This window comes from Apodemus sylvaticus, chromosome 1, assembly GCF_947179515.1.
Source record: "Apodemus sylvaticus chromosome 1, mApoSyl1.1, whole genome shotgun sequence".
Classification (NCBI taxonomy): Eukaryota; Metazoa; Chordata; class Mammalia; order Rodentia; family Muridae; genus Apodemus; species Apodemus sylvaticus.
In genome coordinates, this window is record NC_067472.1 from 207,509,516 (window position 1) to 207,579,199 (window position 69,684).

Below are 69,684 nucleotides of genomic sequence, written 5' to 3' on the forward strand. Positions count from 1 at the left end.
AGGAAGGGTGATGTGGGAACAGGGTAGTTGTGGGTTGGAGGACAGGGACAGCCTGGAAGAGGGAGGAGCTGAGGGAGGAGAGAGGGTGGGCCCAGGGGAGCTGGGGAAAGGACCACCAGGAGGAGGAATACAGAGGCCGGAGGAAAAGAGGGAGGAGCCAGGAGAGGGCAGGACTTATGGGAGGGAGCGAGGCCTGGGAGTTCAGGCTAGGGGACCCGCCGAGGGTGGAGCCAATAAGAGGAGGCGTGGCCAGGGGATCTGGGGGCGTGGCCACAGAACAGAGGCCCGGCAAAAGAGGAGGGAGGAGCCCGGAAAGGGGCGTGGCCAAGGAAGCTGGTGGGTGGCAGAGGGGCTTGGCAGGGCTGGGGTTGCAGGTTGCCCCAGTCTCGGGGTTCAGCACTAGAATCCAAGGACAGCGACGGAGGGCGCAAGTAGGTACACCTGTGTGTGCTGTGGTCTCCTAGTCCCTCTCTTTGATCACACACGCACAGCATCCCGTCCATACAAGGGCCCAGAGATGCAGTCATCGCTACAAATAGCCACAGGCTGGCAGACTTGGGGGAAGTGGGGGAAGGAATGTCGGGCGGCAGATCTTTCCAAGTTAACAGGCTCAGCCTGCTCAGAGCACCTTACAGAAGACAGGGAACTGCCACCAGTGCCCATGTACGACGATGAGAGTCATTCCCACTGCCCCTGCCACGCCAAAACACGGTCTCACTCCCAGACCCCGGAGGGAGATGTTATTAGCTCTGCTTTGACATTTTGAAGGTGAGGAAACTGAGGCAGCAATTGTGGCTCGCTTCAGGTTCTGTATCTTTACAGCATGCTGTACTGCCTCTGGGCTGGCATGGTGATCACCTAGTGTGGTGAACACATCTGTGATCCCAGCGCACAGGAGGCTGAAACAGGAGGATGGCTGAGTTCCAAGCTATCCTCATAGCAAAACAATTTTGGGGTGGGAGTGGGGGTTGAAGATGTGGCCCAGTTGGTAGAATGCTTGTCAAATATGCATTGGGCCTGGGTTCTGCCTTCAGTACAGTATAAACTACGCATGGCAGTGCATGCCTGCAATCCCAGCAATCAAGAGTCAGGAGTTGACTGTCACCCTTGGCTAGAGGCCAGCCTGAGGTACATAAGACCCCTTCTCGACTTTCCCCCAACTGCAAAGTCCTAAGCCAATCGTTTTGGGATTCTGAAACCTGCAGGTGGTTGACTGCAACTAGCTGCACAGATGCGAGCACAGATGCGAGCACGCATCCCTGTAAGTGCACACATGCACACACCTCGGGATGCGTGCATCGCACGCCCTCACGGTCACTCCGGGCTCCCTCCCTCTAGAGGGTAAGTGACAGGTGCTGGGCACAAAATGCTACAGCACGAGGAGAAGGCAGGTCTTGCCAGCAGCCGGTGCCCACTGCCAGCTCTGGAGGGACACTTTTGGGCCTGCTGCCAGGAGAGGGAAATTCCAGCTCTCTGAAGCTTCCCACGCTTTGGCCTGGCTTTTGGAGGTTGGAGTCTGGGAAGCTGGCATCTGATGTCCCAAGACCTTTGCAGTGAAGGAAGGTGGTCAGATTTACAGGTGGACTTCCTTAGCAGGAGTGACTGCTACCTACTCAACCCCACAAACACCCTCCGAGGAAGCGCCCAGACTCCACCTGCAGCCTGGATTCCCTCTGTAAATTTTACCAATCCAACTGACCCCAATTCTATTCCTGGTCAGGGGTAGGGGAAGCAACATTTCCTCTGGGCCTTGACTCTGATGGACCCACGGGGGTGGTGACTGCTCTTGTCTCTCTGATCCTTGGGCTGTTTAGCTGAGCCCTGATACCTGCTTTAGCACAGTATTTCCTGGGCCTGTCTGCCTCCGTTTAGCTTTGACACCCCACACCAGAATCTATGCACCTTGACCCATGCATGCACAGTCGAATCCCTTTCCTTTGAGACCAGCTGCCTCCTAAATGGACCAGTGACATGATCACATGATCACGTCTACTTTGGGGCTGAGGGAGTCGTCTGCAGACTCCTTACTGGGTCCACTGGAGATGCTAAACATCCCACAAGAGTCCCTTGGTCTCCATGGGTCTCCAGGGGACCCACCCTGGGGGGTCCTTACTTCCCCACTGCTGACTCCTCTGTGGTTCTTTATTCATCCTAGGTCGAGACAATGAACCTACGGTGGCCTCAGTGGCACTTGTCTGGGTCTGTACTTCTGAGTTTAGCTCACCAGAGCAGAGAATGGCTCCATAGCTTTCAAAAATGCACCGCCCACACACTGTAACTTTCTTTCTTTCCTCTGGGTCCAACCTAGGAGTCTCTGCAAGGTCCTCCTCCTCAGTTCTTTGAGAGTGAATCCAGCACCGTAGAACCTGGCACACAGTAAGTACTCGGTAGATGCTTGCCAGACAAAGGAAACGAAGACAGCCAGGACAGCTTTGTAGCTCTGCACGTATAAACAGTCCTCAGGGACCAACACCTGATGGGATTGCACGGTTGGCTGAGAACACCTCTTTTCAAATGGCTCAGACGGAAGCAATGAGCTAGGGTCACACAGCATGCCAGGGTGGGTCAGGGACTTCCAGCACCCCCCTTCTGGGGGAGTCCAGGGGGAGTACTCCTCTTCTGAGATGCTTCCCTCCCCATCAACAATGATAGACATGAGGTGCCCACACCTGAGAGGAGGGCGTGCTCAGGAGGCTGGGGGCTCCTCAGGCCTGGGACCCACCCTGTCCCCAAGGCCCTGATGAAGTTTCCTCTGTTCCACTTGTTGATGGAGGCGTGTCAAGACCAGCTCAGAGGCCTGGATCAGGCTGTGCTGTGGGGACAAGAGAGGAGGGTAAGCTGTGACAAGAGAGGGGCACATGTTAGACCGTACTGGGCAGAGGCTAGACCACAGGGTGTTGGGTGAGAATTGGTCTCCCAAATAGGAGCAGAGGCCAGACTTGGAGTTGGGGTGAGCTTTAGATCAACTTCCTGTGGGAGGGGAAAATTAGTCCCAAGTGGAAAGAACTGAGGTTTGAGGTCAGTAGAAGGGCTGGGCATGGCGGTACAGTGGCTGAGACAGAAGGACTGAATTCTGGGACAGCTTTGGCTATACAAAGCCCTTGGGTTTGGTTCTACGTCCCAAAGCCAAGGGCTGGGGGGAATAGCACAGTGGGTCTGGTACTAAGCACCAGACACATAATTAAGTGGAAAGAGAGAGGGAAGGAAGGAATAGGAAAGCATTCAGAAAAAAAGACAGAGATGGCTCAAACACAGGCTACATGAGAGGGTGTCCGAGGCTCAACCTGCACAGAAGCTGAGCTTAGATCCCAGCGGGAGGACAAAGGTGAGCTCCTGCAACAATGAGAGGTTAGCAGAGCAAGGGCCAGGCAGAAGTGGACAGCGGAAGTTGAGGTTAGACCTCAGAGATGCTCCTCTGGGGCTCATAGGCTGCCCGCTTAGCTGGGGCTTCAGCAGGGGACTCAGCCTCAAGAGAGTAAGATGGAAGACAGCAGGACACAGGAAGCCCTCCCTGCCCAACCCCCACACCGAGATTTTAAAACCCACAGCGTCTAACTCTGCTTTCCCAGGCTGATCCCCACTCATGAATGCCACTGGGTAGCATTCTCCTGGCTGCCAGACAGTTCCCAAGACCAGGCTACCCCTTCCTAAAGGCAAGACACCATGCCTGCACCTGGGCAATTGACCTGGGCTCAGCCCCCTGCCCGGTTCTCAGCCTCCCTCCCACCAAGCGTGGGCGACGTCCCTCAGGGAGTGGCAGCCACGACGGCAAGCCTGATACCTGGAGAATGTGCACCCCTTTTAGGGAGACCACGGCCAGCTCCCGCAGGCCATCTCCAGTCAGGTCCACGTGGGCCATGGCCAGCAGGGGGCTGGCGAAGCTCCTGCGCCACAGCAGGCGGAAGCCCCTGCTGGCGCCTGGAAGTCCACGGTACTTATAGCAGAGCAGCTCCTGTGGGGACAGGGGCCAAGGTCACACAGGCTGAGGAGTGGGTCCCTGCAGGAACACGGGGGAGCCCATCTTTCAAGACCCACCTGCCCATAGGTGGCCACCAGGACTTCCGGTTGTCCATCCAGGTCCACGTCAGTGACCAGGCCACAGAGGACGCTGTCAAACTGGTCACTGCCAGGCAGGAGAAGCTGATCATCCAGGCCCTTGTTTAGAAGGTCCCTGAGGGTCCCCAGTGTGGGGGAAGCTAAGGTCAGGTGACAGGACCTTGCCACCTTCAGTTCCAAACCGTAAATGATGCCCAATGGTTCGCCCTGAGGTCCAGACTCACTCCTGACTGTGTGCCTTGGTTTCAAAGTTTGTACCTTTGAAAGTGGCTGGCGCCAAGCGTCCATCCTGTAGGCCCCCTTCTGGACGGCCTACTGTGTTCCTAGGTATATACTCACACAGTGGCTCTTGGAGACACAGGTGCCCTGATCTCTGAACTTGGAAGCACTTGGTACTTTACAGGGCACAAGTGTACCAGAGCTGGATGGAACTAGCTCACAGGAGCTGATGGCAGTGCACAGCGTGGGAGAGAGGGAGGGGATGCGGTTAAATTGGAACAGCACAGCATGCATGAGGCCCAGGGGTTTGACCCGGCACCATGTAAGCTGGGTGCGGTGGTGCATGCCTGTAATACCAGTGCACGGTGGCAGAGGCAGGAGGACCAGGAGAGATCAGGGTCATCCTTAGCTACATAGTTGGAGGGCAGCCTTGACTTCCTAAGCTCCTATCTCACCCCCATCCCCAGCACACACAAAGCCGACTGTCTATGTTAGCATTTCAACTGCACAATATGTGGTGCCTTAAAATCAAAGATGGTGGGAATGGTGACATCCCAGAAATTACTAAGCACAGCATGTCTAGGCTTGCCCACGCCAGGGTCTGCTGGCATCCCGTCCACTCATGTCAGGGTCGGGGGAAGATATACCCACCCTTAACAAATCCTCTACAAGATGTAGATGTGAGCGCTTTCATCTCCTCCCTGATCACAGCATCTCTCTTGACCCTAGCCACCTCAGAGGGTTGACAAGGTTAGACCACAGCACATGAGCACAAGGTTACATCATGGCCAGAAGCCCCAGACATGCTCACCAGTACACCACAGCCGGCTCCAGCATGCTGGCCACAAGCACACTGTATCCTTCCTGCTGGGGGATGTCCTGGGTTGCTATGGAAGAGACAGGAATTGGCAGGTCTATGGAGACAAGATCTTCCTTATCCCCTTCTCCTCTGCAGTGAAGCATGCAGGCTAGACCTCAGGATGAAGACCCAAGACTGTGCCTCAGAAGGGAAGATTAGAGGTTAGACTATGACAGGACTGTGACCAGACATTAGACTGTGTTAGTCTGAAGGTAGAACACAACAGGAGAAACAAAGGGTAGAGTGGAGTTGAAGTCTAAGGTTAGACCACAGTGTGAGAATTAGGATAGAGGGGACCTTGCTTAGAAGGCGAGGGGCAGGTTAAGATGGATGCCAGTATAGGACAAACCAAGGTCAAGGAACAGGGAGAAAAGCACCTGGGGGAACGGTGAGATCATGATGGACAGCTGTCAGTCCAAAGGGCATGAGAAGGGTGGGGAAGTTAGTCTAAGGTACTATGAGGAGTGACCACTAGACCACAAAGGGAAAGTTGAAAGTAGAGAAAAAGTTGAAGGCTAGACCAAAGTGGGGAGAGAGAGGTTGAATAACAGAAATGATCTGAGGCCAACCTGTGGCCCAGCTTGGGGCTGGAGAGGGGCCCAGGAGGAGCAAGAGGCCTGGTCTGGACTCCTAGGGTGGGGCCTGCGGAGGCTGCCGAGTCCACTCCCCAGGCCCCAGGCCTAGAGCAAAGAGCTCACCCTCCGAGGTTGGCAGGCTGAACACAATCACTCGGGAGATGGGCCCATCCTGCTGGACTGTCCATGTCTGCAAGATCTCTGTGTGGAGAGCAGGGACTCAGGGACCTGTCCCCCATCCCTGGGCCTGTCCCCAGCCTGGGCCCGACCCTCACCTCCATTCTTCTGGTCCACGTGAGCCACACGCACGCAGCCATTCTGGCAGCCCAGAGCTGAGAGCCGCCGTGACGAGCCAGGGAGATTGTAGACGTCGAGCCAGAGGACACTGGTGGGCGGACGGTGAATGGTGGACAGACAGGTTCATTTCCCAGGACTCGATCTTATCCCTGCTTTCCAGAACACCCAGCCCCTCCCTGAAGCACTAGGTGCCAGCCCCTGAGCCCCACCCTGCTCACTCTGGGGACACCCACCAGGTTCAATCAACTTCCTTGAGGTCATGCTGACAACTGGAAACACCGTACCAAGCTGTCTTTTTTGTTTGTTTGTTTGTTTGTTTTGTTTGTTTTTTGAGACAGGGTCTTTTTTGGTGGGGGTGGATTTGTTTTTTTTCCGATACAGGGTTTCTCTGTATAGCCCTGGCTGTCCTGCAACTCACTCTGTAGACCAGGCTGGCCTCGAACTCAGAAATCCACCTACCTCCGCCTCCCAGAGTGCTGGGATTATAGGCGTGTGCCACCACCACCACCACCCGGCTGAGACAGGGTCTTATATAGTAGCCTAGGCTAGCTTCAAAATTGAGAATGAATTTGAATTCCTGACTCTCCTGTTCCTACGTACCACCTGAGTGCTGAGGTTAGAGGTATACACTATCATTCCCGGATTACAGGATGGAACCTAGGATTTTGAGCATGCCAGGCAAGCATTCTACCAAGGAAGTGACACTCCACCACGCTTCCTAGTTTCTCTAAGGTTGCCCTCCTGTGTGTTGTGCTAGAGGGCAGCCTGCTCTGTCTGGCTTTTCTGGACACAGGGCCCTGATCCCTTCTTTGGGTGCCGAGGTCCCCTTCCTACCTACTGGTCAGGTTCGTGAGCTCTGGAAAGAAGTTTTCCACGGGCTGCTCCTCAAACTGATGTAGTCCCTCATTCTGAGGAAGCAATGGCGTCAGTCAGTGGCCTCCCGCACACGGGCCAGCTCTGTCAGTCTGCCCAGCCCGTCCACCTCACCTCCTTGTAGAGATGAATGGCTGGGTCATTCCCACTCAGGAGAAACACGGTCTCCAGCTGGTCCCCAACCTGGACTCTGAAAGCAGAGAAATCTAGAAAGTGCTAGAACCTGAGTGGGGTTAAATTCCTCCAGGGATTTAGGAATGCAACTGTCAATTTATTTTGAAATAGGGTTTCCGATATCCAAGGCTGGTCTTGAACTTACTATGTAGTCATAGCCGGCTTTGAACTCCTGATCCACTTACCTGTACCTCTTGCACCCAGGCTGGAATGTATTTGTAAAAGAAAAAAAGAAAGCCTGCAAGAACCCTGCCATCCAGAGACTCGCATGCCAGGCGCGTGGCCTAGTGTTCTGCACACTTGTGTGCATCAGCGTTTAAGTCCCGCAGCTGTGAGATCTCAGGGCAGCCAAGTGCAGGAGCTGGGAGCCCTGCTCTGAGAGCCCCCGACTGCTCGAACCTTCACTCTAGGAACAGGACCTTAGAATGAGTCTGCAAAACCTCACAGCAAAGGCCAGTGAGATGGCTCAGTGGATAAAAGCAAGTGCTAACATTCTGGATGATCTGATTCCGATCCCTAGGTCTACACAGCAGGAAAGAACTGACTTCTGGGGGATGTTCTCTGACCTCCACCTATACATCATGGGACTCTCCTGCGCACAATATAAAAGAATCTTCGTATAACCCAGGCTCGCCTTAAACTCATTATGCAGCCAAAGATGACCTTGAACCACATTCTGATCCTCCTGCTTCCATCTCCAGAGTGCTGGGGTTAGAGATATACACCACTGGTTACGTATGCAGCACTGGCTTATGTGTGCTTCAGGTGGAGCTCAGAGCTCCGTGCGCTAGGCGAGTGTATCCCCAAACTTCAAGTGCATCTTTTAAATCTGGGAATCGCAGGGCTTCTGGGGGTTAGAGAACAACTCCAGGTCTGGGAAGTAGAGATCTAGAATTTGAGAAGTTGAATTCTGCGTGCTCAATTAACTCACTGGAATGATCTGCCTGAGAGGTGACAATGTAGCCATCTTGGCTGCATTCACTTTGAAGAGCGCCGTGAGAACCAGACTGGAGACGGTGGTGCCTGGCTTCCAGTCTGCTACAGTCCCGTGAAACCCACTTCCTGACTATGCTTCCCGTCATTCTGGGGCCTCCCCTTGTTTCTAATCCTTAGTATATGAACAGCCTTTTGTTTCCCAGATAAGGCAAAAGCCTCTGAGTGCAAGGAAAGGGGAGGAGAACACAGGTGCCCAGGTCACTCACTCTGCGTGGCACAGCTGGAAAGGTGTGAACTGGAGTTCCAGATTCAGGCAGCTCTCTGTAGAAGGACACAAGGTGAGCCCAGCAGCCCCTGGCAGCCCCACCCACACTCCCCCAGCCCTACTCACCTGCAATGGAGTCCAGGTTGTACTCTGAACCAGGCTCATAGTCACAGTAAATGTTAAGAAAGGGACTGCCCTTGTCTCCTGAGTCCTAGGGATAGAAACTGCTCTCAGGGGAGGTAGGGGAGGTGAAAGGCATTTGGAGTCGATTCAGAGCACTTGGGATAGACTTGGTGGGATCCACAGTGACTAAGAGAGAGGGCGTAGACAGGCGGAGGGTGCTGTGGTACCTTTATAAACGTGATGCCCACAACCAGGCCCTGTTTGGGGGGTGACTTGTTGAAAGTGTCGATGGAGACGATCTCAGCATCCACTATGAGGGGAGTTCAAAGTTCACTGATTAGGCAGGTCTCCACTCTTTCAGCCTAATCACGCTAACTTCATACCACTGCAGTAAAACCTTTGGGTCAGCGCGAGTCTAACCACTATCACCATGACCTCTGAACACTGAGTACTATGCGATTGACACCTGTGTTTGCGCAATCGACCCTAACTACTTTCAGGCCATGATGACCACTGTCTCGGACCCTAATGATTACCAGTTTAGACCCTGACCTCACATCACAGTGACGTTCTTAGAATCAATACCAGACTCCAGTCCCGCCCCCAGCACCACAGCGCCACGCACCGGGAATGTAGTTGAATTGCAGCTCTTTGGCCACAGGCCGGATTTTCTGTCGGAGGTCTTGATAGCGGAAGCCGAGCACCTTGCCTTTAAGAGTGGCGGCCAGCAACTCCCCTCGCCCGTCGGCACCTCCAGCAAGCCCGTACACGTTGCTCTGCGACGAGAAGCGCGTGAAGCTGTCCTCTAGCAGTGGACAGGGTCCCTCTGCCACGACCACCTCCCCCATCCTGGTCCTCCGCGATCGGTCTCAGCTGGCCTGATGCTCCCCAACCTGTCAGGGAACCTCCACTAGCGCATACTGATGACGCCAGAAGCTGCCGTCACTGCCCTCTACAAAGATGGCGCCCGGCCCTGACTGGGCGGCCGAGATAAAAATTGCCCCTCTGCGTCTCAGTGTCCTGTCCTTACCCATTTTGGAGAGGGTCTTCCAGGACTTGAGATGGGGAATGAAGGCGTTTCTGAGCCTCTTTAAAGTAGTGAAAAAGAATAACAATCACCCTGAATTGTGGTGGTGGTGGTGGTCACACACTCCTGTGATTACAGCACTTGGGAAGTGGAGGCAGTTGGACCAGTTTCAAGGCCACCCTCTTCTACAGTTTGAGGCCAAGCTTAAGTATATAAGTAGTTTTTAGGCCCGCCGATCTGCATGAGACACTCCCAGCCCCCAACTCGTCTCTCTGATACACACACAAACACATCCCTAATTACTATCCTTTTGAATAAGCACATTCGGTCCGCCAATTTATTTAAACTCATAAGCAAGCTGAAGCTAAAGCACATACCTAATCTTTTTACTTTTAGAGACAGGATCTTACTGCTTAACCTTGGCTGAACCGGTAATTTACAAATCAGGCTGGCCATAAACTTGTGACAATCCTCTTACCTTTGTATGCCTAAGGCCAAGAGCACAGGCATGCCCTTCTAAAGTAGGTACTCTTAATATTTTTTAAAACATGTATGTATATGCTTCTGTATGGGCACATGGACCATGGCATGTGACCAGAGAACAACTCTGGGAGTCAGTCCCTCCTGGGTCCCAGTGCTTGAATTAGTTATTGAACTAGTTCAGCTTGGTAGAAGGCACCTTGGTCTGCTGAGCAGTCTTGCTAGCCCTAAGGTACTCTTAAAATGTATCATACAGGCTAACCGAGGTAAGTAAATTCTAAGACCAGCTAGTATCAAACCCAAATTATGTCATACTTAAGCACTATCTTTAAAACATTAAAGTGTATTCTTATACCAGGAGAAAGGCCAGTTAACCTGTCCATCGTGGTGGTAGAGGAGACAACCTGCTTTATTGAACATTCATAGTGACAGGCTGCAGGACCCATGGCTACCTTGTCCACCCAGACTGCACATGGTGCCATCACACCCTTTAGAGAGTCCCTCACAAACTTTGCACCAGAACTATGCAAAGAGCTTTATAAAGTATGAGCCCAAGGCCCAGGGAGAGCAGAATCTGGGCTAATGCTTCTCAGTGATGGAGGCAGGTCACAAGCCAGGTGCTCCTAACTATGAGGCCTTCAGGGGGTCTGGATCTGCCACTTCAATCAACCTCAGCACCTGGGATGCATAGCCTCAGACACAAAGCAGGCTCAGTAGATATGCTAAAAACCCTGCCAACTGTAGGCCAGATATACGGCATAGATGATAAGGGTGCTGGCTCACACAGGTGTGCGCAAGCCTCACAGCAACCCAGATCCAATCTGTGGAATCCATGTAGAAAGGCAGGACGTGATGCCTATCTGTAGTCCTAGTACTCCTTTGGGGAGCTGGAAGCTCATGGGCCAGTTACTTGAAGTACTAAGTACATGAGCAGAAAAGAAGTCCCTGCCTTGCCCAGCATGGGAGCCCACACCTTTTAATTCCAGCACACAGGAGGCCAGACTAGTCTACAGTCAACGCTACAAGGTGAATCCCTGTCTCAACCAATATAGAAAAACAAGACTCTGCTTCAATACGGAGTTAAAGACTGACAATATCCTCTGATCTGCACACATGGGCCATGGTGTGTGAGCATACACACACTCAGAACCTGCAAGCATGTGGTAGCCGTTAGCCAGTATGCTGAGTACTGTCTTCCCCTGGGCAGTATCTAGACAGTGTGGCTATGAAAGGTGAGGAAGAGCTCCTGGCAGGACAGCAGTACTGTGCTCCCTGTGGACACCTAGCAGTTGCTTCATAAACCATCCATAAGGCATGGGAAGTGCAGGTTGGCATGGGCTCTCGTTTTTATTATTTGTGTACGTAACAGATGTATCTTGTGCATATCCACGCACACGGGAAGACAGTTATCAATGATCCTTTGAGACAGGGTCTTTTTGTTGGGCCATCAAGCCCCAGCAATAGCCAGTGTCCCACCTTGCAGGCTTACACATACATGTGGTCACACCAGTGTTTTCTAACATGGGTGCTGAATATCTGAAGTTGGGTCCGCCTGCTTGTTGTAATGTTCTTACCAACTACACTCTCCCCACTTTCCTAGCTGTGCAGTCTGTTCTCTTCAGGCTGCTTCTGACTCATGTAGCAACTTATAAGCCACATATGAAGCTTCCAAAACACCAGGATATCAACCTCAGTCTAACCAGAGCAGCAGGCTGCAGCCCTGGGAATAAATGGGAGATTCTCACAAGGCTTCTTGGCAATCCCATGGTAAAAAAAATTGTCTTTCTCCAGCCTCAGGTTTCTACAAAGCTGAGGGCCACTAAAGTTATCAACTGAATGAAGCTATTGGGGACACTGGAGGGACAGGAGAACCAACTTTTTCTACCAGGTTGTCTGCTTCAGTCAGGGCAGTCCCATGGAAGGAGCCCAGCCCTGGCAGAGCCCCTGTAGGGTGAAATGGGTGTGAGGCTCCAGCATCTCGGACCGGTCCACAGCCTCTAGAAAGCACTCTGATCCTGAGGCTCAGATGGAGAAACCTCTTAACTCCTCCAGGACAGCCAAGGTCCAAAGGGAAGGGCACTGAGGGCAAAGGGACAGCTGAAGAGGCTCATGCAAAAGTGGCAGGTTTTATTGTCCTTGGTGGGCCAGCTGCAGCAGCTTCAGGTTGATAGACCTGGGTGCAGGGGGAGAAGCAGGCGCAGGCAGGGTCAAGGCACCCGTGAGCTCCAGGGCTGGGTCTAACCTGAGAGGTTGGCATTGTAGGAACAAGGGAAGGCTTCAGGGGCAGAGGTTACCCCCAGCCAGGGAGAGCAAGTCTCAGAGCTACCCGTGTTCTTATCTCTGCTAGGGGACAAGGTAGAGGATATGGAAACAGCCTTAGTACACTGCTGGTCAGGAGATGGGACCGGATGCTGACCCCAGGTTCCCGATGCAGATAAGTCTGTATTGGAGAATCTGTCCAGGTGGGTTTTCCAGGGCAAGAGGGCACCTTTGGGGGCTTAAATAAATGGCAGGGTGAAGGACGAAGGGTGACCAGCCATCCAGGAGAGCCCGCCTGGTGCCCTGGAGGGTGTGGCCTGCATTGCACCCATTCCTTCAGACTCCTGGTGGGAGGTGTTGGCTCCACCTCTGTGACAGACAGACAGGTGGAAAGCAGTGGCTGGAGGCCTAGCGCAGGTCCTCCTCATCACCCTGAATGGTCTTCTTGATGCGTAGAAGCATGGTGGTAAGCCACTGGTCCAGTCTTGAGATAGAGTCATATTCCTTCACCTGTGGCGTAGCACGGAAAGGGTGAGTCATGACACTGCTCTCTCCTGGAACCCTCCCTGGCCCCAGTCCCAAGGTTTGCAAGAAAGCACCCTGTCACCTCAGTCTGCAAAGCTTGGAGTATGAGTTGGCAGTAAAAGACTGTGGTTTAAAAGACCCTCAGAGCGCTCTGGCTTTGTGGATGGAACTGAGGCCTGGAGGCACGAAAACACCGCCTCTCTCATCTCTGTGCCACCTGGGATACAGCCAGCCTCACCTCTAGCCTCGGGGCCTGGTTACTGAGGGTACTCAGGGAGCGATGCCAGTGGCAGGCACTGGCTAGAGAACCAAGGTAGACACAGCTGCAAACAAATGTTCAGAGTGGAGTGGGAAGGGGAAACAATCCTGCAGGGCAGCCGTGTGGTAAGAGTTCAGACAGCCTGGCTGCCCACAGGGGCTCTGAAGACGCTTTGATTTCTAGCCGTTCTAAATTTGCTCTGTAGACTGGGCTGACCTCGAACTTAGAGAGATCCCTGTGCCTCTGCCTCCCAAATATCGGGATTGAAGGTGTGCTACTACTTGGCTTAAGTAGGGTAGACTTTATGAGAGAGCACAGTGGAACGGACCCGCTGGCTAGAACTTCTGTGCAGGTCACTCACCGACTCTGTGTAGCTGTCCACATTCTGTTCCTCATGGGCTTCCAGTAGCTTCTGCAAACGGTCAGGGTCAGGGTCAGGGTCAGCTAGCGGGTGCTGTGGGGTGTAACTGCAAGGAGGACCCCACACTGACAGGTTCTGCCCAGTCAGGACATTGAGGTGCACGTGCAGGGAAAGCCACAAGCTCCCGCCCTGCCCACCTCCCCCCACTGTCCCTGCATTAACTGTACTCGTTTCGGGTAGAGAACTGAGCAGAATGGCAGGAGAAAAGCAGATCAAACACAGCCCCTCCAAGCAGTCTCGGTGCTATCCCAGCGGAGACCCAGGTCCAGGCCTCCTGCCCGTCCCACACCCAGATCAGCCACGCCAGCGCCAGCGCTCACTTTCATCAGCTTGCACTCCCGGGAGTCGGAGAAGGCCGGGAACAGCTCCTCATACTTCTGAACAGCAAGCTGAGCGACAGCAGAGGCGAGAGAGAAAAGGTGAGAAAGACGGGGCACCCACAGTGCTGGCTGGCAGCTGACTTGGTGCTCCACGCCCTGGCACGTGCCTGACGGTGCCATCCCCACTCAGCTGAGTCTGGCTGGCAGAGGTGGCTGCAGGAAGGGGCAGGCTTCCCAGGCATGGAGTAGGGAAGGAGGTAAAAGCCTACTGCACACCCCAGGCTTTCACACCTGGACCTGGGGGCCCTAAGCAGGTCAGCAGCCGTGGAAGACTTACTGGGGACACTGGGTGAGTTGCGTGGGGTGTGGCTCAGGGTAGGGCATTTGCAGAGCAGGCATGAGGCTCAGGTTCCATGCCCACCACAGAAGTAAAAACAGCAAACTGTTCCAACTCCCCCGAACGCATAGCTGCCAGCTGTACTCAGGCAGGGAAGGAGACTGTGGGGCAGCCAGGCATCATGTACCAGAGGATTGGAAGCCAATGCCCAGGTTCCAGATCCTTCTACCAACCACTGCTATCCCTATCCCTGGCCTCTTGCCTGGAAGCACTGGAATTCAGTGGGGAGGCACAGAGCCAAAGGTGAAGTCGTGCCCTCAGGAGTCCCAGGTCCTGGCAGGCCTCTGCCTGGGCTCAGTAACTTCTGCACCACAGTTGAATGGGACAGTCAGAATATATAGCAAGCTGTAAGGGGACAGGCTGGCAAGGCGCCAGTCAGCAGCTGGGAACTCAGGAAAGCACCCAGGCTGTTTTCCATCCTAACCATAGGCTAGGGCTACGGCGATAACCTGGCCTCTGACACCGAGGAGCATCCTGGCCCTCTGACAAACAATGGCGCCTAGAAGGGCGGCCTGGCTGTGGGCTCACCTTGGCGTTGAGCATGTCGATGCAGAAGTGGCAGAGGGCCGCCTTGAAGAAGTAGTCTTTGGCGCTGTACTTGAGGAGAGGGCTGTCCATGGCGCTGGTCCCAACCTGTAGCCACGGATCACCATGAGCCCAGGCAGGCAACTCCAGGGCGACGGTCACCCTGGTAGCCTGCTGGGAGCTGAGCCACACCCTACAGTGAGGTCTGGGGCCTCAGGATGGCAGTGAGCAAGGTTATGAGGTGTTGCCCGAGTGACCGGAACATGATTAGGGTGTGGGCAGAGTAAGGGAAGCCAGGTGTCTGTGGGCCTCTCCTGAGTCAGTGGGGGAGGAGACTTCACTGCCAGACATACAGGAAATTGGCATTTAGTGGGCAGAGGGGTGGCAGTTGTGGGAGCAGGGGAAGTAGTGCCCGCCCTTCTCCCACAGCCAGCTGCCTGCCTTTCTTCTGGCCACAGCCTGCCCCACCCCCAAGCAGCGTCACATGACACTGGCTGCTTCCCATGGTTCAGGGTCTCTCCTTTGCGGAGTCTTCTCTCTCCTGCCCTACTTTTCTGCAGAGGACACCCAGCTCTAGGGACAGCTCCCATGAAGAGGGGCAGGACACAGCGAAGACAGGTTATCGTGGAAGAAGCCTCTGGGGAGCATGGCCTGGGAAGGAGTGAGGAAGGCTGTGGCGGGCAGAGGGTGGCAGCAGCTGACAGCCAGGCAAAGCCCACCTGCTCGTAGATGTCGATGGCCTTCTGGTACTGCTCCAGCTGTGCGGCATAGCCGGCCACCTTCAGCAGACACTTGTTGGCTGAGCTGTGGGAAGAGGGGGCATGAAGGGACAGTAGCAAGTCCCACACGAAGGGGCAGGGCAGGGGCTACCTGGGTCGGGAGCGGGCAGGGGCTACCTGTTAGACTCTTCTCCTTTGTAGTAGTCTGCAGACTGCTCGTAGTGGGCGATGGCCTGGGGAGACATGAGAACAGGGCCACTGAAATGGAGGACAAGGTGGAGCAGTGCCTTAACACAGCCTTCCCTGCCTTCCGAGGCCACAGCAGGGCATCATGGCGGGTGGGAACGGGAGCACCAGAGGCCTGAGCACAGCCAGCCTGATACCAGTTCACCTTCTCTACATCCACCAGCTCTGTCTCATAGATCTCAGCGATGGAGATGTGGTGCTTGGCCGCGATCGTGAATCTGCCCTGGGGGTGAGGGGAGAGCACAGTAAGGGAATGTGACCAGTGAGGGGTCCCACCAAGTCTCACCCCAATGCAGTCTAGCCTCCTTGGGTCCCACCTCGGTAAGGGGTCTGACCACAGACAGGGAGACGGCTCACGAAGGGACGCACAGAAATGAGCTGACATGAGGTGTGGCCTACTACCCAGCAGCTGCCTCTTCCTTACTGGAGGGTGAGACTGAGCATTCGCAAGCTCCAAGGGACTGCAGGCGGGGGCCAGGCAAGGGCAGCACCTGCATGGGCGCTGCAGCCACAGGGGACTGTGAAGGGGGCAGAGGCTGCACATGAGGGGTGCGCTGCAGACACCCCATCCTGAAGCTCGGCTCTGCGATCAAATCCCTGCCCCCTAAGCGCAGCATGAACAGGATAAGGCAGGATCAGCAGCCCTTACCATGTCTGTATAGATCTCAATTGCTCTCATCAGACAGTTAATGGCCTCTAGGGAGGAAAGAGAAGACGGAGAGGTCATTATGGCAGGCCCTGCAGACAGGAGGAGACTGTACTCCCCGAGGGAGATGGCAGGCTCACGGCTGCCTGGCTGCAGGGCTCTCAGGATCTCCAGAGCAACCGGAAGGAACCGATGGGAAGGGAGCCCTCGGCCCCAGGCAACCCGGTCAGATTGGGCGTGTCTGCGCAGAGAGTGCGGGCACATCTTCCCAGGGAGGCCCTCCGCCTTAGGCCGCTGCCAGCTTTCAGGCAGCAGCAGCAGGGCCCGGGGCACAGCCAGACTCCCAGACACTGAATCAGACCATCGCAGTCCTGCCATGAGAGGCAAAGTGACCGCCAGCGCTGGGCTGGGGCAGAGGCTACGGCGCTCAGCGCCTGTCCTGTCCTTGGAGACCTTGTCACCTTGAGTAAGCCCCATCCCGGGCCTACTGGCCTAACTGGCCTTTCCTGCAGAGAGAAGGCTGGCTGCCTGAACACCAGGATGGCACCAGGCTGCTGTCATTGTACCATTTCTTCTTCTAAGATTTTAAATTGGGAAAGGGATATTTTTTTTTTTAAACAAGTTATTTGGAGGAGAGAGGCATGAGTGGGAGGCATTTTCTAGCACATGGAAATGAACTCTCAGTATCTTTCAACCACCGTCTCAGGAGGGGAGTACTGGGCAACGACGGGGTTGGGGAGGCACAGTCGGTTAAGGGTCTAGATGGACTATAGACCCTGTGCTAGGCAGGCTCCAGGGCTGCCTACAGGGCTCTCTTGGGAGGAGGATGCCAAGGTTGCTTCCTGCGGGGATTTCAGTAGCTAAGGCCTGTTGGCATGGGATCTGTTGGTGGGGCAGCCCCTGCCACAGAAGCAGGGGAGACACACGGGTTCACGGGGCCTTGGCTCCTTGCTCTGGGACAGGCTGCTGGCTGGCATCTGGTCTGCTCTCACCACAGGGCATATTTGATGCCATAGGTCTGTTCTACACTCCTGGGTGCCTGGCCTGGAGAGAGCAGGTAGAGGGTTACTGAGTCCAGCTCAACTCTGTAATACCCTCAAGTCCCTGGGCAGATGCAGACCTAAGCAAGCACTTCACAATAAAACAGGTGCACGTTGAGAGGGGATGGATGGGAAGGTGTCAGGTGTCTGATACATAGTAGGCATGCAGGAAACAAGTGGGCGTGGGCTGGATAGAAGGATGCGAAGACAGACTATTTCCCTGCCTATGCACATAACAGCACGCTCCTACTATAAAAGGGTTAAATTTCCAGGCCATCAGCTGTTGCTAATGGAAAGCCTCAGGTGAGCCTCCTAAAGAGCTGATAGATGAGACCACGGGGCAGGTGGTCAGACAGGTACGGGAGATGCCTCACGAACAAACTGGGTGTGTGAACCTCCTCTGGCCTTCCGGCGGTTTCCCAGGACACTAGCCACATGGGGGAAGCTCTAGAGCTCAGGGCAGCCCCCTTCTGGACATCAGAAACTGCTATGCACACCTCACAGTAGGCCTATGCTGTCACTGAGGAGAAAGCAATGCCCAGAAAAGCGATGGGGCTAGGATGCAGTTTCATGGTGCTGCTCAAGGGGAGAAGAAGGCAGCGGGGAGTGATGCTCAGGTTACCTGGGCATGTCTTCTCCTGCTGGGCTCCTCCTCCCTGAGCCCTGACTGGCCCCAGACAGAATGGCTGTCACCCTTTCTACGGAACTGTGGACTGGGGAGGGCACCGTGGCAGCAGGGCTGGATGTCACACAGCTGCCACCCCCCCTGGCCAGGAGGAGTCCCTATCCATCCCTTGACATCAGAAGCTCTCCTCTCACAACTGTGCTCTCCCTACCCCGTGAGGCCTCTAGTCTACCCTCTGCGCCTCCACACCCTTGGCTGCAGCACCCTCAGCACGCTGCCAGGCTAGGCTGCACTTGCTGAGGCCAGGGCCCATGGCTGGGTCTCCAGGGGAAAGGACACGACCTCAAGCTGGGAGGTACAGTTCTGTTCAAGGGCTCACATGCCATGGCATCCTGCAGGTGGGAGCCACCAGCACCCAGGAGCTAGTCCTCTCCGCCACTCCAGACGAGGGGCGCAGGTGCCAGGCGGTCCCCAGAGAGCAAGAGGGGAAAGCAGGAGGGTAGCTGTGTGGAGCAGACGGCCCGAGCCACTGGGTGCATCTAAGTCCTACCCAGTGAGAGGCCAGCCGTCTCTCTGCCTGTCAGGCCTGAGCCCCACCACATCACAACCAAACAAACAGGAGTGACCAGTCAGCCCAGGAACAGAGTCAACATAGTCATCGCTCTGACTGGGAGTGGTTCTGTGACAAAGGCGGCTATTCACTGATGCTGGGGAGCAGGGCCTCTATCCAAACACTGAGTATCTCCCTTTGAACAGAATATTCAGCTGGGAAGTAGTGGTGAACGCCTTTAATCCCAGAACTTGGGAGGCAGGTGGATTTCTGAGTTCGAGACCAGCCTGGTCTACAGAATGAGTTCCAGGACAGCCAGGGCCACACAGAGAAACCCTGTCTCAACGCCCCCACCCCACCCCCACAAAAAAAAAAAAGAAGAAGAAAAGAAAAGAATATTCACTTCTGGCCGGGCGGTGGTGGTGCACACCTGTAATCCCAGCACTTGGGAGGCAGAGGCAGGCGGATTTCTGAGTTCGAGGCCAGCCTGGTCTACAGAGTGAGTTCCAGGACAGCCAGGGCTACACAGAGAAACCCTGTCTCAAAAAAACAAACAAAAAAGAATACTCACTTCTTTCCTATTGTCCTGAGGGGGTAAAATCCTAGATATTTTAAACATTAATGAGACAGCGTCACACAGGCCCAGGTTTCCTCAGACTCACTTGCAACTGAGAGCTGAGGAGGCCGACTGCCTACCGAGCGCTTGGATGACAGGCGCATGTCATGACTGTGTTAGACACATCTGCTCGCTAAAGTTTAAAGTTAGCAATCTATGTGGCTCTAAGATTAAAAAAAGAACCATTCTGGGGACTCGGGATGTGTACAACATATTCTCAGCACATCAGAGGTCCAGGCTGAATCCTTAGCATCACAAAAATAAGTGAATAAAAATATCGAAAGCAAACTCCCCAGCCCAGGAACTCCGGCCGATGCCCATGGGCTGGGCTGGGTCCAGGCAGGCTCCTTTCCCCACAGGCTCTGCTTTAGGAACTGCGCTCTGGTGCCTCTGCCTCTCCTGGAGTACAGGGAAGCGAGGTCAGACTGACTCCACTCTCCTTGGCTCACCCTGGACTGCCCTGCTCCCGTCTGCATGCTAATTCTGACAACTGAACAGCTTTGCCTGGCTCCCTGGCAAACAGTGGGTCTGAAATGGAACTCCCACTCCCAAATGCTCAAAGCCCGGGATGGGGTGATGGTTGCACACCAGGGAGGGAGAGGTGCCACCTGCAGGGCAGGATGCCAGTGCCAGCCACTGGAAAAGCCCAGATCTGTGTGGACGTCTGAGGATGTGGGACTGTTCTTGGCGGCTCTGCCATCTGTGGTCACAGCCCTTACCTTGGGGGTCAGCTTTCTTGAAAGCGTTGCCAGCATCCACGAAGCAGGTGGCTGCATCGTGCTTGCTCTGAAGCTGCAGGTGCAGCTGGGCAGCCTGGCAGAAAGCGTTCCCAGCAGCTAGAACAGAACAGATTGTCCAAGCTTCAGTCACTGCCCCAGGAGGCACTCCAGGCTCTCAGGAACACAGCTGGAGTCCCACCCAGGTAGAGGCCAGGACCAGCCCACTCCAGCCCAATGGCAGCCTTCGCAGAGCTTCCTGGTGGGATGAGGGTGTCAGAAAGCTGCCTCGGAAGCCTAGTCCCGGGCATACACTAACAGGCAGGGTGCACCCAGTACCAATCCCAGTCTCCACCCAGCCTGGGCCAGCAACTGCCACAGAGAAAGGAAAGGCAGGCATAGCTGAGGATGGCAAATACATGACATCCAGGCTCTTGGGCTTAGAAACTGTCCCCTTGAACAGGAAGCCTGGAACCTAAACAGAGAAGCAAGGTGGAGATGGGGGGGGGGCTCTGAGGGTGCTCCGGTGGAGATGAGGGGGGCTCTGAGGGTGCTCCAGTGGAGATGGGGGGACTCTGAGGGTGCTCCAGTGGAGATGGGGGCTCTGAGGGTGCTGCAATGGAGATGGGGGGCTCTGAGGGTGCTCCGGTGGAGATGGGGGGCTCTGAGGGTGTTCCGGTAGAGATGGGGGGGTTCTGAAGGTGCTCCGGTGGAGATGGGGGGGACTCTGAGGGTGCTCCAGTGGAGATGGGGGGCTCTGAGGGTGCTCCGGTGGAGATAGGGGGCTCTGAGGGTGCTGCAATGGAGATGGGGGGCTCTGAGGGTGCTCCGGTGGAGATGGGGGGCTCTGAGGGTGCTCCAATGGAGATGGGGGGGCTCTGAGGGTGCTCCAGGAAGGTACAACTGAGATTAACCCATTTCTCTCCTCAACCCCCCAAGCTCTCAGGTACACCCTTATTACGAGTCCTTGCCTAGAAAGGGACAGAGGACATGAACAGCAAGAGCCAGGGTCCATGAAGACAGTGCTCACGCCTGAGGCAGGACATCCTGTGCTTGTCTAACTGTCAGCAGCCACGAGGGCCACACTATCCTGCTCACAGACCTTCTCCAGACTGGCCAAGGGGAGGCGGCAGGTCTGCCCACTGTGGGCAGTGCTTCAGTATCACCTCAAGCCAGCTAAAGTGCTACCTCTCATGCTCCCCCAGTCCCAGCTGAGTGGGAGCCTCCAAGCTGCAGGAGGGCTGGCTGCCTCTCACCTGAGCACAGTAGGGCTCAGAAAGCCTCCCAGGGCTTTGCCGTACCATTATCTGATCAGATGGTCAGAAACAGTAGCAGTGTTTGTCACTGTCACTGTAGTGTTTTGGTTTTCTGAGACAGGTTCTTTTATTGCAGAATAATCTCAAATCCCCAATGTAGCCCAGGGGGCCTTAAACTCCTGACCCTCCTGCCCCACCTCCAGAATGCTAGAACACATACTAGGCTCCTGAATTATTTTTAGGAGATCTCTAGTTAAAAAACAAAAGTTGAAAACGTGGAACAAATGGCCTAAGACTTCTGTTTTGAACACGGGGCCGGGCAGGAATATAAGCTGTGATTAAACAACAGGCCTTGGAGTGCTGGACTTGGGGAACTCCACTCATAGGACGATGTAGCAATAACTCTATCTACTACCTTGCAGCTCTGGACCCTACTGATCTCTCTGCTGACACTGGAAGCCATGCTATAAAACCAGGCTTGGGCTGGGCAGTGGTGGCGCACGCCTGTAATCCCAGCACTCTGGGAGGCAGAGGCAGGCGGATTTCTGAGTTCGAGCCAGCCTGGTCTACAGAGTGAGTTCCAGGACAGCCAGGGCTACACAGAGAAACCCTGTCTCGAAAAACCAAATCCAAAAACCCAGCTCATTGGAGACAGGAAGTGTCCTCCACGCCTCCTCTAGGGACAACATCCATCCTACCACGACCCCATTTGTCTTCTGCTGTGGCCTCCTGAGATGAACAGGGGACTTCAAGGCCACATGCCGGGTAGGGCGGCCGGGCTGGGCCGGGCCTGTGGGCTGAGGGCACGCACCGCTCCAGTTCTTGGCCATCTTGAACATGTTCGCCGCTCTGGCATAGATCTCGCATGCTTCCTCTATTTTGGATGAGCCTCTGGGGGAGAAGAGAGGGAAGAGGTGAAGAGATCATCCAGTCTTCTATCAGAAAGCAAACCGTGCTCTGCCCTGCCATCAGCTGGGCAGTACCCTTAGCCCTGCGTACAGGCCATCTGCAGGGAGGAGGCTGTTCGCGCCATCCCTGCAGGGGAGTGTGCGCGCCCATGGTGGTGGTGGTGCTGATTCCTGACCTCCCCTCCCCTCCTCCACAGCCTGACTCTTCAGGCTCTTCTAATTCCTGCCTAGGTGGTAGGTGACCACTTAGATCTAGGAAATCTACAGATTCCTGTACTTGAGACTGCAAAGCATTCTGGGAGGATCCTCAGGACCCTGACTCTTGCACATGGCCACGGTTCCAGAAAGGCCTCGATAGAGTGTGTTGTCATACTTCAGAACAAGGCAGACATGGCACACGACAACCATATGGAGGACCGCTACCACAAGACATAAATACAAAATGCTCCTGAAACACACCTATTTATATAAATAAACACTGAATATTTCTGTTAAAATCTACCCAAACCTGGTAATAGCATTGTTTGCTGAGGTAGAGCCTGCAGAACGGGGGCTGGAGTGGGGGCTTACCCACTGCACACATGTGCGCTGCTGATTTATTTTGCACCAACTGCACATTTTATGGTCCCGAAAATTTATATATTTTATTACCTTATTTTTAACCAGGCTTTCTTGTAGCCTAGGCTGGCCTCAAAGTCTGGATCTTCCTGCCAACACCTGAGTGCTGGGATTACAGGTATGCACCACAGGCCTATGTGGTCCTGGGGATAGCCTCATGCATGCTAGGCAAACTCAGCTCTGTTTCCAGCCCTTTGTGTTTTATTATCAGGATTTATATTTGACCCCGTAGCCCAGCAATGAACAATGCCATTTACAATTTATCCTAAGACACAAATCAGAATTGCAAAGAAATTTGGCATAGCTTTCTGGAAATGAAAACTACCCTACTACACTTACTGGGCCAGAGTAGGTGCCTGGGAGACACACAAATGGAGAGGACTTTTAGCCTCTTTGCTGAGTCAGGGTCTTATACAGCCCAGGCTGGCCGCAAACTTACACAGTGGGAGGCGATCTAAGACTCTTCATCCCACCATGGGCTTACAATCACATCTGACTTCGGCTCAACAAGCAAGTATTCTGTCACTGAGCTACAGCTCCGGCCCCAGTACCTTATAGTTATTTTAAAATAAGGGCTTTGGGCTTTACTCTTGCTTCTCAACCTCCAAGAGGTTCATGCGAACCTTCTCCAGGGCTGGGCAGGGGAGGGAGCCTTCTTCTTAGCTCAAACTCCTACGTCCCTTCCATTCTGTCTTCCAACGAGGACTAGCCCATGAAGACTGTGACCCGACAACTGTTCAAACTCTCATCACCCACATGAGCAGTCAGTGACATTCTCCAATATCCCATCAAACGGATTTCAAACCTTCCCAAACTGGTAGTGATTAAAAAAACAAAAAGGAACATTTCCTCATGAAAAGTCAAATACACTCCCCTCACCGCCTGCCCTGCACCCCCCCCCCCAAGTCAACAGATGCAGTGTGGATGGCACTTGGGAGCGAGGCTCTGTCACACAGCTGTGGGGGCTGTTGTGTTGTATTCGTGTGTGACCTAAGAACACAGCCTTGCTCAGGGTGGGGCAGCACCCAGAGCCCTGAACATGATTGCACATGTGCTCAGCAGGTGGGCGGCCTCGACGGGGTCTTAGAGTCTGATAACTGGGCTAAGCCAGCGACGGTCTGGAGACCTGAGGCCAAATAGCACCAGGGCAAGTGTTTCCTCAGAGTCCACCCTCTCCTCTCTGGCACCATGTCCCTCTCCCCCACATTACTGGTGCCCTGTCTTCTCTTGAGCCACACTCCCAGCCATGGTGAAGTTGGAAATGTTCATGTTGTTGTTGGCACAGGATAAATTAGGAAGGCCCCCTTGAACCTGGATGTAAAACACCCCACGAAGACCTTCGAAATGTTTTCTCTGGATGTGCTAGATATATAAGCCAGAGCCTGGCACATGCTCAACTGCTCTGCCACTGACACCCTGAGCCCCAGGAACAGTCGTATTCTCTGTCTCTGACAGTGTCTCATGTATCTCAATACCCAGGCTGGCCTTGATCTTGTTATGTAACTGAGGTTAGCCTTTATGTCTGATTTTATGTGGTGCTTGGGACCGAACTTGAAACTTTGTGCATGCCAGCAAACTCACTACCAACTAAGCTATATCCCTGTAATTCTTTTTCACATTTATTTTATGCATGTGGGTGTTTTGCCTGCATGCATGGATGTATGTCATTTGGGGGCCTAATGCCCAAGAAAATCAGATGAGGGCATCAGGAATACTGGAAGTGTAGTTACAGACGGCTGTGAATCACCATGTGGTGCTATGACTTGAACTCTGGCAAGAGCAACAAGTACTCTTAAATGCATCTCTCCATTCTTTGGAATATTGTCCGAACAGCCCACGCTCACAGACGTTAGCCACAGATCTTTCCATCCCAGTGATCCCCCAGCTAATCCTTACTTGGTGGGTGGAACTAAGTCCTATGCGGCCCCAAATGCTCCTGGCAGAGCTAACACGTCCAGTGTCACCAAGCCTGAGGCAGAGGTGATAAGCAGTCACTGCTGGCTAGGTTGGCTTTCGCTCAGCACAACAGGCAGATTCAGCACAAAGTCTGCCAAGCTGCTGGCTGGCACTCTCTGATCCCATGCTAAGCTGGGCTGACCCATCTGCTGCAGGGAAAGCCAGTTCTGGCCCCAGGCTGCCTCCTGCCCTCCATACCCTGGTCCTTGCCCTGCTTGTGTGAGGTGGCAACAGAAGCTCTCCAGAATCCCAGTTCTTTCTGCTGATGGGAGGAACGTCACAAGGGGCAAACCCACTTGTGTAGGCTACCCAGTAAATCCTGAAAGAAGCCGGATGCACGCCTCCCTAGCTGTGAAAACCAGTGTGTGAGAATGTGATGAGGGCTGTTCACTGAGGGAAGCCTGCTATCCACAGTATCAACACGCTTGCTCACGGCTGCTTGGCATGATCTCACGGTGTGAGGCCAGGGCTCGGTCCTCAGTGGCCAAGGAGCTGCCCCAACAGTGGGAGGGGCACTGGAGGTGAGAAAACAGACCCAGTTGAGGAGCTGAGGAGAAGTCAGAAAGGTGGACAGGGCAGGGTATGGCGCGACTATGTGGAGCAGGCAGGACAAGGGAGAGTGGACGGCTCGCGCTGTCTGGCAGGAGCGCGCGGGCCGGAAGGAAGACGCCCTCAGGTCCACCGTGTGGCTCCTCTGCTGGCTCACTATGGCTTCCCGTCCCAGCGTGGGGAAGCTGTTTCAGTCACCTTTTTACTGTGGCCTGACTACAACTGCTGACCACTGAACGGACGCCTCCTGCATGAAGTGTCGCAGGCGCACTGGCAGCCTCCTGCAGGGCCTGGGCAGAGCTGCGTGTGACAGCTGACAGCCTCCCCCACTGACCTCCTCCAAGCTGCCTCGGTTGCACTCCTCAGCCCACAGCTCCATGCCTCATGGGAATAGAGGGAACTGGTTGGGGCTGGTCTGCTGCAGGCTGTCTATAATTACAGCTCAGCTCTGCTCCCCCAAGAGGCGCGGAGGAAGCAGCCTCAGGCCTCCCAGGCACAGCTGCCATATGGAGTGCTGAATGGTGCCAGGGAAGAGCAGGCGCTGTTGGCAGTGGCCGGGGGCTTGTGCAGGACAGGCTTGGCCGGCCGGCCTCCATCCCCGGACACGCGCTTGCTCCCAGAAGCATGCCACTTCCTTGTTTCCCTTACAGTCCCCCAGTTTGAGTCCGGAGTCTGAGACTCTCCCTTCTGTCCTTCTGGGAGCCACAAGCACTGGTTCCCCACCCTCTCGTAGGACTTAAGGCTCCTGGCCAGATTATCCACCCAGGGTACTTAGTTTTCACTAATACGATGGATCCACAGCCCGCCACAATCACCCACAGCTCCCAGCGCGGCTCTCAACTGGTGATGTTGCTGGGGGACCTGTAGGAGCATGTGCAAGCACTGCCTGTCCCTTGTTGAGTACCCCAGAGTCCTCTGGGAAATGAGGAGGGTGGCCAGGGTAGTCAGAGTCTACCGAGTCCTGAGGATACAGAGACCAGCATGCACTGCTGGCTGCTCCCTGCTGGGCCGCCAAGCATCTTCTAGGTAAGGGACACACTATGTAGCCAGCCCTCGGGACACAGAGGGAAAGGATCACCAGCCTGCCACCATGCTCTCAAATCTTCTTGGGACCCTCTCACATGTGTCTGTCAGACAGCGACCGGCAGGAACTGTTCAGACACTTGTCTGTGTAACTAGTACCTGAGAGCCTGCCTCTCCTCAGCTGCACAATGGAGACTGAACCTGACCTGGGAGAAATCTGAGACAACACACTCAGTACCTGGCCTAGGCGCAGTGCTTGCGAGGTGCTCAGATGATGGAACAGAAAAACGATCCCCTTCACAGGGAGCACTTTTAGAGTGGTTTGTGGCAATGCACCCTTGCCTTTCCTGTCACTGTCATCAGACCCCACAGAGTCAGACTAAGGAGTTTTTCCCCACTTCGGCAGCTCAGCGTGGGCTCTGAGGCCTCCGCCTTCTCGTGAGCTCTGCACACGGCCTTTGTCTCTAGCATCCCAGGTCTCCCCTTCCTGCAGCCATCTGCCAGTGCTGACAGGGCAGTGACCGACGTCGCTGGGTGTGCGCCCATGGAGTGAACCCATCAGGATCGTGAATGTTCTACAAACCTATACCTGCCTTCAGCATGTCCTAGCTGCCCCCTTGTCACAGGGGAGCAGGCGATCCTTCCACACTGACACTGCATAAGGAAGAGGTAACCTGCAAGTGACTCTAACGGTACAGGGGCTTATAGAGATGCTGCCCCTCTCATGGAAGAGATCTCAGCAGATGCTGGTGTCTGTGGGGGTGGAGGGTGGTTAGGGGAGGGCACACACGAGTCTACTGTCCCCTCAACTGAAACTGCCAGCTCAAGGAGAGGTCACAGATGTGCTCACACAGCCCAGAATGCCAACATGTACTCTCCTTAACAAAGTGCTGAGGGTGCCCCTGGCCTCTCAGCAATGTCTTCCACACGAGAGGTACCAGGGAACCTCTGTCAACCGTCGGCAGAAGCCACCTGTGATTAAGCCAGGAGCTCTAGGATTCCCCCACAAAGCTCACGTGCCCTGCGGACCGGGAAGGAGGCATCCTGCTGTGTATTTCAGCTGTGTGTCCTGGCAGCTGGTGAGCACTGTGGCTCCTCTTGGGAAGGACAGTGAAGTTTTGCAGATGGCAGGGGGTCAACAGGAGGCAGAGCTGCCCCAGGCTCTGCAGAATGCCGGTGGGCCCAGTTGGAGGCACCCTCCCTCTCAAGCAGGAGTCCAGCTTCCTTCCAAAGCTGGCCTTGCAGGCACCTGCTGCCCTGTCAACATGTCAGCTGGCTGTCTGCATACGGACACTGCTGCCTCCTCCAGTTCCCAGAGCCTCCAGCTCAGCTTGCAGCAGTGATACCGGTGGGCACCTCATCCTCACACTCGGAGTCGACAGTAATCACCATGCTCCAAATCAGCCTTCTTACTCCACAGAAAAACGCTGGGCAAGAGGGGTCACTGGGGCCTTGTCTCGTCAAGGAAGAGTCCCCAACCACACTGGCATCCCACAGGAAACGGTTTGTCCAGGAACTCCCTATGTACACCAAGCTGAATGCCAAATTTGCAGAGATGCGCCAGCCTCGGTTCCCAAGTGCTAGTCTTTTTGTTTTTAAAGGGAAGACTGTAGGGCTAAGTTAGAGACCAAGAAGAGCCCTGTAGAACAGAACTGCCCTTCAGGACCAAGTCGGTCTCTATGGTTCACAGCAGAGGGGCACGGGAGGTAAAGGGTAACAGACCCTCAGGCAGGCATGCCCATCACCAAGGGAAGGGGCTAAAAAGGCTTTGGCCTTAAACTAAATGGTGTTTCAAAGCCCCCTGGTGTCTACCAGCCCAGAATCTAGCCGTGTAATGCTGGGTGAGAATAGCCTATTTGACCCATATAACCTGGACAGAGGCCTCGTAACTTGGGACGCTTTCATCACGGTCATTCCCGAGAGCGGAGGCCTCAGAGGGCAGCCGAGTGAAGGTTGCTTGTCAAATGTTTACCAGGCGGCCCAAGTTCCAGAGCAGGGCCCATCTGGCGGTAGTTTCTCTCCATGTGATCTTAGGGCACCTCCAAGGCCCCCCGAGTTCAGTGGGCCTTGCTCCCTTCTCTATAGTATGTCTTCAATTCTTTCTGGAAGGACCAGAAGAAATCCACTTGCTCTTTCAAATGTTTGTAGAAAACTACTGTGGCGGCAGGCAGCAGCAGTCCAAGGCAGCAGCATCCCAAACCAGTGTGCCAACACCCTCCCCATGGCAGTGTCCGCACGCAGGCATGAGTGTCTGGGAGTCTCTGGCTTCAGAAGCACCAGGCTAATGGAGGGAGCTATGGAACTGCATGGGCCAGGTCTGACCACCTGCTGCCTCCTTGGCTTCCTGTGCTGCTAGACAGATCAAGTTTAGACTGCCCCCTTAACCCTTTACCCACCTCCACAGCGATCCTGTGGGGACTAGACAAGGCTGACTGCCCGTATGATCCACACCACTGTCCCATAACCAGCTGCTGCAGTTCTTTTCTAAAGGGTAAAAGTGGAACCCACTGCATCAGGCCCTCTCTAAAATCCAGCAGGCTCCCCAGTACCTCAAGAACAAGCCCATGCGCACACGCCTTATGCTATGTCCAGCCTCCCCTCCCCGCTTTAAAGTCACAGTCTGACCTGGAACTCCGCTGGTATTAACCCTTCCTTCCGCAGGCAGGCTTGTGGGCCCTTTCTCAAGCTTGTCCCTTCTGATGCTCTCCAACTGAGAGCCCCCTAGATCTGCTGAGCCCTGGGATGGACGCCCATCCTCTAGGGAGCCATCTCTGTCCCTGTCCCAGCATTCTGGGCAGAAGCTCTCTCACACCAGAGAGAGCTTTTTTCCCACCATCCCTGCTGCCTCGACTGCCCTCCCAGGCCGCTGTTCCCAGCATTACTCCTCACCAAGAGCCTCCCTCGAGTTCTCCAAGTTTCCTTTCAGCTCAAGAACTTGACGTATGTGATACAGACTGGCCATCACACCCAAAAGCTCTGCTCTACCAGAGGTTGGGAAGTGGTAAACAGGTGGAAGACACAGCTCATCCCCTGGGAGCAGCCCAGCTCTACACTTTTCTCTCTGGGCCAGAAACCAGACACTGAGCCACGAGGAAAACTACTGCTGAAAACTGAGTCAGAGGCGCCACCCCAACACCACGCCTAACCTGAACTTCTTCCCTTGTGAAGACTGAAGAAACACACACACACACACACACACACTCACACACACACAGTCACTCACACACACTCACTCTCAACCTTCTCATCTGACACAGCCTGTCATTAACCAGATGTCTGTGCAGCAGGTACAAACATTTTTCAAGTTCCTTTGATAACATTATCTGACGGCAAACGAGGGGCGGCTTCCCCCTCCCCTCCCCTCCGTGCCCCTCTGTCCTCACGGTCTCGCCCAGAACCCAGGCTGTTCTCCCAGCCTTCCCCCAACTTCCTGGTCGTCCTCTGCCTTCTCCAATTCTTCTTTTGTAGGCTTCTGCTTCTGCGTGCTGTCCTACCCCTAGCACAGCTCGTCCTCAACACCTGCCTGGACCTTTCCCCAGTGCTCCTCTCTGCTTGTTCCTTCAGGAGCCTTGCCTGCTCCCTTGTAGTGTCATGTCCCCCTACTCCTCCTACATCCCACGGCTCGGGGGCCCTCTCCCTAGATCCTCTCAAGCATTCCAGTCCTACCATCTTGGTCTCCCTATCAGCATCTTACACTCTGAGTCTGCTTCTTCCTGGCTGGTGAGCCTTTCTCAGGGCCAGATTAAATTCTGAGCACATTATATATAGTTTATATTCATAACAAATTTCTGCAGTCAGTTTTTACCAATGAGCCCTTTCAGAGAAACCTACTCCCCTAAGATAAAGAAACCTCGGAACCGCATCCCAAGCATGGGTTCTGCTGCTCCTAAGTTAATATGGCTGAAGATGGCAAACTCGCATAAACTTTGTGTGAGTTACCTGCCATCTCCTGGGGTGGTTCAGGCCCCATACTTGAGGACCACCTAGTAGACCTCTACCCTACTGATTCTCTTGTGTGCCTCATCCTTGCATCGCCATTTCCTTGGCCAAAGCAGTGTCACTGTCCGTCCATGTCCCTTCCCCAAGTCTCCACCTCTCGGTCCATCAGTCTGGCCATCAGTCACTTTCAGCAGGCCTCACTCACCCTCACACCCCGTACTCCGGCTCATCATACCCAGACTCGCCCCAGCCCGAGTCCCCTCGGTCTGGTGTCCTCACCCCGGCAGCCTGGGCCGCACAGATCCACGGGCACCAGCCTGGGAAAGGCACGGCCACCATTCAGCGGGTGTCGTCAGCCACAGGGCCACGGCAGGGCCTGCGAGGCCTCAGAGGGGCTCCCAAAGTGCAGAGAACAGGAGAGGCCGCTCTTCCCCGCCTTGGGCCCAGCCTCGCCCGCTGCTCACCCAAAGAGGCCGGAGAAGAAGGACTGCGAGTTCTTCACCTTGCGCTCCGCTTCAGCCAGCAGCGCCATAGCCTCAGCCTGCTTCCCGGAGGTGTCCATGACGTCGCGCAGCTGCCCGGCTCAAGCCCGACACAGCCAGGCGACGACTCACAGGCCCCGGACACCGCGCACTCAGAGGAGTTCCGCCCGCTGCGTTGACGTCACTCGCGCTGCTACCCACGTGAACCGTGCGAGCCAACCAGCGGGCTCAATCTGCGAAGCGCTCTCCACCCGGCACGCTCCCTGCGGCTACCGCACTCAGCACCTTGACCCCCCAACACGTGAGCACACGCCCGGGGTCTGACGCCGCTAGCTACCTACAACCCCCTACCACGTGACACCAAATAAGCCAATCATAAGCCAGAACCGCCAAGTGCTCACCTTCCCCCCCTCCCCCAAAGCGCGACCTTTGACTCCCTCCAACCAATGAGCAGGCTCTGTACTTGTTCCGCCACTCCTCGGCGGAACTGGGGCACACTGATCAGCTGACCAGGGTCGCGACGCTCACGTGACGTCTCAAGGTTCGTGCTCCAGGTTTGACAGACCCAGCAGTTTAAGTCCGCCTCCTGGCTCACTTTACGTCATAGTCACTTGGGAAAAAGCTGTGTGGTAAAAAAAAACCTTCTTACTCCCTCTGGCGACCGTCTCTAGAACTGGCTTGGGGAGTCCAGAAGGCTGGATGCTCAGCTGCTAAAGGCATTTGCTACCAAGTTTAACAACCATAGTTCGATTCCTGGGACCCACAGAGTGGAAGGTGAGAACTGATTCCTCCAGATTGTCCTCTAACTTACACACACAATGCGTTTAGAGTATCTTGCAGTGGCACACACAGACTAGCACTGGATACCCAGACCCATGTAAAAAGCTGGGTGTGTCTGTGGGTAACTGTAACAGGAAAGGATGGGTGGGAGACAGGCACACGCCTGGAGCTTGCTGGACAGCCAGTCTGGCAGAATCAATGAGCTCCAGGGTCAGAAAGAGACCTGGGTTCAAAAACTAAGATGCAGAACAACTGAAGAAGACTGACATCAACCTCAGGCCTACACACACACACACACACACTATGGTTAAACATTAATGAAAAGATCTAAATAATGCATGGGCCGTGAGTTACTGACAGTGGCTCAGTATCTGTAGTAAATACACTATGCTATAGTAAGAGCAACATCTTACGATATGACACAAACTGGGTATGTGGCACTAGCATAGGCTAGTTTTCTGTAAATCTACAGTTATTCTGAAGATCAGTCCCCAGGGCCCTGCCCATGGTGATTCCAGTCCCAACAGTGTGCTGTGGTGCAGGAATCTGAATCTCTCCTTTACTGAACTTTACTGATTAGCAGAGAACAGTTGAGGAAAGTGTTCCGTGAGATGGGATACCTTCCCCTGACCCTTTCCCAAATGTGCCTGTGCTCGTCACTGTCCACTGACCTCGGAGCTGGTGAGTCTGGATGGCCACAAGCAGTATGGCTCCCCTTCCATTTGCTGCATTGTGTCATCCTTCTGAAACAGTGAGCTATGCAGCAACAGATGACCCTCAACCAGTAAGGCCAGACTTACATCCACTCATGGAGTTGGGTCATTCAGGGTAGAGCAGTGGAAATGCTCACTGCATAGCAATGCTCAGGTCACTGGGAACACCCACTAAGCAAAGTGCATTTCCTCATTTACCAGCTACACACATTGGGAAAATGTCCACGTAGGAAGGAAGAGAGCTGTTCTGGTTCCTAGGCTGCCCTGTACCTCTCATTTCCCTCAAACAGGGTGTCCCAACAGCTCCAAAATCAATTCTCTCCCTGCCTTTAAGCTTTCGCTGAGATGCCGAGACCTCTGCAGTGCGGGATGGGGCCCTGGGACACAGGAGCTGAGGCATGGCTCTTGCAGACTGGGGTTGGTAGATGTCCCTGACCTTCCACAGCTGCAGACAAGGCACCGCTCTGCCTGCTCTCAGGGTTCTTCTCCTTCACTTCAGGTTGATGGCTGCATCCACACATGCTTTTCTGTCTTCAGTCTAACCAACCCTTCCCGATATCTTGGCCAGATCATGCCTGCTGTCACTACCTTCTCACCTGTGTGCTCATTCACAGCCACGACAAGACCCCTCCTAAAATGAAGCTCTGATGAAAGGGCTTTTGCTGCTGTTGTGTGTGTGTGCCCATCTACAGACTGAGAAGAGCTGCTGTGTGCTACTAAACAGAGCACAGCTAGCTGACTGTGTCCACCTTCTCTCTCTTTCTGCTTACCTCCTGCCCCAGCTATGGCCCTGAAGCTTCTGCAGAGCACACAGGCTTGGAAGTTGGAAGACAGCTCTTTAAGAACCCAATTTAATAAGATACAAGCAGACACGTAAAAAATACACCTAACAATATACAGTCATTGCAAGACTAGGGATGGTGGGAATGCATGGAGGCCCTACCCCAAGAAGGGCCCAGCTCGCTGTATCTCAGGTGTCCTTACTGATTCTCTCTAACCAATGTCAGTCCCATGCCTACAGCTCAGATCTAAATGCCACCTAGATCAAACCTTCTGCCTCCCAGGGGCCCCTGCTCCAAGTGACTGGGACTGCAAGTAAGCAACTATTAACCAGGAGAGAATGGAGCCTCTGATTACCCACTTGACTCCAGAGCTACCTTGAGAGCTTCTGCCTGTTCATGTCCAAATGCTAGCCAAACTTGCTAGTAAGGTTAGAAGTGAGAGGACAGAGAGGTTAAGAGTGTCCCAACACTTCTGAGGGGCCCAGGGCACTGGTTCAGAGCTGGATCCCCTCTCCTTGCAGACCAGCTTCTAGCAAGAAGTCACCACTGCAGGGGGCCCATGTCTGCCCCCAGCTCCTCTTCTTCCTCCTCCTCCTCCTCCTTCAGTGGGTAGGGCTTCACAGGCCACTTCACCCTAACGGGTTCCACATGCTCCTGGAGGCGGTGGCGCTTCATGTGGGCATTCCGACTCTTGATCTTGTCGAATACCCTGAGGAGTCACAAGGATGTCACAAGGATGTGGGTCAGAGCTGGAGGAGCTTGGGAAGGAAGTCAGGCCAGAGGGTGAAGGTCCAAAGGGAAGGCTGATACCTCTCACACTCTCTGCAAGGGAACACGCCCTGGCTCTCCACACTCCCTGGAGGCTCAGGGGTACGCTTGGGGGCTGCACTTGGGCTGGAGTGAAGGATAGACTCCCTCCTGTAACTCTTGGTCTTTATCTTTAACTCAGGAGTTGGACGGTGGGTAGGTCTCTCTCGAGGGCTGCAAGTCACCTACAGAGAGGGTAAAGATGACTTAAGACATTAGTGTGGGAGCATGTCTCCTGCAGGGACACCTTCCCTGAGAGCCTCTGCCACCTCTGACTGGACACAGACGCACCCAGGCCACTTCCTCATGCATCCTCTACCTTGTCTTCAGTCCTTTCCACCTCATCCAGCTCTCTTCTGCCCCTCTTCTCCAGCCCGGGAGCTCGGCCACAGTCAAACTTAACCATCTTTTTCCAGATGTAGTAGTACTCAACACACTGGGATACACTTTTAGTCTGGATCTAGTGGGAAGGAAGACATAGAAACAGGCTGTGGGCAGAACCTCACATGTGAACTCCACCCTGGAAATCCCTTCCCCAACATCTCTGCCCATGGCTGGGCAAAGGCAGGGATCTTGGTCCTTCCATGTGGTGAAGGGTCCAAAGTGAAGCCACACAGTAGCCATCAGCACTAAGTCCAGCATGCTTCTTCCCTGCAGGAAGACACACAAAGACCCACAGGTAAGGAGGCTCACTGTGACACTGCAGCAGGCATACTGGACTCGGTGAGATTAAGATTAACACAGAGGAGTTAACAGAGATTAATTCCTCTCTGGTGAACTTTCCGCTGCCACAACTAAACATAGCCTAGGAAGCCCTGCAGGAGAAGGGCAGTCATGAGTGCACACAGCACTCAAGCCCAGTCACTTATTCTTGCAAAAATATGACTCTTGGGCTGAATGTCATACCGCATGTCTCTGGAGACAAAGGCAGCATGATTTCTGAGAGTTCTAGGACAGGCTGGGTGCACAGTGAGTTCCAGGCCAGCCAGGGATATAGAACAACCATGTCTCAACAAACATGACTTCTGGTGGATAATAAACCCTACACTCTGGGAGGCAGAGGGCAGCAAATCTCTGTAAGTTCAAGGCCTGTCTGGTCTACAAAGTGAGTTTCAGGACAGCCAAGGCTACACAGAGAAACCTGTCTTGAGAAACAAAACAAAAATCAGTCAATCAAACAACAAACCAAAGACTTCTAGAGCCAAGTGTAGTGAGTGATATGGGCCCATAATCCTAGATCAGGAGGTTGAGAGGCAGGAGGACTGAGAGCCTGAGGCCAGCCTGGGCTACACATTGTTGCCTTATATCAAGAAAGAAAGACCTTCTGGATGGTGGTGGAGGGAACAAACATGGCGAGCTGGAGGTGGGACCTAGTGGTAGAGAGAGTGCTCACTATGACAGAGGATGTGGGTTCCATTCCCAGCACCAAGAAGAGGAGGAAGAGGAGGGGAGGTAAGATGGAAGGAAAGTTCAGCTGCTTGGGAAACTTTCCCAGGAAATTAACTGGCCAAGTGAGTGCCCCACTCCAGAATACACTTTCTCCACATGAACCTGCAACTGCTTGTGTGCTGTCACAAACTAGAAGTCAACCAGCAGCACATCCTCTGCTTAGGAAACAACATCAAGTTATAAGGAAACAGAACTGGCTTCTGCTTCTGAGAAAGACAGAGCAACAGGAACAATTTCATCTTCCAGCCAAAAACAATGAAAGAAACAGTACTGGGGAGAGTAGGGAGCTCTTGAGAGCAGAGTTTGTAACGATGCTATAACCACTTTATTTTATAACTGCCCAGCCTGGAACCCCTCAAGTGCCCAGTAACTGATACATGATTAAATACAACTGCAGTATTCCATGCAGCACAGTATTATTTAGCAGCAGAAAGGATGGACTGTTAATAAATGCAACACAAATGAACTTCAAAGTAAGTATACTGAGTATAAGCAGCTAATGAAGTGTGGAACACATGTTGTTTGACTGTTCTAGTGACATAAAACTCCAGAAAGTATAACTTTTCTTACAGACCAAGGCTGCCCAGGGACATGGGGGAGGCACAGTGGCATGTGTGGCAGGCTGTCAGGGAAGGAAGACGTACTGGGGCATCACGGAGAAGTTGCTATCTTGCTGTGGTGACAATCCTTCGGGTTCATACATAAGTTAAACATTCATCCTTGCACCTTGCTTATAATGTAGTTTTATGTATGTCATTTTTTACAAAATGGAAAAGAGCTGGGTGGTAGCAGCACACCCCTTTAATTCCAGCAGAGACAGGTGGATCTTTGTGAGTTTGAAGCCAACCTGGTCTACATAGTGGGACAGCCAGTAGTACACAGAGAGACCATCTAAAAAATAAACAACAAAACAAAACAAACACCAAAAACCAAACAACAACACAGAAGAGAGTATTAGGCTTTCTGTTTGTGCATTTTCAGCACACACACAGGAGTAAGTCAGGACAGAGAAAGGCAGCAGGTGCTGAGCTGGCATGAGCAGCACTTACTGACGAGAAGCAGGGCAGCAGCAGGGCAGCCTTCTAAGGTAACCAGCTGCTTACAAGGTACTGAATGTGCTGCAGGCAGGTAGGGTCAGTTGTGCGAGGCAGGGCTTGCTGCCCCAGCCTTCTGTCATCTTACCGTCTTGTGTATCAGGTAAAAGTCCTTCTTGTGGGCACAGAATGCCTTCTTGAAGAGCCTCTTCTCCATGGGGGTCCAGATGTCTGAACCTGCCGGGGAGCACAGCCAGGGTAGGGTAGGTTTTTCTCAAGGGACCACAGCCTGACTGACATTATGAACATTGATGATGTACTAATTTCAGACAGTTTTCCCTAATGCTAAAGCGGGGGCGTCTCACTATCCTCATGTGGGTAACTGGCTGGGGCCTTGGTGGCCTAACAAAAGCAGGTGGGATCCAGCTGCCTGACTTTGATGTGCTCAGCTTGAGTCCACATCCCCTGCCCTGGTCAGGAACACTGATCGTGCTGGAAGAACTGAGTGAATGATGGAACAGGGCTGGTGGGGTTTAGTGAGCTCAAGGCAGTGGAAAGAACAGGCCCCTTCAGGAAGACAAACAAAGGCCCTGGAAAGAAGGCCAAGGGGAAGAGGCAGAAGTGAAGTTTGCCATTAGGCTTGGCAGAGATCAGCCAGGTCCCAGTGTCAAGCAGCCCTTTCTCCAGTCACCTGTATAGCGATAGTCAGCCAGCGGGTGAGTCCGGGGCTTCTGGGGTCCTCTGAGCAACAGAGTCTCCAGGGCAACCTGGAAGGACAGGAGGTGTGGGCCACTCACAAGGCATAGGGATCAGGGACTGTCTCCATTCTTTCTTTCATTGAAAAACAAATGTCTCTAAAGACAACTTGTTCAAGGTAACCTACAGGTGCTTGGTCCTTATGCTGGTCACAATCTGTTGGCCCATGATGACCTCACTAAGCACCCCTTTGAATGTCATCTTTGCCTTCAAGCTGTGACCTTTTCCATGGAGAGCACAGTGTGTGGGTGTGGGAGGCATTCTCCTCCCTACCGGAGGCTGCTGCCTGGAAGAGTGCCCTCTCAGCCAGCACTGCCCTTCACTCCCTCTTCTGTACGCCATGCTGGGCTACTTTTTCCTTTCAGTAGAGCAGGGGATGGAGCCTGGCCCTCACACAGGAGCTAGACCACCAGCCTCTGACTTTCTGAGACAGAGCCTCATACTGTAACCCAGGCTGGTCTTAAACGTATTTTACCTGCTGGAAGCACAGGTGTGCGTAACCACATCCCTTGGCAATATACTTTTAAGGCTTTTGACTCTCTTAAATTATAAGCCCTGTGAGGTATGGGCTACTCTAATCCCAGTGAGGACCAGACCTTTTGTAGGATTTGGTACAAAACAAAAATGAGGATTTCCACTGAGTAGTGGTGGTGCATGCCTTTAATCCCAGCATTTGGGAAATAGAGGCAGGTGGATCTCTGAGTTCAAAGCCAAATTGGTATACAGAGCAAGTTCTAAAACAGCTGGGAATACTCAGAGAAATATTTTCTCTGAAAACAAAAAAACAAAACAAACAAACAAAAAACCCAAGGGTTTTCACTCAGAAAGTCTAAAGACTTCCTAGACAAGGACAATGAAGCATTAAGCCAAGGAGAGAGCCCGCCATGACTGAGATCCTGCGGGTTCTCAGTGTACACATGCCAGACACTGCCCCTCAGCTTGGCAGAAAGCACGGTCCAGGACTGAGTCCTGGGTCTTCAACACTGGTCCTCTTACATTGCCCCAGGACCCCTTCTGGCGCAGTGGTTCTCAACCTTCTGAATGCTGCGACCCTTTAATATAGTTCCTCATGTGTGCTGACCCCCAACCATAAAACTACTTTCATTGTTACTTCATAATTGTAGTTTTGCTGTTGTTATGAATCATAATATAAAAATCTTTGTTTATAAATGGTCTTTGGGTGACTCACAGGTTGAGAACTGCAGTCCTACAGGCTCAATAACTGACAGACAAACCCCAGCCTTTACTCCTCCACTCTGCTGTTCTAGCCTCAAAGCACTGCAGGCTTTGGATCATCCCTCCTGGGCCATGCAGGTTCCAGAAAGCCTGGCCTCAGGTGCGCATGGTGCGCAGGTCTCACCTGAACACTGCCCTGGGCATCATGCAGGCAGTGCAGGGCAAGCTCCAGGTTGGTGCCCCCTCCTGGCATCACACTGGAGCACGCCACGTTGCAGAGCTCCATCACTGGTCCCAGCACAGCCGAAGAGCATGAGGAAGAAGGAGTGAAGTCAGGCACATGAGGGAGGTAGCCGTCCCCACAGCACAGGGGCTTCTGGTCAATCCCCCTTTCCTTACATTCCCAAGGTGGGGCCGGCTGAGTAAGGGGAACAAGGAGGAACCATAGGAGCCTGGCCTGGCACCTGACTGGCAAGTGAGAGGTGGGGAGGGCATGCAATGAGGGAGAGATGCTGGGCCAAGGGTACAATTCCTGGAGTTGGATAGGAAAGAAGGAGCCTTGGATCTGACGCAAAGCCTCAGCCACCTCTGTCCTGGGTCTCTGGGTTGGTCATCACATCTCCCCATGGCTTCCAGACCAGAGAAGCTACATTCTCATCCACTCTGGCCAGCGGCCTCTCCTGCAGTTCTGGGATCTCGGCCTGAAATCTGCTTCCTACGTTGATATGTCTGAAACAAGGCCACACACAAACATCGGGATGCAAAGCTGCCTGAGCCAGGAAGCTGCAGACACAGCATGCGCCCTACTCACAGCCACAGGAAGCTGCAGACACAGCATGCGCCCTACTCACAGCCACAGGAAGCTGCAGACATACCATGCGCCCTGCTCACAGCCACAGGAAGCTGCAGACACACCATGCGCCCTGCTCACAGCCACAGGAAGCTGCAGACACACCATGCGCCCTGCTCACAGCCACAGGAAGCTGCAGACACACCATGCGCCCTGCTCACAGCCACAGGAAGCTGCAGACACACCATGCGCCCTGCTCACAGCCACAGGAAGCTGCAGACACACCATGCACCCTGCTCACAGCCACAGGAAGCTGCAGACACACCATGCGCCCTGCTCACAGCCACAGCCTGCTCATGGCAGTTGGCTGTCATCTCTCTGACACAGTGGCCATTTGTCACCTCATTGCCCAACAGACACAGGCTTTTCAGAACATGTTCTATGTGCTGACACTACCCACCTGTGTCCAGCCACAACCCACACATGCCCTCGCCTCCTGCATTATGCTGTCACCATTTTTGTTCAGAAACTCAAGTCCAAAGCACAGATTCTGTCCCACCAATGCTTATCTGTGTTACAGAAGTAACACAGCAGAAACTTTTGACCGACTATTGGAGAAACCTACAGCTTCTGTATGGAGTATCTACATCTGGTCTGTCCTTCCCTCAGAAGACCGGCCTGGACAAGGAGGCTCTGCGAGGCCAGGCTGGTGAAAGCACCCTTACTAGAAGGCCTTGGGCACTAAGGGTTCCAACTCACGGTTCGATGCTGATTTTAGTGTCATCCTTCACCACACAGATGCCAAAGGAGCCGTCCACTTGGTCTAGAAAACACACAGGGAAGGGCCTCAACAAGATTGACCTAACAAGATCCTTTGCGCCTTCTACCTGCCTTTGTGGACATGGTGAAAACAAACTGTAAGGCCCAGAGGGAGAGAGAGACCTCTGAAAAAAGCAGAGGAAGAAACTGAGCAATTTAAAATTCAAACAAACACAGAGCAGCAGAGACGGGCAGGTTTGTCTGAGTTCAAGGCCAGACTGCTCTACACAGTAAGGTCCAAGACTTCCAGGGCTACACAGAAAAGACTCTGTTTCAAAAAACCAACCAAGTGGTGAGGCTGGTGAAGTTGCTGCTGAGTCCTTGGGGCCCACATGTTGGAAACAGGGAACTGACTGCTACATGCTGCTCCCTTATTGCACGTGTGCCCACACACAAGACAGACAGATGGATAGATAGACATGAATAAATACGAAAATAATAGATGATTAAAACCTAATAAAACCCACACACACGTATTAAAACAGTAAGAGGCCAGTGAGATTGCTCAGGGTATAAAGGCACTTGCCTTAGACCCTTTGATTCAATTCCCAGGACCCATTAAGTAGAAGAAGAGATCTGATTCATGTGTTGCCTTTTGAACTCCACACATGGCACCCATGCACATATGATTAAGCACATATCATCAATCAATAAATATAAGTTTTAAAAATTAAAAAATAGAAAACAATTTTCTGTTGATAAGAAACAGAGTCTGTGAGTCCTGAGTAAGCTTGACTTTCTTCCCCACAGGTTCCTGGCTGGGATAATTGATGCTTTCTCCCAAGGACTCCACTCACATAGGGGCTACCCCACAACACACAGCTCACAGGCTTAAGACTGCAGAAGGGTCTGTAAAATGATCTAGTGGGTAAAAGTGTTTACTGCTGACCCTGATGACCTCAGTTTGATCCCTAGGCCCCACATAATGGAAGGATAGAACTGACTCCTACAAGATGCTTTTTGATCTCCACATGTGCCCATGTGTACAAATATATAATTTATTAAAAAAAAAACCATAGAAGGTAGAATGACGAATTCTCAACAAGGAATAACTTTAAGAAATGGAAATCTGGTGATAAAAAGTACAATGGCGCCGGGTGGTGGTGGTGCACGCCTGTAATCCCAGCACTCTGGGAGGCAGAGGCAGGCCAATTTCTGAGTTCGAGGCCAGCCTGGTCTACAGAGTGAGTTCCAGGACAGCCAGAACTACACAAAGAAACCCTGTCTCGAAAAACCAAATCCAAAAAACCAAAAAGTACAATGGCCTGAGTTAGACTTTTCAGGTTTGCCTGGGTGATAGAAGGAAATGGCCAGCAAACCTGGAGGAGAATGGATTAGGAGCCTGAGGAGGGAAAAGAGTGCAGAAGGGTGGGTACCAATGAGGGCTGAAACCACATGCAATGGAGCCCCAGACAGAGAAGACAAGAGAATGGAAAGATGTTTGAAGAGAGAAAGGTAGGAGAGCCCCCAGATTTGGTGATAAACAATATACACATCCAATAAACACTGTGATTCTAAATAGGACAAACAGAGAAGCAAAGGTGCAAAGTCAAAGATTAAAATCTCAAAAGCAAAATGAGAAAAAACAAAAAGCAAAAATAAACCCTATGCAGAACTCCAGTAACACTCACAGTTGACTTCTAATAGATTGGTGGTCAGAAGATAGGGGCACAGCACCGTGCTGAAAATAAATGTCAAGTCTTATACCAGAAAGTTAACCTTAAAAAGCAAAGTGAAAAAGATCCCCAGATTTAAAGAAGATTGAGGAAAATCTGTTGCTATCAATCTTGGTTCATGAGAAATATTGCAGGGAGATAATCTTCACCCTTGAGAGAACGATACCAAGACATCCCACAGCACAGACGGAGCCTGAACACGTACGTCTGGGAGCGAAAGAGGGCAAGCATAGGGAAGCACATACTGTGACGTCATGTTTGAAACCGTTCAAGCAGCCAAGCCTACAGAGATAAAAACTGCATGAGCCCAGCCCAAACCTAGGCAAGAGAAAAGGAAAGGAATGGTGGCAGAGAGTGGAGTTTCTTTGTTGGGTGAAAATGTCTGAAAAGTTATTATGGGATGATGATAGATGGTCCTGTATCATTACTAAGAACCACTGAACCATTATGCAGTTTAAATAAGTTGTGGGGCTGGAAAGATGACTCAGATTGCTCTTGTAGAAGACCAAAGTTCAGCTCCCAGCACACCTACATGAGATAGCACCTATAACTTCAGCTCCAGGATATCCAAAGCCCCTAATCTAAACTACACAGGCACCTGCACTCTCATGTGCATAAAATACCCCCCACATACATATAATTAAAAAAAATTAAGCTAGGTATGGTAGTACACACTTTTAATCCCAGAACTCAGGAGGCAGAGGCAGGGAGATCTCTGTGAGGCCATCCTGCTCTACATAGTGTGGTCCAGAATAGCCAGGACTATACAATGAGACCCTGTCTCAAAACAAGTATTAATTGTAGAGTGTGTGAATTGTATGCCATTAAAGCTATCATTTACCTTTATTAATCTTTAAAAAAGAGGTGGTAAAGAATGCTCAGGCAGTGGTGTGGCTCCACTCTCTAAAGTGCTGGCAGAAGTAACTGTTCAGGTAATTATAAAAGGTAGTGTAATCTATTTTCTCTTCCCAATTAACTTAAATACCAGCTGCATAAGGCAATGTATATCATGGGTCTGAAAGATCTAGAAATGTAATATGTTACAGCGACAGTACAAAGGACTGAAGTTGTCTTCTCTAGAGATGGCACAGTCAGTTTGGAACTCCTCAGCTCAACCCCCAGAATGTCAATAGAACAAACAAGAAAAAAACAAAACTAAACTAAACAAAAACCTGTGTGTTGAGCGCATATTTGCAAACCCACTGCTGGAGAGGCAGAACAGAATCCCTAGGTTGCATGACATCCAGCCTGCTTTGTTCCGTGAGCTCCAGACAAGGGAAAACCCATCTCAAAAGAAAGAGGCATCGACAGGGTTATCTTCTAGCCTCCACACATGTGGTGGTTTGAATATGCTTGCCCCAGAGAATGGCACTCTTTGGAGATGTGGCCTTGTTGGGGTAGGTGTGTCACTGTTGGCATGGGCTTTAAGACCATCATCCTAGCTGCCTGGAAGCCAGTCTTCTCCTAGCGGCCTTCAGATGAAGATGTAGAACTCTCAGTTCCTCCTGCACCATGCCCGCCCAGATACTGCCATAATCTCACCTTGATGATAATGGACTGAACCGCTGAATCTGTAAGCTAGTGCCAATTAAATGTTATCCTTCTAAGAGTTGCCTCAGTCATGGTGGCTGTTCACAGCAAAACCCTAAGACAACACACATGTATACCTGTATATACACGAACACACATAGAGACTGCATGCACACACAAAGAAGAATAGCACCAAATGGTAATGGCCCCATAGGAATTACAGAAAAGTATAGAATGGCAATGAAGGGTACAGAAAACGCAGCAGGAAGTGCTTGCTTTCTTCTATTGCTTTGACTTCAGGTGACTAAGTCTAAAATATTGTACATAAAGTTGTAAAGACAACAGTTTAGAATGGAGTCTGCTGACACATCTGCTTAGGAAACAGATGGAACAGGAAAGGCCCACGAAATGGAGAAAGCAGTGTCTCTGCTCTTCACCATTACTACATAAACACAAATCTAAATGAATTCTGCTAAGGAAAGATGTCTACTGCACAGCAAATGGTGGCATGTGCCTGCTTTTCTGCCACTTGGGAGACACAGGTAGGAGAATGGGGAGTCCCAGGCCAGCCTGGGATGTATAGAAATCCTATATCAAAAAACAGCAACAGGCAAAGATATGTAAGACACACACCGGGAAAAATGATTGAGACAAACTGCAACAAGTCCTAAATAAATGGGAAGATGGTCCAGTCCATCATGAATAGAAAGATCTAAATTATTTAGGATAGTAATACTTTCCAACTTATCTACATATTAAACAGGGGAACTATCAAAATCACTACTGATCCTAAAATTCTAGAGTAATGAATGGACCCATGGCAACTAACACAATCCTGGAAGACAGAACAACGTAAGAGAATTCAAATACACCTATTTAAAAGCTTACAAGACTCTACAGTAGTCAAAGAACCATGGTACCAGCATAAGAATAAGCATGCAGATCGAGGAGAAGCAAGCACAAGCACTGATGATTAATGGAGGTGTGTGTGCTTGCAAGTGCACATTTATTCAGAAAAGCATTTAAGTGTGGGGGGCACAGGTAAATGTCTTATGCTATTCCTCAGATATCACTCACCTTGTTTTCTGAGACAAGATCTCTCTCTGGCCTACAGCTCACTCAACAGGCTGGGTGACTGCTGGGGCAGCTAGTCTCCCACTGCTGAGTGTACAAGCGTGTGCTATTACCCTAGGCTTTTTTTCCATAGGCTCTGGGGGCTGGACTCAGGTCTTCATGCCTGGGTAACCCGATTTTAATAAAAACAATTTGCTAAAACCACCTTGGTGGAAATGATATTTTCAATAAATGATCCTGGAGCAAATGTAATATATGCAAAATAATGGACTTTGAAATCCTCACCTCATACAATATCCAAAAGCTAGTTGGAAATTGATTAAAGATGCAAATTTAAGAGTCAAAATTATAGCCTGACATTGGTGGCACATGCCTGTAGTTCCTACCCCTTAGGAGGCAGAGGCAGGTGAATTGCTGTGAGTTAGAGGCCAGCCTGATCTACAGAGGGAGTTCCAAGACAGCCAGTGCTAGACAGAGAAACCCTGCCTTGAAAAACCAAGCCAAGCCAAAACAAACCAAACAAAATTATAAAACTCTCTCTCTCTCTCTCTCTCTCTCTCTCTCTTTCTCTCTCTCTCTCTCTCTCTCTCTCTCTCTCTCTCTCTCTCTCTCTCAAAAAAAAAAAAAAAAGGATAGTTCTGTTTGTCTAGCTACTCACAAGGCTGAGGCAGGAGGGGTGTGAACGCAAGGCCTGCCCGGCCTATTGAGTAAACAGGAGTGGTCTTCATTACACTGCGCCAGTTAACTGGTCACATATAAAACACAGTGCACAAATAACACAAGGAGAATGAACAGACCTCCTTAGTTTATAAAGAAGGACACACCAACAGCCATTGAACACCCAGAAAGATTCTTGGCACCAGTAGTCATTAGGATAGCATAAATGTAAACATAACAATAGGCACCTTTCATATGACAGGAGGGTTAGACAGAATCACAGTCTAGAAGTGCAGGTAAGAGGCAGAGGTATTGGGACTCTCCCAATTTTTGGCAGGAATCTAAAATGGGACAAACACTTTGGCACATAGTTTGGCAGTTTCTTAGATGGTTAAACAGAATTTCCATGTGATCCAGAATTTCTCTCTAGGTATTTACACAAAAGGACTTGGTACAGAGGCCCCCACAGGAAGTTACACACAAATGTTCTTACAGTATTATTTACAACAGCTACAAGGAAAACAATGCCCATACCTATCAACTGAAGATTCAAAAGAGTGGTCTGGCCATTGAGTAGACTACTACTTACCAATAAAAAAGAAGTTCCAACACACACTACCACCTGGGAACCCTGATGCATCAAATTCAGTAAAATGGGTAATGCATAAAAAGCAACACAATGTCTGACATCACTTATATGCAAGGCTATAGGGACAGGAAGTAGATGAGTGGCTCCCTGAGGCTGGGGGATACATAGGACTGTGAAAATGAAAGCCAGAAGGGTGGGGTAGTCACCCAGAAGACAAGCTCTGGGACGGCAAAACCCTCTAAAGATAGTGTGCAGGGAAGTTCAGAGGCCAGACAGCAGCCTCAAAGCACAAGCCTGGAATGGCTGATGTACACGGCAGGCAGGCATGGTGTGTCTCTGTCTCCACTGAGTGGTTATAAAAATGAACAGAAGAGGGAGTGGGCTGAATGGCCTCTATGTGTTCTTTTTGGCTGTTAAAACAAACAAACAAACAAACAAACAAACAAACAAACATGTAGAAGAATCATCTTCGTATGTTTCTGAGTAGCAATGAGTCCCCCAGGATAGGCACACCCACTGGAAAGAATGGCTGGGTCATATACCACAGGCAGAGAGATTGTGGGCCATAGGAAAAACACAGCAGCTTTCTGGCCTCACTCACCAAGCACAGGGCTGATGAGGTGAGGCCCAGCCCTGGATGTGGAGCAGAGGGTATTGAAGTACAGCCCAGAGCCCTCGCGAATTGGGCTCAGCATGGGCGGTGGTGTGTACGGAGAGCACTGAAACAAGCCCTTCAGGAGGTGGTCCACCAGGAACACAGGAGAACGCAGGCAGCTCTGGTGGCACCCTCCGGGGCCTGGCTCCCCCAGGGCAGAGGGTGCAGGAGGAGCAAACAGGGCCTTGGGCTGGGGCCGCTTCTTCCGCTTTCTGTACTGGCAGCTCTCCTTGCTGTCTCTCTCTTCCCCATCTTTTTCTTGTCCCTGAAGAAGAGAGGACAGAATCACAGGTGTCACCTAAGACCACCTGCTGTGCCAACTCAGTCTTCAGCTTGTTCACGGGGACAAGCTGATGGGATGGGAAAATGGGACTTGTCATGGGGACAGAGGGAAGGAGGATATATGTATGTCTGCCACGGCCATACTCAGGGTTTAGCGCAGAAGGCTGAGCAGGACCTTCTGATCATAGCCCAAGCCCCACATGAGCCAGAGCTGGCTAACATACTCAGTATGGCGACACCCTGGGGCTCAGAGATGCCTCATTCAGTCATATAGGGATACATGGGGGCAGTTGCCGGGAGCCATCCTCACTTACAACTCAATGCCAAGAACTCTCCATACCAGGAGCCATCCCCACCTGACTCTCAATGCCAGGAGACCTTGATACCAGGAGTCATTCTCACTTAGATCTCCATGCCAGGAACTATTCCTACGTAAATCTCAAAACCCCCTCCTTTTGACGTTCATCTGTAGATAGGTTACTGTAGCAACCCCTTTCCACTTCACCGCCTCATGACCCCCCTTTTATCATGCCAACATTCCAACAGCAATAACTAGCTTTACCAGAAATTATGAGAAACTGTTTCTTAGAAATGATGCCAACCCCCTGAGATTGTTCCCCCCTTTACCCCTCCCAAACCTTGTATGCTTCCCTTTATATTGACTTGTCTAGAAATTAAACTTTGACAGCTTGATCAGAACTAGACAGGCTGTCCGGCCTCTCTCTCTTGTGACTTGTCGCCCCATCGCCTTTCCTCTAGGTGGCTTAAAGGAACCCTGTTGACTGTCCTGCGGGTCGGGACAGGCAGTTCAGTGGCTCAAGTGACAAGCATTCCAAGAGTGAAGGTCAGATACAGGGTGTATGCCTTGATCTCAGCACACAGGAGGCAGAAACAAAGTGGATCTCTCTGAGTTCAAGGCTAGCCCTATTTACATAGCAAGTTCCAGGTAAGGCAAGGTTGTAATAGAGACTTGTCTCATAAAATAAACAAACAAAAAAATCCCAGAAAACAACAAAAAATATATAAAGGGAAAAAAGAATGGCAGCCAGAGACAAGAGTATTATGGCAACAAAAATGTGTTCTCCCAGATGTCTGTGTATTTTATGAGCCAACACTGGCCTGGCACTGACACAGAAGCTTCAGGCCAGGGTCCAGTAGTAAACAGATGAGACTCAGGGAGACCCATCACTGCAATCACCATGACCTTTCATATCTTCTACTGTCCCTCCATGCCAGCCCTCCTTTTCTTCCAGGTCTTAGCTCTCACATACCTTCCTGCCTGGCCCCTCAGTCTTCCTCAGTTTCTTCTTCTCCTGCATCCTAGTCCTGCAAATTTTGGGTCATTGCTAACTAGAATCAGGACTTAGGCTGCCAATATCATTTCTGTCACCAGGACTCCCATCATCGGGCCTGACATGGGCTCATCCAAGTGCTGTCTGCAGATACAAACCAAAGCTTCTAGAGAGAGGATTTGGGTGCTTTGGTTTGGGGTTTTCTTAAGACTTCCACAGCAAGTGGGAAACAGCAGCTGGAGAAGCACCCATCTTGGCTGAGTTCCTATGCTTTCTAAGGACATTTTGGCTCTTGGGGGACCCCTGTCCCTAGCAGGCCTCAGTGTAAAACTGTGTCAAATACCTGAGCATAGAGAGTTGGTAGCTCTAAGGTAAGGAGCAGCCAGGGAGAAGAAATGGCTTCTGGTGACATAGAAAGTCTACAGAGCTGGTTCAAGGGCCAGTGGGGCTACTGCAGGTCTGCACAGATGGCCCTCAGATCACCCCATCATCCTTGCCAGGATGCTGCCTTTAACCTGAGATGGATGACATTGTCTCTTCACACATACCAAAGACTGTCTGACCCCAGACTACAGAAGCCACCATTCACCCCTTCACCTGTTGCTCCTGCTTTCCTCGAGGTGATGGCCACTGGTCACTATGGAAACACATGTGGCTGCTCAGCCCTTTCTCAGTGTAAAACATCTGGCTGCAATTCTTGCACACAAAAGTGCTCTTTGACTCCATCCAGTCTGTGGGACTCCCGTTCTGCTGATGGCTGTGGATAGAGAAGGCAGAGGAGAGTGTGAAAATGAGGCTCTAAGCCTCTCCGCTGCTTTGTTGTTGCTGTCTTTGCTTTTGGTTTGGTTTGGATTTTGTTGTTGTTTTTGTTTGTTTTTTGCATGTAACCCCAATCCACTGAAAACTTGTACTAAACAATGACAATGGAAGACCATATTCAACTTTCCAAGGGCTGAAACATTCTCTGCAGGGCCGGAGGCATCTGGCTCCCTCACTCAAGACAGTACAGAGAACCAGAGGACTTCCTAGGGAGTGCCTTGGTGGGGCATGAGGGCTTCGGAGCTTACCATCCGCCTGCCAAGCTCTCTTCCTTCACTGGATGGGGGAGTCTGTAGATGTTTCCACCCTGGAGATGAGAAGATATCTGAGCCAGCAGAGCCCAGACAAGGGAACAAGGAAGACAGCATTGGGGAAGTCTGCTTGATAGTGTTCTGGGCAATGGTGTCTCAGATTTGACACCAAAGCAAAGCAGAAAACCCAACAGGCACACTAAACTCATTAAAACTGAAAGCTTCAACTCCACAAATATTCACACATAAGATGAAAAGGCAGCCCACACAAGGGAAGAGAAAGTCACATGTCTGATGTACATACAGAATATATGTATATTTGTACACACACACACACACACACACACACACACACACATTTGCAAGTCAGTAAGACAGCAGCTCACAAGTGGTTTATAAGCACATGGGAGGATTCTAACAGCAATGCCAGGGCATGACAGCAGCAGCACCAGCAGACACCACTGCATAGCCTAGTGTGACTGGGACAGCAAAGAGCATGGAGAAAACAGGGCACTTGTGTACAGCAGAGGCACTGGAAAACTGCTGCTTTCTAGAAAGTAGTCTGGTTACTCCTTAAACACTGAGTAAGAGACTGTGTAGGATCTGGTGATTCCAGTCCTTGGGTCTAGTCAAGAGAAACAAGAACATGCACCCACAAAATAGCTGTACACAGCCTTCCCAGTAGGTCATTCACATGAGCCATAGTGAAAATAGTCCACTAATCAATGGCAAAATAAAATCTGGCCTGTCTATCCACTGGATATTGCTCAGCCAGAAAAAGAAATGGATTAGGGTAGGTAGCAAGGTGGGGGTGGGGGTGGGGGGTGGGGAGAGGCACTTGCTGCCAAGACTGATAATCTGGTGGAAGGAGAAAATCAGCTCCCACAGAATGTCCTCTGTGCTCCACATGAACTCTGTGGCATGCTCATGATCATACTAATACCCACCCACAACAAAAACTGTGCCAAGTGGCACAGGTCTTTAATCCCAGCAACGAGGGGAGGCAGAGGCAGGCTGATCTCAACTGAACTTTGTGAGTTCAAGGCCAACCTGGACTACACAGCAAGTCACAGGCCAATTAAATTACATACCCTGACTCTAAATAAATTTAAAAATTGTTTTTAATTTCTAAAAAAAAGAAGCACTGACAGATGCTGCTACATGATTGGACCTTAATCACGCGATACAAACAGGCAATGCTAGACACAAACCCCAACACATCTGACGCTACTGACATGAAATGTCTAGAGCAGTTAAGCCATGGAGACAGAGGATTTGTGGGAACCCAGGGCTGGAAGGATGGTAGAGGGACCAAAAGTTGGGTGATTACTAAGGGTGCAGGGTATCTTTTGGGAGTGATAAAGTGTTCCGGCCAACAGTAATAGTTGTGTAAACTTGTGACTATACCAATGTCTGCCAAAGCACCAACTTTGTAAGTGTTCCTTATACATCATTTGGCTAACAGAGATGTAAATGTTTACAAGTAGTAGCTGTGAAACAGAGGGAATGATGCTGGTCTCACTAAGAGGAGTGGCTAAGTGCCCTGAGCGGATGCTCACTGCATGATACACAAAGGACTCGGGTTCTGCGCATGTGTGGGGAATGCACAGCCATCAAACACAGTTAACACTTAAGGAGGAGGCCTGTACCTTCATCTCCCTCAAGAGCTGGAGGGAGATCTAGGTGGAAGTAGGAGGCAAAGGAAGGCAGGGAAGGTGGCTTAGTGAGCTACAGCAATCAGTGCATCTTAGACAGTCACATCTGAAGACCTGCCGCAGTGGGGGAAGTACCTGGACAGTTAACCACTGCTATGCACCCAAGGACAAACACACAGCCCTGCCACAGCCCAGAACATAAGAGACATAAGGTACAAATACCTGGATTCTGTTGAAGATTGTCAGCTTGGACTTCATGTCTCTGGGTGGATCGGCCAGAGGCCCAGCCGATGAAAAGGAGGCCATGGCCACCTGGCTGGGAGAAGCTGCACAGCACACATCCATCTTCACCTTCTCCTTCCGGAAACCTGAGAATCTCTGGGCCCTGGGGTGCCCTGAGAAGAGCCTGTAGCCTCCACCTCGGGGGCAGGCTGGGCCCTTCTCACCTCTCATGGCCCCTGAAGCCAGGCCATTCTCTCCTTGCCCCTGTTTCCCAACCAGCTGGGTTCCAGCTGGTTCATCTCCACCTAACTGGGGCTGCCTTGAACCTGCACTGGGGATAATGTCCCCCAGGTCCAAGGCCCCTTTGGCCAATGAAGAGCTGTCTGGATTCCGGGAGGGGTGCAGAGCTGGCCCTGTGAGGGATGGTGGTGCAGAGGCCACTTTGGGGCCTCCTTTTGTGTCTCGCCTAGGGCCACCAGGAGATGTTTCTCTGGACACTGCAGACATGGTTTTCCTCCTGCGGACTGGGGATCCTTCTGGCTCTGAGTGTCCAGGGCCTATCTGGAAAGAGTCTACAGTGGGTACTGGTGGCAGAGTTTGTGGTGGCCATGGCCCCTGCAATGGCTTCAGAGTGGACTGCTTGCCCTCAGGCCCTGGTCTCTGGGCTGAGGTTGTAGCCACCTGGGTATGGGAGAAGATCCGCTGGGACTTGGCAATCATCTGGAGCACCTGCATCTGCTCATGGCTTACCAGAGACTCCTGTGACTTCATGAACAGCTGCCGGAAAAGGGGCGTGGCATCTGAGGGGAGCCCACCTGGGTTCTGTGCATCTTGGAACCCAAGCTCGGTGGGGCTCTGCCATGGGAATGATTCACAGTCGGGTTTGCACTTTTTGGGAGCCCAGGTTTCATCTTCCCCAGCTGCCTGCCGGACTTCACTGGAGGCCTCACTAGGGGCCTTTAGGAGTGCAGGAGGAAATGGCAGCAGGTCCTCCTGGCTGGTGCCCAGGCTGGATGAAGGCTCCACTGAGGTAGGGGTGCTGCTGGTCCCTGAGCCTCCCTCAGAGCCCTCGCGGGATGCCACTGCAGGCGGCTTGTGGACCATAAACACATTGCTGCCTTTGTTCTTGGGACAGCCAGGCAGGTTCCGGAGCCACTGGAAGTTGTGGCTGGAAGGCTGGGATCCTGAGGGCACAGAGTGGCCTCTGAAGAGAGGCAGGCAGGCAGGCAGAGAGCTGCCCTCTGGCCAGCCCTCCAGGGAGGATGGCCGTTGAAGCCGTGGAGACTCTGACTCCAACTCTGATTCTGGTGGATCGAGGGCACCGTTCTCAGCTGCCCTTGACTGGACAGCTGTGAACACTTCAGTGGCGGCAGCTTCCTTCCGTGGGGGATGAGTTTCCTCAGGCATCTCAGAGCCCAGGGTCCCTGGGGCCACCGGGGTGCTGGCCGGTGTACATGACCCCAGTGAGGTGGGGCAGGCACAGGCTGAGCTCCTTGCTTCAGTATCAGAAGGCCCCACTGCTGGGCCAGGAGAAGGAATCTTCTGGTGGACGATGCTGCTCACAATACAGCGAAGGAGGTCTCTGTTGGGCAAGACAGACCCGGGGGACCTAGCTTCTGGGGGCCCCAGGGACCTCAGGCCACTGGGTGGAGGCTGGTTGGCCACATCATGGTTGTGGGTTGGGTCCCCATAGGTCTCCTCTTCTGGTGGAGCCTCCTTCAGGATGCATACTCCGTGTTGGACTTCATAGTGGCGGCGCAGCGAGCGGTAGTCACAGTAGCTCTTGCTGCAACCTTGCTCGATGCACACGAAGGGCTTGGTCTTCTGGTGGGTGAGCATGTGCCCAGTCCTGTAGTAACACATGGAAGGAGGTCACCAGGAAACCCCATACCTCAATACAGGAAGTGCTTGGGCCCCCGACGTTGTCTAACCAACTGGGAGGGACTCACTTCTCCGCCCTCATCATTAACAAACACTGAAATCCCACTGAAGCTAGATCAGGTTTCCCCAGAGTAGGATCACTGGAGACAACAGTCCTCTAGAGGTAAGCTCTGGGGACCTGGGCACAACAGGATGTGCTAAAGCATGCATGCATGCATGCATGCACACACATACCACTTTGGAGGTTCACAAAGCACTGGGTATGTGGGGGGGTCATCTTTAACCTTTGCTTTCAGATAGCTCCTCCAGCATTCCTGAGCAGCTGCTCTGCAGAATACATTTGAGGAGATGCCAATCTGGGCCCTCCCACAGAACTGTCTATGGGAACAGCTTCCTGGAACAGCTCCCCCTTCAGCCAAGAAACTAACTTACAGAGAGTTAATAAAACCTTCCTAGTCAGTGTGTCAATCATCTGTGGAAGTGTACATGCATGTAAATACATGCTGTGCCTACTCCTGCTTATGTGGACAAGAACAGAGTGAACAATGAGCCCTTACCCTTGGGGCCTAACAATAGACAGCCCAGCGCATGTGGCTGGGCTGCTTTAATGACTACTGTCTTCTATAGAGAATGTCCATGATCCTCTCTTGTGAGGGAAGGACTCAGAAGACCTAAGCACTAGTCCTAGAAGAAAATGACCTTTGCCTAAGGTGAGGCTGGGCCAGAGGGTGAAGAGAGAGGCAGACTTACCAAACCTCTCCTTCCCCCAACCCTCTAGCTGGCCATTGTCCTCTCCCACTCTTGAGTCTCACAGCACAGAGATGTTAATAACAAGGGAACTTTGCTCTGAGCTATTATGCAGCTTTTTTTTGGGGGGGGGTAGTTGCAGACCTGTTGTCCTTAGACACCTGCTAGGGACCTCGGGCATCTCTTTACCAAGTTAGCTAACTTCATTTGTACTGCTTTGTTTTGTTTTCTCATGCAATCGAGGTGGGCTTCAAACTTGTATGCAGTTGAGGCTGGCCTTAGACTCTTGCTGCTCCTGCCTCTACCTCTCTGGTGTGTCATCATGCCTGACAACTCATCACATTTATAAACCACAAGAGTCACATCTGCAAATAGAGGCAAGGATTTCCTCACTGGTGTAAACTTGGAGGCTCAGTAAAGAGACTGCCCCCAGACAGTAGCAGTGTGAAGAGAACAGAGTCCACACTGGAGGACAGGGGACACACATCTGAGGGGACACAAGTGGGAACTCAACAGAGGACCAGATGGGTGGATAAGAGGATAGGAGAAGGACAGGTGCATGCCCCCTGCCCTTCTCCTGGCCAGACTCTTGACATACAGGTGGTCCTGTCGCTTGAAGGCCTTGCTGCAGACTTTGCACACGTGTTTTCTCTCCTGGCTGTGCGTCAGGTAATGCTTGCTCAAGGAACTGGCGCTGCTGAACACTTTCCCACACAGGCTGCAGTCCAGGAGTGGATTCTGAGGGGAACTGTGCTGCCGCTTGCCTTTCCTTGTACTCCCAGTGGCCCTGCCTCCTTCATCAGCCTCTTTAGGCACCTTGAGTGCGCCCAGCCCCAGGTCTAAACAAAGGGAGAAAGCACAGGTTACGTCGAGATAGGATAGGGGCGTATCCTAAAGCAAACAGACGCTCAGCACAGAGCCCTGTCCACGTTGTCTTGAGACTCCTCCACCTCAGAGGCTCTGCATGGACAGAAGACAAGGCTTACCTAGAAGGGAACTGAGGTCTCGAGCAGGCCCTACCTATAGGACTGCACCGGGTCTTGGTGCAAGATGTGGAGGTGTGGAGACGTCAGTTCGAGCTTCTAGGGCAGCAGTGTGATAAGACAAGCAAGGGTGGAGGCCGACCTACCCACACAACACACAATGTCTGTCTAGAGATGCAGTATCCAAACCAAGAGCACTTGCCATCCCACTCTGCTCTTGGGTCTGAGGACTTTTTTTTTTTAAACAAAAGAAATCTACCTGCTTTTTCTAGTAAAATGTTAGAAACAATCTTATATCTGACTAGAGTGCTTAGAGGAATTGAGTGCTTTACTTGCTTCTCTCTCTCTCTCTCTCTCTCTCTCTCTCTCTGTGTGTGTGTGTGTGTGCGAGAGAGAGAGAGAGAGAGAGAGAGAGAGAGAGAGAGAGAGAGAGAGAGAGAGACATACAGACATTGGGGATTGAACCCAGAGTCTGACACATGCTAGTGTGTACTCCATAAGTGAGCTACATACCAGCTTGCATTATGACCTATTAAACAACTTTCCAAACAATTGGAGAAATATATAAAAAAAATGGAAAAATGTTCATACTAATACTACTAAAATAGAAAGGAAAGAAGAAAAGAAAAAACAGCTTATTTAAAAACAGAATTACCCCAGGTATGAAAAAAATGTAAAATTAAAAAAACAGGAATATTGGGGTTCAGTGCCACAGAGATGGGCAGGTTTTATTTCTCTCACCCCTGTGTGTATCTAAAATTACCACATTTTCTATATCCCTTGGTAAAATGTTAGCTATTTTTATGAATTATGTCTCCTGCGGGGCAGCTGAAGACATTCAGGTGGGGGAGGGGTACGTGTTCAATTATTAGAAAGGCCAGTGTGTGGAGCAAACAGATAGCCTGTGTTTTGTTTCAGGAGGACAGAGAGAGGCTTGGGATAAGACTAAAGGGAGAAAAATCACTTTGGCAAGTAACTGAACGAAGAACTCTAAAAGTATAAACGAGATAAAAATCAGGCTTCCTCAGATACAGTCCACAGCCTTGCTGGGGTACTTTATACCTTAAATCAATAGCAAACCTAGAAAATGTACTACATCAAAACAAAACTGACAAGGACAGAGAAACAGGCAAGGCTATTGGCCTCTAGACAGTCACCTGAATTTTCTAGAAAACTGTCATTGTCATGAAGCTGAAAAATTGTGAGCAGAATGCTCAGTGAACCAATCCAAAAAGAAGTCCAGTATGTAAAAAGCTGTTCTCTCCAGGAGCTGGAGAGAGTGAGCACTGGCTGCTCTTGCAAAGAATCAGAGTCCAGTTCCCAGCACCCATGTCAGGCAGCTCTCAACTGCCCATAATTCCAGTTCCAGGGGATCCAATGCTTGCTCTGTCCTCCACAGACACTTACATACATGTAGAATACACACCTACAGAATTCACACATACATATAAATAAAATATTTTTAAAGCTGTTCATAGAGATCCTTTAACAATCCAACAAGATGGGCTGGAGAGGTGGCTCAGTGGTTAAGAGCCCTAACTGCTCTTCCAGGGGTCCTGAATTCAATTCCCAGAAACCACATAGTGACTCACAACCATTTGTAGTGGAGTCTGCTGCCCTCTTCTGGTGTGTCTGAAGAGAACAATGGTGGTGTACTCATATATAAAATAAATAAATAAATCCTTAAAAAATCCAACAAGACTGTGGTATGACAACACATTAGGACATCTAAGACAATAGCAATCAGTCTACTGTCACATAATCCAAATATGCCAAACTTTTAAAACAGCAAACACAATCATATCAATTATGTGTGTGAGTATATTGTTGGAGACTGGAACTCAGAGCCTTTAATGTGTACTAACTGTTAAAAAAAACAACATGTATCTGAGCAATTTCACCCATAGATCTGAAGATTTATGAGGTAAGACCTATTGGTTCATCCTGTAGTCCCAGCAGGAGAACTGCTAAGTTCAAGCCAGTCTGGGACACACAGTGGACCCAAAACAAAAAACTAAGTATTTATGTGTATACTACATAGCTTAGAGGTGGTTATCTTTTGCTTCATACTATCTTTTCTTAATAGATACATTTCCCCTTTTTCCAGAGACAGGGTTTCTCTGTGTATCCCTGGCTGCCCTGAGACTCACTCTATAGACCAGGCTGAGTTTGAATTCATAGATCCACCTGCCTCTGCCTCCTGGGTGCTGGGACCAAAGGTGTGTACCAACATCTGCCAGCACATTTTCCTTTTTTAATTAAAAAAAATAGTCAGGAGTGGTGGCTCATGTCAGTGTTCATCAACACTTTGTAAACTGAGACAGGAGAATTACTCAGAGTCTGAGGACAGCCTGAATAACACAGTGAGACCCTGTCTCAAATAAATTAATACAAGTAAATGAAAATCGGGCATGTAAATGAAAATAGGACATGCCTTAGCCCTAAGTATTTGGGAGACTGAGGCAGGTAAATCACTTGAGCCCAGGCATTCAGGGATAGCTTAGCTTGTCACTAGAATAGCAGAAGTCCCATCTCAAAAGCAAAAAGAAAAAATGACATGCATATTTACTTATATAGGCCTTATTTAAGTTTTAAAAGCACGGAGTTGAAATTTAATGCTTGGGCTGGGGACAATGTAACAGATGAATATAAAGAAAGGCTAAACTAAGCAGAAACCTAAGAATAACTGATGACAGTTAGGATTCTTGTGTCCAGGAAAATGCACACACCTGCACCAGGAGCCTTTTTCAGTATCACCATGGCCCAGGTGAATGCCATACCACAGCCCTGGACCTGCCTGGTCCCATAGCCAGTCTTCCCATGTGAACTCTCCTAACTTCCTAAGGCTTCCTGCTCTGCCATCACTCCAGCACAGACACGGGCCTGTCACTGTTTGGTTATCTTTGGAGTGGGGCCTGCAGAAATCTTTCACAGTAGCAAGTTCTTGGAGCACTTCCTCAGATACAATCTCAACAGATTACTATCTGAGTTTCTGGGCATTTAGATGTGGACTTCCCTGCGAACAGTGGGATTATAAACTCTCTGGAGCTCTACCCCAGTCAACCTATTGAAGCAACTTTTCAGGAACCAATAAAGAGGGTCAGGAGCAAACCAAACCAAAAATAAACAAAAGAACTCCCTTCCACAGGAGGCCAACAGCAAACTAAAATAAGTCTAAACCCAAGCTGCTCAATTATTTCATTAATTCTCTCTTGTTCTTCCATGATTGAAGAGGAAACTTTGAAACTGAATCAAGGCCCTACTTAAGATGAAGTATTACTGACAGTATTAGTTGTGAAAACAACTAGCTGAGCATGGCACAATCTATAGTCCTGGTTCCAAGACAGACAGAGGCAAGAGGTCTGCTGGAGCCTCAGTGTTCTGGAAAGATAGCAAGACCTCTCTCCTTTAAAAAGACAAAGCAGGAACTAATCAAGCGCCTAATAGCTGTCTGGTGCATTATGGTCTATGGGAGGCGTTTGCAGTCTTCTCCTTTTTCACTTCTCGCCACTGTTCTAGATGAGAAGCATGAGAGGATCCGGTCCCCTTATTTTACTGGTGAGGGCATGAGGCCTGGAAAAGCTAGACAAGTACAGAACAGAATGGACAGGATCCCACTCACTTATTCTGGAAGAATGCTCTTGAGATATGGCAGAGATAGAAAAGCCCCCACAAGCCTGATGGTCTGCCTATACACAGATCGAAGACCAGGACCTCAGTCTGTGAGATGGCCCAGTGGGAAAAGCACATGCCATGGAAACATGTATTTAACCCCCAGAACCCACAAGTTGGGAACAATTCCAAAGTAGGCCAAAAGCCTCCTGTAGAAGAAATTTTTGTTTTGTTTTTCTTTTGCTTCCTTCCCTTTACTTTAGCATGTTGGAGACAGGGTCTTACTATGTAGCTCTGGCTGGCCTCAATTTGTAGTGTCCCTCCTGTGTTTGTCATCTATATACTGAAATTATGAGCAGGCATCACCATGCCCAGCTAAGGAGACCTTTCCTAGCTAGTGCCAGCAGACTCAGTCCCTGGCTCCCTGCAGCACCTGTAGGTGCTCAGTCCATGAGTAGCCTCACCTTGTAAGGAGGTCTGTGATTCAGAGTCTGCATATTCTTCCAGCAGCTTCACAGAGTCACTGTCCTTCCCTGAGTATAGGGACAGAGTGTCCAGATTGTCCTCCAGCACTTCACTGGGCATATCTGATGTGGACAGACTGGGGTCAAGGTCCAAACCGCTTAAACCAGCATAGAGCAGGTCCCGTGTGCTGGGGCCCAGGTCCCGGTTGAGAGTGTCACTGCAGTTGAGCCCCTGACTCTCAGAGAAGGATGGGAGGTGCCCTTCTGATGGAAGTGCTCCCTCTTCCCCAAGGCTGTATGGCTCCATGGCTTTCCACTGCCAGGTCCTGGCTAGAGCCCGTCTCCAGACAAGCGAAGCCGCGTCCAGAGTCAGGAAGGGGAGGGCCTGTGCCGGCAGCTAGCTCCTGAAAATGAACAAGGAGGTGTTAGAATTAAGAGGTGGTAGGTGGAGTAGGCGGAATGTGGACTTCAAAATGGAGCCACCTAAATGGGTCTGTCCTTAGGCATTTAAGCTTGCTGCATGGTCTTGGGTAAGCTCCATGAGCCCCATTTCCTCATCTGTCATCTGACAGAGACTAACACACAGTGGACTGCAGAGTCCTCTGCCTCCAGCTATAAATACTAGAGAGATCAGACAGACTTTAATGTGTGTCCAGGCAGAAAAGACAAGCAAGGAAAACCCCAAGGCCAGCAACAAGAAAATTCAAAACTGGAGTTTGTGCATGCACAAGCCAGTCCTTTGGGATAGTCAGGCCCACATGTAAGCCTGGGAATGCTTGTCCACTTATCCCATGTGGCCAGGAGACACATGAAATACCACTGCTCAAATGCACAGTGTTGTACACTGTGTGTGTACAACAGCCTGGACTGGCAAAGTCTCATACCAAAAAAAAAAAAAAAGTAAGTACAATGAGTTTAGAGTAAATGTTGAAGTCAGGTTAGAATGCTTACCTAGCAACTCAAACTTCTAGGCTCCGCCCAGCATCACATAAGCCAGGCAGGCTTGTAGTACCAGCACTTGGGATATGGAGGCAAGATATCCTGGGCTAAACAGTTTGAACCAGCTTGTGTTTCATGAGCTTGTATGTCTCAATAGTCCTCCCACCCTGATCCCCAAAAAGGGAATGAAAGAGAAAGTATTACTAACCACCTTCTAAAAAATAAATTAAAAAAAAGATTAGAAGGAAGTACTATGAAGAACTGTGTTTAGACAGTGCACTCACACAGTAGATAAGCTATGATACACACCCAATTATGTTAGTCATTGAACTCAGATACAAAAAAATTAATGAGCAAACTTCTAGAAATAGACAAATTATCAAAACTCACTCAGGCCGGGCAGTGGTAGTGCACACCTTTAATCCCACCACTTGGGGGGCAGAGGCAGGTGGATTTCTGAGTTCAAGGCCAGCCTGGTCTACTGAGTGAGTTCCAGGACAGACAGGGCTATATGGAGAAACTATATCTTGAAAAACAAAAGGCAAAAAACAAAAACAAAACAAAAAAAGCCCTCACTCAGAAGAATATGTGAATGATCTTATAACAAATAAAAAGATTAGGGACTTGCAGTGGTGCCCACCTATACTCCTAGTATGCCAGAAGTTGAATGAGAAAAGCCCTTGAATCCAGGAGTTCAAGACTGGCCTAGGAAAAACAAGTAGGAGAAGAAAAGAGAATAGAGAGGAAGAAAGATAGGGATGGAAAGAGGAGAAAGATGGGGAAGGGAAGGAGAGGTAAGAAGAGAGTTAGAGAAATGAAAGGGGACAAAAGGGAAAGAAAAATACTAAATTCAAATTGAATTAAAACAATTACCACCTATCTTACCACACAAACACAAACCAAACCAAACCAAACCAACAAAATAAAAAAAAAAAAAAACTTTATCATGTGGTGATGGAACATGCCTTTAATTGCAGATTAAAGAGGCAGAAGCAGATGGATCTATGAGGCCAACCTGGTCAAAAGTGAGTTCCAGGACAGCCAGGACTACACAGTGAAACCCTGTTTTGAAAAACCAACAAAACAAAAATCTTCATTAAAACTCTTAGTAAACGTGAAAGGCTCAGAGGCCCAGCTGGCCTTGACAGGACAGAATGACTTGCTGGATGGAGCAGAGCGCTAACTTACTCTAGTCCACCCCACTCCCTGGCTCAGCAGTGGTCTTGGAGAGGTAGCTATGTGTCTGGTATGGGTTTCTTATGCTGGAAGAACAGAGTAGAATTTGTTCTTAAAGAACCACAGCCACCCGTCTGACCTGTCCTGGTTCCCTGAGAGCCCATGGCAAAGGTCTTGACCTCATTTTACCTAATATGGGAATTCCTTGGGTGGAGATGAGCTGCAAGAGGACAGCTGCTACAGCTTGGGGCAAGGAATTGGCTTGCTAAAGCCAAAGAGAAAGCTGGGGTGAAAGTGCACTGCAGGATAAGAACTCTGAAAGCTTTCTTCTTAGGCCTCTCACAGCTAACACAGTCATATCACACCACCCAACCACAGGAGCCAGCCTGTGTAGCTAAAAGTTCATGACCAGACAAAAGCCTGCACATGCATGCTCCTGACAGTTCTAGTCATAGATGTCAAACCTGGAAGTTATCACGAATCTCTCACAGGTGAATGGAGTATTATTCAGCAGTAAAAAGGCAGTAAGTAGAATGTTGTGCATGGTGATGCATGCCTTTAATCTTAGCACTCGGGGGCACCAGGAGGATCTCTATAAATTTGAGGTCTGCTCTACCTGGCAAGTTCCTAGCCAGCCAGGGTCACATAGTGAGACCTTGTCTCAAAAACAAACAAACAATCAAACAGGCAATAACCAGGACTGGAGGTCCTTGGCAGTTTAGAGCACTGACTTTTCTTCCAGAGGAACTGGGTTCAATTCTCAGCCCCCACATGACAGCTTACAACCTTTTGCAACTTTAATTTTGGGAGATCTGATGCCCTCTTCCGACCTCCATAGACATAAACGCAGGAACATACCCATACATGCAAATTAGAACAAATTTAAGGGGCTGGGAGCAAGAAACTATCAAACCACAAAGGATGGGAAGGACCAGGAATGCAAAGATTCTAAGAGTCAGCATAAAAGGCCAAATATTGTATGACTCCACCTACGTGGCATTCTGGAAAACAATGCTTAACAATGATGTTTGTCAGGTTGGGAAAGAATTAAAAGGAGACACACAGAAGGCATTAGGGTGGGGGCAGTACTATTCTGTGTGCTCTGTAGTGGTAATTAGTGGTGGAGACATCACACATTAGTCAGGAACCACAGAACCACACTGTACAGAGGGTGGACACTAGTGTAAACATGGAGTTAGTTACCCTCTCTCTGAAGCAGCTCTATATAATTCTGGGAATTTAGAAGGCTATGACTACATGCTCTGAAAAGACCTGACAAGGTCCGAAATGTCGCCTCTAGCCTGTTTTGCTTAAGCAGGGAGTGAAGACTAAGGCAGAACTTGTGCCTAGCAGTGCTGAAGGGTGCTCCATATGTGCACAGGGGTCAGCTGCAAACACTGGTTGTTTTGGTTTGGTGGTTGTTGGTTTATTTATTGTGGACACTGAACCCTTTTACTGAGGGCTGAGCAACTCTTTCACAGGGGTAACCTAAGACCGACAGAATCTTTGTCATTACCTCACTATTAAACTGACAGTCCAGAACTGACCAAGCATGAGGACCTGGCTTCTACCCCTAGCACTCACATGAAAAGCCAGGCATGGCAGTGCACACCCGTGATCACAATGCTAGGAGGTGATGCAGGAGAATCTGGGGCATGCTGCCTTGCCAATCTAACCAAACTGATAAGCTCCAAGTTCAGGAAGACTTTGTTTAAAACACCAATGTGAGGAAGACTAGGGATATGGCTTAGTATAAAGTGCTTGTTGTACAAGCCTAAGAACCAATTTAGATCCTGTCTCCCATATAAAAAGCTGGGCTAGTATGGGTTCCCGCTAGCTACAGGTCCTGCATTGTAAGAAATCTGAGACTTTTAACTTGCTCTGTAGTGGAAGCTGGCCGGGAACTCATAATCTTCCTGCCTATACCTCCCAAGTGCTAGAAATGAGACCACGTACGTTGCTTCTCAATAAGAACCTTGTAATTTTCTGGTTTTACTCTGAAGATATGAAAGGGCTGTGCAACACTCAGTTAAAGGGGGATGTCCACAAGTGAGAACTGCTGCTGTAGAAGGAAGCACTATTCTAATCTAATACACAATTCATCTTTGTTCTCTATCCAGAAAGTAGCACTGCTTTGATTGCTGCAGACTAAAGAGGATGCAGGTGAATTCAGCTAACTGAGGTCCAAGTGATCCAGTGGCCTCTTCTGGCCTCCACAGGCACCTGTACACACATGTGCACATATACTCACATACACAAAAATAAATCGTTTAAAAAACGAGAAAAGGGGTTAGCAAATTGAGGTGCTGTAGGGTCTTGGCTAAAGTCAAAAAGGGCCAGGAAGGCAATCAGCATGGGAGCCCTTTCCAGGAACTTACTGGTGCATCAAGATAGCCATCCCTCATTAAATTAGTGTATGCAATCTGATTAAACTGGCTGGGCTCCCTTGTTTGCATTTCGTTTGCAAATTAATTTTGGCTTTATAGCTGCATAAAGGCTGTGAGCTTTAAAACCATATGCCTTGTTTTAGCATCATGAATGCCTTGTTGAATGGTTTAGAAAACAATTTAATTCAACACTGGGGATCCAAAATAATGCTTTTTTTTTTCTTTTAAAAGAGGCCTATCACAAGCTAGGCAGAGGGCTGAGTTGGTGAAGAGTTTGTGTGCATGACAGCCTGAGTGTGGATCACTGAAATGAATATAAAGTGATGGGTACACTGGCCAACCCCATAAGTGGAGGGGTTGGGAACAGGGTAGACACAAGCCCCTACACCTCACTATCTGCCAGCCTAACTGAATGCATGAACTTTAGGTTTCATGAGAGAACCTGTCTCAAAAAATAAAGGTGGAGAGCCGTTGGAAGAAGATGCATCGTGTCATGTCATGCAACATAACACACATGTGCACATACTTATACTAACAAATGTAACACACACCAAAATAAATGTCTATCAGGTCCAACATGACATCATAGTTGTGATCTCAAGAGATATAAAAGATTATTGTAAGTTTAAGGCCAGCCAGAGTAATACAATAAGGACCTATCTCAAAATAAGTAAACAATAATTATAATAAAATAAAGCTGTGCATGGGAGCAAATGTTTGCAATCTTAGAATTTGGGAGGCATAAGTAGAAGGATCTGGAGTTCAAGGCCAGTCTCAGTTGTTATACAGCAAGTTGACGTGAAACCTTGTGTCAAACTACATACTAATAAATGAATAAACTATAGACCATTTTCTTTGGCCTATACTTTTTTTTTAGATGAAGAGATATTATTCCCAGGCACAGTGGCATATGCTTGTAATCCCAGTACTTGGGCAAAAGGGTCATAAGATCGAGGCTAGCCTGAGCTACAGTGAGACTGCCTTAAAAGAGCAAGTGCTGGAGTCAAGGCTCAGTAGTAAACCACTTGTATAAATGCACTGTCCTTGTTCTATTCACGGCACAATCAGAGGACTTTCCTCTATCTACACAGATTTCTATCATCTCTTGCAAACTATTAGACTTGTTATTCCCTGATAGTAAACAACAGGACAGAGTCAGGCATAACTGTCCTCTAGCCAGGGCTCAGAGCCTCCTCTGTCCATAGCCCAAACTTGTCTCCCTGTCAAGCTCTTTCTCATGATAACAGCATCGACATTCTTGAGGTTTTATTTTATGCCAAGTACTGCTGTGGTTACTCACAAGCCATTTTTAGTTCCCTTAACTCCTCTCTGAGGTATGTGCTACATGAGTATGCATAAAGAAAACCCAGACAATAACTCGTCCCAGTTCAGAGTTAGAATCCTGCCCTGAGCAGTCTGACCTTGAAGCCTTCACACTTCAGCCCTCTACTATGCTCTTATCCCATACCTGACACTGGGTTTCTGCCTTGAATTCTGAAGTTGAACAATCATGGAAGACCTCCTCCTCTAGTCATACAGTTTTAACCAGAGGGTTGACTCATTTCCTCTGATCACTTATTTAAAGACTGGATTTTGTCTGATGGCTGTGTTTCTAGCACATGGGAAACTGAGGCAGAGAATTGAGAGTTTAAGGCCAGTTTGGGCTGCAGAGCAAAGTTCTGCCATAAGAAATAATGAGACACGGAGAATGAATTTAAATATTTCACACAAGAATCTGAAGGATACTCACAAAAGGAAACCCTAGCATCCAGTCAACTAAAGGAGAAAAGGAGACATCAAAGTTCCTTCTTTCCCAGGAGCTGGACCTGGCGGAGAATGCAAGGAAGCACTGAGATCTAGAATAGCAATCGGGGTACGGTGGCACACACCTCAGTTCCAGCACGGGAGTGGGGTGGGGAGGAGGCAGGACCTCCCAGGGTTCAAGGTCATTCTCACGAGTGCACAATGAGTTTCAGTCTGGGATCCTGTTTCAAAAGGGGGGCACAAAACCTGGAATAACATTAATTCTTTAAAAAATATAATCTATGTTTATGTTATGTGCACTGGTGTTTGGCTTGCATGTATGTCTGTGTGAGGGTGTCAGATCCCCTGGAACTGGAGTTATAGACAGGTGTGAGCTGCCCTGTGGATGCTGAAATTGAACCCCAGTCCTCTGAAAGAGCAGCCAGTGTTTTTAATTTTTTTTTTTTTTGAGATAGGGTTTCTCTGTAGCCTATGGTAGTCCTGGAACTCTTATTTGTAGACCAGATTGACCTTGAATTCAGTAATCCACTTGCCTCTACCTCCTGATTACTGGGATTAAAGGTGTGAATATTTTTTAATAGGGCAAATACAAAAGACCCCTAGGGTCAGGAAGTTCAGTGGTCAAATCTATTTTATGAAAATATTCATGTGCTTATTCTCTGTGAAGATACATGACACGGTATCTCAGCTGAGTGCCAGGACAGGTATGAGACTCCGCATGACTATAGAAATATGCCAACATTATTCTTTGCACTAAATTTCTAGTATATAGTTTTAAACTAAGATGTCATTTATATTAATAAGTAATTGCTCATTTGTTATTGTATTTTGCTATGAAGAATAGAATATATTATTTACTTGTTTTGTTTTGAGACAGGGTCCAACTGTGTAGCTCTGGCTGGCCTGGAACTTACTACATAGACCAGGTTGGCCTTTCACTCGTAGAGATCTGTCTGCCTCTGCCTTTGCAAGTGCTGAGACTAAAGGCAGGCACCTCTATGCCTAGCCTATTCTTGTTTTCCTGAGACAAGGTCTCACTGTGTTTCCCAAGCTGATTTCAGAGTCAAACAATCTCTAGCCTCTAGTGACAGAGGAATTACCAGCCTGGCCCACTGTGCTCACTCAGATTTTTGGGGGGCCCTGATCTAGTTCTTCTCATGTATACTTCATACAACAATAAAACTTTCAACAAGTCACATGATTGTATTTAACTACTGATCTCCTGTGTGTCTGGGCTGTTCCCTAAGGTCTAGTCACTATCAATTTTGCAGTGCTGGGATCAAAGTTACTGCTTTGTGCATGGTATACCATTTACAAATTTAAAAATCCAGAAATGTTTGAGATAATACCTTTAACACATTTAATATCTCGGAAGGTTGAATGGAGATACCCAATAACTTAATTGAAATTATAATAGAAAATATTGATTTATATATTTTGCATCAAAGCTCTCTGGGAAACCTCAAGTGTAAAAAGTTTTTTTTTTCCTTAGACACTGTCCCATCGTGTAGCTCCTCCCGTAGCCTCCTTAGTTGGGGACTACTGGTCTGTGCTATCTTACCCAACTAACAGGTTACTGAGGGTCACAAGTTTAACACCTGATATTCTAAAGAGAAAAAGGTGTTTACCCTGCTAAGTGTGTTCCCAATGGAAAAGAAATCCCTACCTCTGGTGACAGTGTTTGCTTAGCATGCTCAAGGTCCTGGGTTAGATTCCCAATACTTCAAAGTTAACAAACTTCCTAAGCTTAAAACTTCAAATATGGTGGTGGGTATATCTATATCTATATCTTGGTTTCCCAAGACAAAGTTATTCTAAATTGTCCTTGGCCGTTCTGGAACTATGTATGTAGTCCAGGCTACCCTTGAACTCAGAGATCTGCCTGCTTCTGCTTCCAGTGCTGGCATTAAAGCTGTGCACCACCACACACCAGTCCAAAACATATTTTCTGAGGTCTCACATCTTTTTTGAGACAGGACCTCACTCTGTAGTCCAGGCTGGCCTTGAACTCTCAGCAATCTTTCTGAGTACTGGGATTACTGGTGTGAAAAGTACTCTGTTTTTTAAACCGTTTTCTTGAGACAAGTTTATATTTATCCCATTTGTATGCTTCAAACTCAGAGAATGACTTTAAACTTCTGATCTGCTGGTCTCCATGCCCCAAGTATTGGGAGGATAGGTGTGCACCACCACACTAGGTCTTCTGTAGTGCTGGGGATCACATCAGGGCTTCATGCATGCTAGGCAACTACTCTCATGACTGAGCTACATCTCCTGCCCTGCCATTTAAATGTTTGTGTATGGGTGTTTTGTCTGCTTGTATGTCTTTACACCATATGCATGCAGTGCCAAAGGAAGCCAGAAGGTGGCGCTAGATCCCCTGGGACTTGGTTAATGGATAGTTACTGAGCTTTCTGAGCGTCAGGAATTGACCCCAGATTCTCTGGAAAAGCAGCCAGTAAGACATCTTTCCAGCTCCTGCCATTTAAACTATTAAGTTCATTGCATTAGTAATTTAACCTTCACATAAATAATAAATTAATAAATCAGAGGCCTCGCCTAAAAAAAAATTCCTGCAAATTTGGACTATTTCCGCTTGGCTACCTGCACTAGCTGCCATCACTCAATAGAGAGAACACAATTTGAATTGCCATAATCCCTACTAGTATGATCCCTCACTTGCTTGTCCACGTCGGGATGAGTTGTTACCCTGATGGGGCAGAAAAGGTCAAAGGTTTTTGTTTTGCAATGAACATCATCAACAAAAACATATTTCAATCTAATAAAAGTCCTTGCCTTCCTCAAAAGAGGTCAGCTAGCATGTGCCCTGTGTCCTCTTCCAATGGCTTTCTTATACTCATACTTATCCTTCTGCTGATTTTGCTAGCAACATGTATGGTTTTTGCTGGTGCAAGGATGCTCAGAAAGGCTGGAAAGTGATCCACACAACACAGCAAGTGTCTTGGAGTAGGTACGAAAGAAGAAAACTCACCAGAAAAGCAAGTGAGTGTCTCTCCAGGAAACAGGAGGGCCTGGCTTAGGCCCCACCGTGAGGGGATTTCAGGTGGTAATCAGGCCTCCACTCTCTCCTCCTGGAAGGGTGAGGTGGTCATTTTTGAAAACTCATCCAATATCTTTTGCCCTGAAAACAGGTAGTGAAAAGCAGGGGAAGTCAGAACTTGGATCTCAAAACAAGCAAGGACACGGGTATGAAACTGGGGAGAAAGACAATTTTAGGAGGAAGTGAAGCAATACTAAGCCGGAGAGAGAAATGTAGAGGAAATCACTATGACTGTTAAAACAAAACAAAACAAAACAAAAAACCCTTATTCCTTCCCCACTACCCCAGTCAGTTACAAGAGGAACCTAGAGGGTCTTGTGGGGGCAAAATCTAATTGGGGCAGAACTGAGGAAAAGGAATTTTTGTTGGAAAAGTGAGAAGCGAGGGTTAGAGAAGCAAACACATTATAAGAGAAACTGGAAAAAAAAAAACATGAGTCGGTTTCTTATAATTGGATAAGTATTCCAAAAGGGGAGAGTGTAGCCTAGATAATAATATTATTATTCTATTTTTTGCTGGAAACTAGGGAGATCTTGGCTGAAAAAAAAAGTATTTTTTTTTTTTTTTTGCTAGAAAAAGCACAGGGAGAGGCATGATCAAGGAAGAGAGGAGAGTTTGATGTTTGTGCTGGAAGAGCCTCGAAGAGAGGTACATCCGGGTCCCCCAAAGCGGGACACCTGAGGCGGAAGGGGACGGTCAGCAGAGGGGCCTGCGAATGCAAGGCCGCGGTGCAGAAGGCGCAGAGGTCGGGTAGGGCCCGCGGCGCGAGCTGGGGCGCTGCGAGGGGGCAGTTGGGGGACCTGGCAGGGATCGGGTAGAAAATAAAGGTGGGTGCAGCGGGCTGGGGGCACCCCAAGAGTCTTTTCCAAGGAGGAAGGGGGCTGCGGGGGTGCAGAAGGAGCGTGCGCGACGCGGAGCTGAGCGGCGTCCTTGGACAGGAGCCACAGAGGCCCGCGCTCGGGGAAGAAGATGAAGCCAAGGAGAGGGTGAAGAGGGCTTGAGGTGAGAGGAAAGGGCGGGCAGACAGGGCTAGGGAGAAAGGGGAAAGGGGAAAGGGGCAAAGGCAGCAGCAACCGGGTTTTACCCGCCCCCGGGGGCTCGCGCGCCGGGCCTCGTGCCTCGCGCCTCGCGGGGCCTTCCCAGCGGCCGCCCGTCAGCCGCGAGGCGCCCGGACGACGCCCGGCGCGCACGCGCAGCCCGGTCCCGGCTCCTGGCGCGTGCGCCTGCCACCGCGTGTGCGCGCCTAAAGCATGGCCCGGCGGCGGCGTCGCGAGCGAGGCACGCGCGGCCCGGGCTCGTGGCGCGTGCCTCTGGGCCAGACGCCCCGAGGCTAAGGGGAAAGGGGCGTGGCTTCTGCGGGCCTGGACCCGTAGAGGTCATGTGACCCGCCACGGGGCGGGAAAGGAGGCGGTTGGTCGCCATTTTGGGAGGCGGGCGGTTGGAAGACAGGGAAAGGGGCGAAAGGGAAGGGCAGCAGGGGGAGGGGCGTGACAGAAGAACTGAGGCCTCATTGAAACAGTGCCTGTGTGCACTGGACACCCTCCAGTATAGATCCCTGGTGACAGCAGTGTTTCCTGAATGATGGAGACTACCAAAGCCGAAGCCGTTCTGCGCATGCTCGAGGGCAGGCTGATCCCTGGGAGCTGAGGAGATCATCATGTTGGGTCCGCTGCAGGAGTTGCAGGACTGGCTCATTTATTTATTTATTTATTAATATTTTAAACAATATCATGGATTGAATCCGGGGCCTCGTTCATTGTTAGACAAGTGCTTTTGCACTGAACCACCACTACCACTGGGTCATGCCCCCAGCCCTTCACTGGGGGAGATTCTAGGAAAGTTCTTTGCTGCTGAGTTCAGGTCCTTAGCGGTAAATTCTACCCGTGTGCTCTACCACTGAGTTATATCCTCAGCTCCCTTTTATACATTTTTGAGGCATGGTCTTATTCTGTAGCCCAAGCAGGTCCCAGTTGATCCTCCAGCCTCAGCCCCTGAAGTAGCTTTGATTATAGTCCTTCTCCTCTATTCTTGATCAGTTTTTTAAAAAAACTTGATCTATTCTCCTGTACATCTCACAGAAGATTCATGAAGCCACATTTTATCACAATCAGTTTTTTTTTCCATTGTTGGTAATTGTACAAATATGGAGACAAATAAACTTAATACTAGTGGCTGTATGAACACACTGTGCCGTTCAGCCCCTGGAGTGTCTCACCACATGTTTGAGTACAGCCTGGGCTACAGTGTGAGACCTCATGTTTTAAAAAAAGCATCATTTTGATTACTTATCCAGTAAAAGTGTTGGCCAGCAACCTGATAACATGAGTTTCATTCCTGAATTACATGGTGGAAGGAGCGAACCAATTCCCAAAGTTATCCTCTA

The 69,684-nt window shown here is 50.5% G+C and overlaps 3 protein-coding genes across 4 annotated transcripts; all 3 read right to left on the bottom strand.

The window, feature by feature from the left end:
• Positions 1-2,431: 2,431 nt before the first annotated feature.
• Positions 2,432-9,305, bottom strand: Kptn (kaptin, actin binding protein). Its single transcript, XM_052172215.1, has 12 exons — positions 9,003-9,305; positions 8,605-8,687; positions 8,381-8,465; positions 8,256-8,310; positions 6,994-7,069; positions 6,841-6,914; positions 5,985-6,094; positions 5,833-5,910; positions 5,087-5,162; positions 4,036-4,171; positions 3,782-3,952; positions 2,432-2,812 (listed from the first exon to the last, which is right to left on the bottom strand). Exons 1-12 carry the CDS (start codon positions 9,223-9,225, stop codon positions 2,687-2,689), a joined length of 1,293 nt encoding a protein of 430 aa, XP_052028175.1. The 5' UTR covers positions 9,226-9,305; the 3' UTR covers positions 2,432-2,686.
• Positions 9,306-11,991: 2,686 nt separating this feature from the next.
• On the bottom strand, positions 11,992-30,788 carry Napa (NSF attachment protein alpha). Of its 2 annotated transcripts, XM_052172216.1 has the most exons (11): positions 30,462-30,786; positions 21,816-21,895; positions 19,752-19,868; positions 16,205-16,251; positions 15,701-15,778; positions 15,487-15,542; positions 15,310-15,394; positions 14,594-14,698; positions 13,669-13,737; positions 13,289-13,339; positions 11,992-12,653 (listed from the first exon to the last, which is right to left on the bottom strand). In XM_052172216.1, the coding sequence occupies exons 1-11, from the start codon at positions 30,557-30,559 to the stop codon at positions 12,552-12,554; spliced, it is 888 nt and encodes a 295-aa protein (XP_052028176.1). In that variant the 5' UTR covers positions 30,560-30,786; the 3' UTR covers positions 11,992-12,551. The 2 variants fall into 2 exon arrangements, with proteins under 2 accessions (XP_052028176.1, XP_052028177.1); XM_052172217.1 differs by lacking the exon at positions 11,992-12,653 and having other exon boundaries at positions 13,319-13,394; positions 30,462-30,788.
• A 2,494-nt stretch (positions 30,789-33,282) lies between these two features.
• Positions 33,283-58,281, bottom strand: Znf541 (zinc finger protein 541). The gene is made up of 14 exons (XM_052181065.1): positions 57,975-58,281; positions 53,514-53,754; positions 50,288-52,136; positions 48,408-48,466; positions 47,938-48,097; positions 45,713-46,031; positions 39,526-39,589; positions 38,563-38,705; positions 38,161-38,264; positions 36,736-36,811; positions 36,193-36,281; positions 33,881-34,021; positions 33,565-33,746; positions 33,283-33,463 (listed from the first exon to the last, which is right to left on the bottom strand). Exons 1-14 carry the CDS (start codon positions 58,279-58,281, stop codon positions 33,295-33,297), a joined length of 3,903 nt encoding a protein of 1,300 aa, XP_052037025.1. The 3' UTR covers positions 33,283-33,294.
• Between the last annotated feature and the right edge of the window lie 11,403 nt (positions 58,282-69,684).

Bases quoted from the DNA above. Each gene is read 5' to 3' on its own strand.
- Kptn (XM_052172215.1), bottom strand. From the start codon at position 9,225: ATGGGGGAGGTGGTCGTGGCAGAGGGACCCTGTCCACTGCTAGAGGAC. The intron at 5,163-5,832 runs GTGAGCTCTTTG...TCTCTTCCATAG, and splicing joins CAGCCTGCCAACCTCGGAGG to CAACCCAGGACATCCCCCAG. The intron at 2,813-3,781 runs GTATCAGGCTTG...TTGTCCCCACAG, and splicing joins AAGGGGTGCACATTCTCCAG to CACAGCCTGATCCAGGCCTC.
- Napa (XM_052172216.1), bottom strand. From the start codon at position 30,559: ATGGACACCTCCGGGAAGCAGGCTGAGGCTATGGCGCTGCTGGCTGAA. The intron at 15,779-16,204 runs GTAAGGGCTGCT...CCTCACCCCCAG, and splicing joins TTGAGATCTATACAGACATG to GGCAGATTCACGATCGCGGC. The intron at 14,699-15,309 runs GTGGGCTTTGCC...CCGTGGCTACAG, and splicing joins CCATCGACATCTACGAGCAG to GTTGGGACCAGCGCCATGGA.
- Znf541 (XM_052181065.1), bottom strand. From the start codon at position 58,281: ATGGAGCCATACAGCCTTGGGGAAGAGGGAGCACTTCCATCAGAAGGG. The intron at 36,812-38,160 runs GTGAGACCTGCG...CTGTCCTTCCAG, and splicing joins ATGCCCAGGGCAGTGTTCAG to GTTGCCCTGGAGACTCTGTT. The intron at 33,747-33,880 runs GTAGAGGATGCA...CCCTCTCTGTAG, and splicing joins TGGAAAGGACTGAAGACAAG to GTGACTTGCAGCCCTCGAGA.